This window comes from Micromys minutus, assembly GCF_963924665.1.
Source record: "Micromys minutus genome assembly, chromosome: 21".
In the NCBI taxonomy this organism is placed as follows: domain Eukaryota; kingdom Metazoa; phylum Chordata; class Mammalia; order Rodentia; family Muridae; genus Micromys; species Micromys minutus.
In genome coordinates, this window is record NC_137956.1 from 33,841,249 (window position 1) to 33,913,337 (window position 72,089).

Below are 72,089 nucleotides of genomic sequence, written 5' to 3' on the forward strand. Positions count from 1 at the left end.
AACACACTGCTGCTTCAAGGCATAGACCTGCAAGAGTCTTGCTATTTAATGAATTAATCGAGAAGCACACATAAGTCTGTATCAAATTTGCTTTCCTTGTGTTTTGATAGCTCAGTGTCAACATAAATTGCTGTTCTCTTTAATGTTGTACATTTTATTTCTTGCATCTATTCTTTTTCAGAGAAGTGCCAGGGTTCCACCTCAATGCAGAAGGAATCCTCAACAGCAAGGGTACCAGTCTTTTGTCCATTTGGGAAGCAATGAGGAAGGTGGAAGAGGAGGATCCTGGCCATTGGGAGGGGCTGCCCTGGACTGTCTTGTAATGTTTCACATCCTGATTTGGAACATCTTTTGACTGTACACATGTGTGTGTTCATGTGTGGGACTGTGTACACAAATATGTGTGTGTGCATACAGATTTGTGTGTGTGTATGTGTATGCTAGAGGTGTATATTAGGCAAGCAGTTAACACTGCATTGTCTTTCTCTACCTTGCCTAGACCTTCCATTTTCAGGAAGTGGTCTACAACCCTTTGACTAGTAGAAGAAGCAACCATCTAGCCATGAGGCTAACAAGTCCTCTGTTGCCCAGAAGCCATGTGGTGGATCCTGCAGCAGCACCCTCTGTAACCCTGGAAACTGCTCCTTCAGAGGAGTAGCACCAAGACCACACCTATTGCAGTGAGTTGGCACTGCTCAGACCATAGGTGCTCAGAACATAGGTGCTCAGAGCATAGGTGCTCAGAGCATAGGTGCTTAGCAAATCGCTCTGAGCCACATTATCTCATCAGCTGAAGCTTTCCACATGAACAACTACTCCTGCCGTTATATCATCCACACTCTGACATCAGTGTCACTCTCCAGAATATGAGACTCAAATGACAAACTTCACAACATGTACCATGTTTCCAAAAAACAAACTCATCTTTTCAGTGTTGCCTTGAATCGGGAGTATTTTGGGGGGAAGGAACTTACAGATTAAGATAAAATTCAGAATCCTAGTGGTCCATACCTATTATCCCAGTACTTGAGTGAAGCAGGATTAATCACCATGAATTGTAGGCCAGCTTGGACTACACAGTGAGTTCCAGGCCAGCCTGAGCTACAGGATGAGAACATCTACAAAAATAAAAATAGAAAATAAAATTCATATATCATAAAATTCACTCATTTGGGAATGGTCACAGGTCTTCAACACTGTGAAGATATAAAGTTATTGGCTGCTGAGGGAGGGAAAGAGTCATATTCGTCAGTGATGTAGCCACTGGTTAAGTTGCCCTTGCTCAAGTAGATAGCTCCCTGCTCCCTACACACACACACACACACACACACACACACACACACACACACACATACACACACACCAAGTGTAGTAGTTGTAGAACTTCGGAAGGGGTTCAGTGGTAGAGAAAGGGATAAAATACTGGGGATGACTATTATCAAAATAGATCATACAAATGTATAAAATTGTGAAAGACTTTTTTAAAAACCTCACCAATCTAAAGCTTGCAAATTCACTGTTAGCAGAAATTGCCCAGAGTGGGGCGATGAGTTTTAGAACATTTGTAATTCCCAAGATAAAGTCTGTATTCTTTAGTCCTTTTTCCACCAAGAACTACTGACCTACTTCCTGCTTGTATGAATTTGTCTGATCTGGGCACATCATATAAAGAACCACACTTTCTGTAATGTTCTGTAGCTGACCAGATACCTAGCTTCTTTGCATCTCCAAATAACACTGTGCTGCATGGCCAGCCACATGCTGCCCACCTACTCAACTGTAGACATCTGGATTGTTTCCACTGTGGGGCTGCTGAGAAAATGCCATTGTGAATGTATGACCAGCTTTTTGCATGACATCTTCATTCCCTTGAGCATGCCTGGGACTGATGCCACTACATGATGGGCTACTTGACACTTGCTCTATGAAGAAGCAACAACATCTGCTTCCCCGTGTGTGCACCATCCTTCATTCCCATCAGTGATGTAAGCACCTGCTTTTCTCACATCCTTGGCACTAACCAGCACCCTCCTTTCATAGTGGCTGTCCATGGTATCTCCCTGTGGGTTTTTAATCTCATTTCCTGGTATCCAGTGATACCAAGTATCTTTTCATATGCTTTAGTACACATGTGTCTTTCTAAAAGATCCTCTGCTGATGTAACTTTTTTTTATGTGTATGAGTCATGAGCCTCTTGTCCCAGCTGATTACTGAGATTATGTGTATCACTGTGCTCTGTTTCTTTGCCTGTTTTTAAAGATTTGGGTGTCTCTTTATTATTGGATAGTTTTCATTCTCTACTACACTTTAAAATTTAACCCCGGGTAAGGAGGATTTGACTTCAGTTTCATGTCTCTTGCCAGGAAACAAGACACTATCCCAGCGACACTTCAGTCCTGAAATCTGTGGCTCTTAAATCTCTTTTTGGTTCACAGATACCTTCAAGAATCTAACTCACTTCTGACTGACTGTCAAAGCAGCAGCATAAAACATCCAGATTCCAGGTTTCCACAGAGGAAAGGACGAACAATGTGTTGGGACTATCAAACTTTCTTAGATCAAACTTTAGAGGCTGCTCTAAAGCCTGCAAGGCCATCATTCCTCCCCCAGCCCCACCCAGATTTTCCCTTTGGTCCAACGTCATGCTTTCATGCCCAGAACCTTCTCAGACCCCGTTCCTCTGCTCACACTTCAGCCCTATACCTTCAACCTGTAACTGTGTGGAAGCAAAGCAAACTGTCAGGAGAACACTGAAATCTCCACACTCTCGTCACCTCAACAACTCTTCACTAAGCCTGAACAAGGGAGACTTCTCTTAAGGTAGGCATCTGCTCCAGGCTTGGAGGTACCAGAAACCTATGAAGTAAATGTGTTTTCTCCTCTTCCTTTGCCCTCAAGAAGCAAATGGGATGCTGGCCTCGAGCAACTGTGTTGGTGCATCCATCACTGTCTCCCGCCCCTACTTTCCCTTTGATCCAGATCTACTCTGTGGCTCTTCGAGTTCCACTGTTTTGCTGTTCTTATCCTCCTGCCTCAGCCTTCTGGACGCTGGACCTCCAGGCATGTGCCGCCATGCCTGGCTATGACACAGAGTTTTGTCTGTTAGGTCTATCTTTCAGGCACAAGCTGACAACCCCCTTTCTCTCCTCTCTGTCCTATGCTTCAAGACTCTTCATGACAACGGTTTATGTCACCCATGTCCTCAGTGATGTACAGCTTATTTAAAGTATTTTTCTCACCTGGAACTTGTAGGTTCTAGATGCAAGGAAAAAGCTGTCTGCAAACAGAAAACACCAGGCACAGCTCTGCCAGGGCTTCCTTGTCACTCGGGGAACTGGTCTGTCCCTGCTCCTCCCAGTGAAGACATGAGATGGAATTCAAAACCTCCTTCAGACTCATCTACACAGCCCTTTAGAAATCTATCTTCAGTAAATCCTCTTAACCCCAGTAACATTTTCCTCATTGTAGAGAGAAGTACAAGAAGGCCAGTGGTTGGGACTTTCATGCCCCCACCATGGTTACTGAGTGCCCCCATATGGGCAGCATGCTGCTTGGCCCTTAGGAACAGAGACCAAGAAAGGCAACAAGTCGAGGCCAGTGCTGTGACAGCACTTAGGACACCATGAGAGGAAGAGCAGCTCCCTGCCCTGGCCAGTGCAGCCACACAGGATGAAGCCAAGCAACCAGGTGCTGTGGGGCCAATCCGCAGCACCAGTGTGGAAAGAAGAGGCCAGGAGGGCAGCATGCATAGCAGCAGGAGGGCAGCAGGAGGGCATCTTAAGGATGACCTTGATTCCTGGCTCAGCATATCCATGCCTCCTAGATGGGTTTATGCAGGGTGTGAGAAGCCCCTGTCTCCGAGAGCCATAATTCAAGTAACAAAACCTTCTCAGAGGGTTAAGAGCCCACAGAGGTCAAGAAACCTAACTGAGCAGCTCTCTGAGGGCAGCACCATGAGTGCTGTCCACAGGTCCAGACCATGGAGGCCCTGAGGGCCACAATACATCATTTGGATTTTATTCTGAATACAGTAAGAAGCCTCTGTGGATTGCAAAGTAGAAAGCAGTAACATTTCATTCATGCTCTAAAAGCATAGCTCTGGACACTCTGTAAAAATGAATTATTGGTGTCGGGTACCAGAGTGGTACAAGGAGGGAGGCCACGTCCAAATTCTAGATGAGAGTAGCTTGTGACAGTGAAACCACAGTGGGTGAACCTGAGGGAAGCAGAAGCCGCATGGCCTCCCAGTAACTGGAAAGAGAACACTGTCAAGAGTAGCACGGAGCAACTAGCAACCGCAAGTTTCATCCTGAGGTGGCGTCTTGGCCAGAGAGAAAGTCGGGAGCTCTCTGCTGAAAATATAAAATGCTAGGCCCTTTTCGGATTACCAAATAATGGCATCTCACAAAATGGAGGCACATCTGATTGCCTGACTGTAGAGAACACTGGGCTACATCGTAAGAGCTTGGGAACAGATGAAAAGTTCTAGAGCAGAGGCATCCAGGGCACTCTAACACACAAGTCAGAAGAGGAAGAGCTAGTGATTGTGGATGAGGTGAAGACACCAGGCAGACAGAGGGTAGCCAGCAGCGCCAGGTCACAGAAGCCAAGGAAGGATGGGAAGAGGCCGCTGTGTGGAATAATGTTCAGAGATTAGGTCATTAGTAATCTCCAAGGCAGACAGCAGCTTCAAGGTGGAGAGGGCTCAGAAAAGAGGAGACAAACCAGAAACCATCACTACAGCCTCTTATTTCTAGAAATGTTTGCTGAAGAGGAGCAAATATATGGAGTAGGTGGGCAGTTTTTCTGTTGCTTATGTGCTAATGGAAAAGACCCTCTAGCCGAGAGAACAGAAGGAGCTGTCCTTGAGCTGCCAAGTCCAGCATGTGCCTTTTCCTTGCCCTGACTGTATGATCCGCTTCTGTACTGGTCTGGCTCCTATGATCCTCAGTTGCCTAGAAATTTTTTTTAAATTTCTGCTTTTAAAAATTCCTGCTCTCCCCTCTCCATGCCCTCCTTAGTTGTCAACAATGGCTTCAGGTCCTTTCTCCCATCTGACCCTCTCCTCAGTGTACAAATGCTAAGCATTCACACTAGATGTCCCATGAGTTCCACATACTAAATCCAGCTCTGACCTATGCAATCCTCTCTTCTCCTTGAGGGTGTACAAAAGCCTCCTGGCCAAAGACTTCACCATGACCCCTTGACACACTTGTAGCCAGACTTTGCACCTTACAACATGAGAAAGTGTAAGAAGCTAGCTGAGCAACTTCACAACCATGCTTCCACTACATACTTCCTTTAAGGGAAGCTTTGTATAGTAAAATCTTTATTTTAATTAGTACACAGCTATTCATATGTAAGTCAGAAAGAAAAAGTATTGCTCTGTGATAATAAATATTCATGTGAGAAGTCTGCAAAGTGGTTTATTCTCCCAAGTTACTATTGGAAGCAGTCCTTCACACAAGCCAGTGAAAAATACCTAAGTGCCCGACCTGCAGATTCTTCAGTGCTGCTCTTGCAGGCATCGCTTTCTTAGAACTTTATAACCAGTCTTCTGTCTGTGGCTGTGCGGGACTACACGAGAGCTGTGAACTGCCTCACTGTCTTCTCGCTCTCTCTTTTCAGCTCTTCAATGTGGGCATCCAGGCGCTCTAGAATATGGTGAGACCTCAGCTCCTCCTCTTCTAGAAACCTGGCAGCTATCAATCCCAGAGGAGAGACGGGCAGCGAGCACTGGGAGAGGAACAAATTGTGGTGTGTTAGGAAACAGGCATGAATGTCCTCACACTGATAGTTTTCTGCCTAGCCCTGTTAAAGGGGCAAATTTTCCTGAGAAGATATTTTCATCTTAATGCCAAGAAAGAAGAAAAGGCAAGTTCTGAAACCATCATCCCACAGATGTCTTTCTGACCCAGAGTGTCCATGTAAAGTGTACAGAATGTCGTCAGTAGTCTCAGTTCAGACTAGAGTGCCCGCCTGCCACTCACAGGAGAGTACAGCCAAGGCCTGCTATTTCAAAACTCTGCATGTTACTCACTTTAAATCACTGAAAATCTACAGAAACAAACTAAATACCAGTTAAAAATCAATATTTTTTTCTTTTTAAAAATTCCATCCCATGGTCTTTGATCTGCAACTCTTGGTTGTGGTGACATTTCTGATCTCAGATTTTTTAAGGTAACACAGGAAACCTAGCACATGCAGCTCACTCTCATTTAATGATGTACTTTGGAAGTCACCTTAAACGCTGAGTTAGCACAATCATTGCCTCCAGGGGAAATAAACACACACAGTATAAACATATATACACCCTCTTGTCTCCATTTGACAAAACAGAAATGGGTTTCAGAAGTGAGAAATTACTTTCCCAAGGCTACCACCGTAACTAGTGCTGGAATTAAGGCTCTCACACTACCTGGTGCTACCTGCCATCGACTTGTAAACACTGAGACAGGAACGAAAACATGAGGCCATCTTTGCCCCCTCCAGTGAGAACATGCGAGTCAGCTCTCTTGGCTTTCTGTGTGTCCACATGTGGGAACAGCAGGGCCACAGAACAGCTCAAAGGACCATAAAACAGGCGAGTCCTGAATAATCAGGACCAACTGTGTTGGCCCTGTAGAGTGACCATCAACTACCTGACTTCTCAGAAGGAAACAATGACGCTCACACTAATTGGAAAAGGTGACATTTGTGAAATCACATCATCACAGGGCAGGGAAAGTTGGTTGCCAAACTTAGAATAAAGGCACTTTTCAGGACATTGATTTTTTTTTTCTCCGAACTATGTGTAAGTAAAATGACATTTATTTTGAAAACTATAGGAAAATCTTTCCATGGAATGGCTGACATTTAAAAACAAACAAACAAACAAATAACAAAACAAAAGGTTACTAAACTTTCACAAAGACACACTGCAGCTGACAACAGTCAATGAATAGCTCAACACCTGGGCTTCACAATGGAGGGTAAAGAACACTGGAGCCCAGTGGTGAGGATGAGGAACCAGAATGAAACCAAAGACAGCCTCTGCCCTCCCTGTGCCCTCCGACCCCCCCCACACACACACACAGGACATCACAGGTACCCAAATCATGCTCTGTATACCTCAGGTGAACTACCCTCAGCCTCAGGCCACCAGCTCCTTCCCAACAGCCCCTCTTTTCCTTCCTCGCTATCCATGCTTGAGACAGAGTTCTTGATTCAGTCCCTGCAGCATGGGCAGCCCTCTCAGGGAAGGGCAGGCAGGAAGGTGCAGGCTAAAGTCAGTGAATACCTACAGTCATACTGTAAGTATACAGAACTTGAATTTGAAGTCATCTTGTTTGAATGTGCCTTCACAAGTAAAACTGCAAATATGAAAGTACTATGGGGTACTGTCTGGGATCCAGTAAGAGAAAGAATCACCCTCTTTATCTTAAAAATAAAAATAAAAATAAATATTAAGATGAGAAAGTTTTCATACCGAAGATACAAACTCTTCTTGGTCATTCATACAGTCAGACAGACTGTCAGAAAAGTTGGCATCATTTATATCTAGCATTGAAGGCAAAGAGCGAGCCTGAAATACAAAGTTGGAAGGCAGAGAGATGGTGGAGCTGTCGGGGCTGATGTGAGAACTCAGGGGGCTGGGGCCCCTGGCAACGGGGTTTATGCTATCCAACGTTTGTCCTCGAGGCGAGTGGTGACCTGTTTTGTACTGCTCAGTCTGTATTCCATCATGTCTGTGCTGGCCATGGGCTGGCCTGGATAGCAGATTAGAAAACAAAATAAATGAAAAACTGTAGCAACTTTTCTTTCCAATAAATGCTTAAAGAAGCGTGTTCACAAGAGGCTAAGCAGCAGGACTCTGTTGCTTAGAAACGAGCAGCCCTCTTGGAGACAAGTGCTCCTCACCCCCCCGCCCCAGGCTCTGCTCCCATGCTTCCATCGCAGCAGAGGCCAAACAAGCTGCCACTATGGGTCAGAAGGAACAGGGCCAGGGCACCCCGTGCACAGAGAAAGCACGTAATGTCATTGTGGGTGAGAGTGGGGGTGGGGGTGCCAACAAAGGCTTCTGATAGGAAAACACACAAGCTACACAGAACAAACAAAAGCCAGTTGGCTTCTCACTGAAATGACCCTTCTTATGGTAACAACATAAAATTAATTGATCAAAAATACAATGGGCTCTTTTTATAGAAAGCCACATTTTACTTCTTATGGAACAGGTGTGATGAAGGTGGTGGGAGGCAGCATGAAAAGACTCTGGGGAACAAGACGGTGTTCACACCTACACTCAGGGTGCACACAACAAAGGCTGTGATGAAACAAGGGCTGAAGCAAAGCACCTGAGTGGCTTGTGCACACTGCAGTCAGAGTTAGACCACAGCCTGTGATGGCTGCACATCTCTAAGCCAGAAAGTCTTCTCAAAACAGGATCACACTGTAGCACACACACTTCAAAGAGACTTTTAAGAAACTTTACTTAAGCTCTGCATTCTTGAACCCGGCTGCTCTGCTGTGTGCTGGGTTAAAGGTCCTGCCATCTTTCTTTTTGCACACGTGAGTAGCATGCTCCAGCTGAGACTTGGTGCTCATCAAATCTTTCTGTAGTTGTTGATTTTCAGACACTAATTTATTTAACGCCTCAATATAATTCTCCTGAAGGTCTGCTAGTGAAATCTCTTTTGCCTAATAAAAAAAGAACACTAGAATCACTAGTATGTTTAAAGGTACTTATGATCAATCTACAGCAGTGCTGGCTGAGATACTTTTGTTTTAACCATGGCTTTACTTAGAGAAAGTAAAGATTTGCCTTTGGCCCTCTTATGATGAACACAGGAAAAGTATCAGTCTGCATAGAGTGAACAAAAGGACAAAGTTAAAGACAGGATGGCTTCCCCGTGTACATGAGCATCCAAGGGATGAAAACAGGGCAGAGAAAAGCTTCAAGAATCAGAGACAGGAAAGCAAGAAGAATGAGGAGCCCCCTTCCCACCCTAGCCTCACCCTCACACACAATACCTGTGGAAGGAAATTAAGAAAATAATTTAAACACAAGGGTCTAAAGAGAATTCTGGCCAAAGGGAGCAGCTTTAAAATAAATACCCTTTCATCTTAAACACTTTTTGGCATGCAGTTTTATATGAAGTTAGCAACATAAAAGCAGGACTCAATTTTATGGCAGGAATTCTACCATGAACTGGCCTTGGTTCTATGATCATACATTGTATTTCTTGATAATACACATCTACTTTTATTTCTAATTTTTTCATTTAATTAGCATTCTATGAAATTATGGTGATCTTTACAGCTTAATGTATCTCATTTTCTGCAAAGAAAAATTGTGAAAGTAAGCTAGTCAATAGAGTTCTGATGAACATAATTTACCTGTCAACTCACAAGTGTATAAATAAATACCTGTAAACTATGAATTACAAGATCTTTCAGTAGCTGTTCATGTTTTATAACCTCTCAAGAGAAGTGTATTCACAGGACACATGCTACACTGTCAAGTCCCTGGGACCCAGCTTTGTATTTGTAAAATGCAGGGCTACACTTTAAAGTGGTCAATATTAATCAATCAAAGCTGCTGGTTTCATTAAGATAATTAGGTTAATTTGGAAAAGTAAATCCACCTTCCTGGGCGATAACACGCAAACAAGCATTTCCTGGTAATTATGCTTTGATAACCTGTACAGATATTTGTACTGTATGTAACTCTGAAACCAGAAAAAGCTAAAGCTGACAGGAGTTTTACCACTTTGATGTCTGAAATCATTCACCCAGCATTTCTTAACCTATGCGTCATGACCCCTTTAGCAAACATCTATCTCCAAAAATATTTAGATTACAATTCATATCAGTAGCAAAATTATAGTTATGAAGTAGCAACAAAAATAATTGCATGGTTGGGGTCACTACGACATGAGGAGCTGTACTGAAGGGTCACAACAGTAGGAAGGTTGGGAACCACTGTACATACCTAAAGAAGGATAAACTTGTCTTTTCTGTGCATCTTTCAGAAATCTCCAAGAGCTACTACTACCTTATTAACAATTATTCCAGGCACATGGGTAGGAAAGGTAGCATGACAACTGTGAAGCAAGGCAGTGGGGAAGAGGCTCAGTTCCCATCAGGGTCAGGAAAAACTCAGCTCCACAGAACAGGTCTCTAATGTGAACAGGGAGCTACTCTAATACTGACAAATGACACATTTTTAAAGAGCACTATAGTGTAAACCAGTTTAGTCCACACATCACTACTCACTCGTACAAAGTCATTTGTTGGCTACACTCTCACTAATTCACCTACTTGCTCATCCATTTACCCACCCACCTACTAATCCATCCATTCATTATCCATCCATCTCATCATTAAGGCAGCCAGCTTGTTAGCCATGTGCCACCCCCGCCTCCATCCATCTTCCACCTCCTTGATAAAACTTTATAAAATATTTAGCTATGGGATTGAGAGAATGGTTCAGTTGGTAAAGGACTTGCCATTCAAGAGGACCAGAGCTCAGATCTATAATACTCATGTAAATGCTGGCCGAGTGGACATGGTAGACTACTGGTAATCCTAGTACTTGGAAAAAGGAGACAGGATCTCTGGAGCAAGCTGGCTAGCCAGACCAGCCCAATTGGCAAGCTTAGGGTCCAAGTGAGAGACCCTGCCTCAATACAAAAGGTGGAGACTGATAGAGGAAGACACCCAATATCAACCCCTAGCTTTCATACACTCACACACATACATGCATGTACTCACATGTGCGCATTCACAATCACCCACCATGTATACAAAAATAAAATTATATTAAATATTTTAAATGTTTGGCTATTGTCTCCTCTATTTTTTTCCATCCATATGGGTTTGTGCTTTAAAAAAATGTTTTTTCATTATAGTATCAAAGGAATATGGAGTGGCAGAAAAATTAAATGACTATTTCTATCTTAAATGACAGCATATTTCAGAGTACAATCACAAATCAACTATGTAGGTAACGAGTTTATTTCACAATACCTGCTGTGCCCATTTCTGAACTTTTACTCCTATAAGATGGGTTCTCTGGGGATGCAAACAGCTGAGGACACTGAAGAACATGACTATTAATATCACAGGTGTAAATACCCAGGCGGACTTGGGGCTGGATGTATTTACAAGCTTCATGTCCATGACCCAACTGTACCAAAGGCAATCTCTGTACATAGGAGAGCCTGCTCTTAAAATGCTTGCTAAGAGAGGTCATATATTAACGCTGTAAATCATTATCAAGCCTATTAGCAAGAAAAACTTATTTTAAAAATGTTGGTTATTAGGTAAGTTTAATAGCTTCCCTTGGTCACTTGAATTTACATTTCTATAAAATATCCACTTAGTTCTTCGCCCTTTTCCTATCATCTCTGTAGGACATTACTTGCTGGCACTTTATGTTAGTTAGCCTGTGTCTACGTATATGCCACTGCTTCATGTCTGTTTGTTTCTCTCACAGGACTAATGCTGTCAATCCAGGGCCTCCTGCTAGGCGAGTGCTCTCCCTCTAAGCTTCAGTCCCAGCCCCTCTGTTGTTGTATTCAGAGACAGGGTCTTGTCCAGTTTGACCTAGCACTCTTGGTCCTCCTGCCTCCTTCTTGAGAGTAGCTAGGATTGTAAGTGTGAGCCGCCTCTTGGCTTCTTTACCGAGCCTTTTGCCATCCTGAAATTTTACTTTTTATGTTATAAAATCCTTTATGGCTTCATTATGCTTAGAGAATCTTGCTCATTAAAAGATTATGAAAACAGTCCCCCCCCCCTTTCCTAGTTTAAATAGTGTTCTTCTAGACTTTTGCACTTTCTTCGCTCTCAGCCTCCATGACTGAAATTGGAACTACCTGGGAGCAAATGGGGAGCCTTTTTTGACTATGTATCTTTTTGGAGGCAGAATAATCCCTGGAAGTTCAGAAAAAAGGAATTCAATCTTCAGACATTTGACCTACACCAAAAAAAGATGGGTCAGCATGGATGCACCATTTTATAAATTATAAGACTTTTAAATATGAATATCATGCTGTCTGTTAGCCAATCCTGTTCTGATTCCACAGTAGCTTAGATGTCTTTCTCATATTCTCTACTAAATTACTATAATGTCTTTAGAGTCAAGAATTTGATCATTTATCCTGTGTTCAATCTAGCACTAAGTATTCTAGAATATTTGAGTAAATGAATTATGCTTCTTAGAAATAAAATTAAAACTAAATTATTTCAAGAATGGCATGCTTTATAATAGACACTGAGCATAATAACATAGTACTAAAAGCAGCACCAATGTCCATTTCAAAACCACTGTCAGCACTATGTTGAACCCTTTCCAGATACTTCACTTGCTAAGCACAGACTTATCACACCTAACAGGAGAAATATCCTACTGCTACAGCAAGTCTGGATCTCATTTGAGATTCTATCTACTAAAGGACCGTTCAAACTAGTTTAATTCTACCTCCTTCTAACATCAACATTAACAGTTACGTTCAAAGGATTTAAAAATACAAAAGCGAAGTGACAATGTGTGTACCTCATGCAAGCCCAGTTCCAGCTTCATCACTGTTTCAGAAAGACGGCGATTTTCTAATTTGAGAGATTCCAGCTGACTCAGAATCTCCTGCAAAAGGAAAATCGGAAGAGGTAGGGGGGTGGCACATAAATCAAATATATCTTACAAAGCTTTTCCACATAATTTTCTCTAGTCTACCTAGTCTAGTCTATATTCTCTATCCATATAGATAAACTTTTTAAATGTTTGTACATATGGGGTGCTGTGTGTGTTGTATGCTCATGAGAGCACAGGTGTGCCTTGCCATGTTTGTTTGCAGAGACCAGAACCAGCGAGTCCTCAGAATTCACCTGTCTCTGCTGCCCCCAGCCCTGCAGTGCTAGGGTAATAACAGAACATGCAGCCATGCCTGACTTTTTATGTAGGCTCTGGGAATCCCAACTCAGGTCCTCATGCTTGCAGAGAAAAGGCTTTCGCTCCCTCAGCCATCTCCCAGGCCTTACATGTACTTTTTAAGAGTGTGTCAAAGGTGTTAGCAGTAAATTAGCACACATGTGATTAAATGTCACTCAGTGATGAATGGGACTAAGGGAGCGAAGTTTCAGCCATGGGAAGACCCTTAGCCACACCCTGCTTCCACCTCTAATCGACTTTCTACTGCCAACACCACGTGGGACTGCGCTTTCATAAAACGTTCATTTGTTCTCAGCTCTCACTCTGCCGAACTTTTCTGCTATATTATCTCTATGATAAGATTTCTGCCTCCTAGGGCTGGAGAGATGGCTCAGTGGCTAAGAGCGCTGACTGCTTCCAGAGGTTCTGAGTTCAATTCCCAGCAACCACATGGTGGCTCACAACCATCTGTAATGGGATCTGATATCTCCTTCTGGTGAGCCTGAAGACTGTGACAGCGCACTTATATAAAATAAATAAATCTAAAAAACAAAAACAAAAACAAAACAAAACAAAACTTTTCATGGTCTTCTTCAGACACTGAGGAACTCCTTCAATGCTCCTTCTAAAGTTCCCTCTTATTCTTTCACCCCTGAGAAATCTCCTAATGACACAAGTCACTCTTTTGCATACTCTATTGCCTTTTCACTATAACTGCCATATCTGGGGAGAGGGATTTCAAATGCTACCTTCATACAAAGACTTCCACAACTAAATGACCAACCCTTGAATTTCAGGCTTTCCGTGGAGCCAACTAACCAATGTTTCCATATAAAAGTTCAGGCTTTATCTGAAATCAAATATGCCAAGCCAATGTCCCCTCCACTAGCTACCATGGGCATCTTTTACAGAAATGTATCATCTTTCACAACAGTGCAACCATTTTCAGTCTCATCACAAGGCACTACTCAGCTACTCGAGCTTCATCCCTCAGTAACAGCTTCTTTCCCTGTCTCTCCGTTACCCTAGTCTAATCAAACACAGAGCCTAGCCAACTGTGAAGCCAACGATATCCAGAACGCATCCATTTCCCATTTCCCTTGAATGGTAGGCCTTTGCCCACTGCACAGGCCACACCTTGTGGTCATACTAGTTCCACATGGTCCCTTCCAGTTTACTCTTCCTCATCCTGCAGTAGAGATCTTGACTCTAGATATGCAACTCTAGATGTGCCCCCAGCACCTAGTCCACGTACCACTAGGTAGTCATTTTCCTTGTCTGTATCCATCTGACCTCCCCACCAACCCTCACCATCCTGCTTGCTAACCAGCCCAAGGCAGGTGTCTACTAAAAGCTTACTGAAGTAAATATGGAAGTTATTCCTTGAATAGATTCATTCTTTAAAAACAAACAGGCAAACATTAAGTGGAGAGCTCTGGATGGACTTTACCTTATGCTCTACAGCCTTTTCTTCTGCCTTCTGCATCTCTGCCTTCAGCTGCTTTTCCATGTCTGAGGAGGAGCACTTGGCAGAAGCAATAGTGATATCTCGCTGGTGTAACTCCCGAGTTAGCTGGGAGATTTCCATCTTCATTCCTTCCAGGGCCGAACTGTAAGTCTGGTCAGCCTGTAGAATCTGTTCCTTCAACTACAGAGAGGCACAAAAGAAAACACCAAAAGTTCAGAGAAAGTAACTAGGACTCAGGCATAGAATCTACACAGCCAGTGACTCTAACACTTAGGAGACAGGAAGACTCCAAGATTGCGAGCATCCTGCTCTGGCCAATGATTTCAAGGCCAGACTGAACTTCACAGGAAGACCTCATCTGAACAAACAAGGTTTAGAGATGTAGCTCAATGGTATAGCACTTGCCGAGCATGCACAAAGCCCTAAAGAACAGAGCATTTAGAGAGAAAGACACCTGGTTAGTGGCTGCCAGGAGAGGGTTGTCATTTTCTTCCATAATGTAATCATTGGTAAATTGTTCCAGTAGATAACTCCCTACCAATGTTCATGTAATCAACCCTAGTTAAACTCAGTAGACCTAAAAGAAACACAAAGAAAAAGTAGGAAGAAGACAAGATAGGAAAGGGAGATCATAGAAGGGAATAAAAAAGGATACTATAGATGAATATGGTATAATACATTATATATATATATATATATACACATATATATATATATACATACATATAAATTGACAAGTAAATGTTTAAAATATGCAGAATTTTACAAAAAAAATTACACAAAAATTAATAAAATAAGGTAATGTTTATCTTACTTTAAAACATAAAAATTTTCCTAGATTAAATATACAGAAAATCATCAATTTACTAACTTGTATAACTATTCTGAAAGTCTGGTGGTAAACTTCAAAATCATCCACTAGGTCTCAGAAGAACATGTGCTACTCAGGGAATCAATGACAAAGTCTGTGTCTAATTTATGTAGTCTCTAAGACTTTATTCTTTTCACATTAAAATTGGTTTGTTTTGGGGGTTTTGTTTGTTTCTTTATATAGTTTTCTATTTCTCAGAAGAGAAATAACAGAAGATAAGAGGTAGAAAGGGGCAAGAGCCTTTGAGAAAGACAGCTCAGTCTATAACATGCCTGCAGCAGGAGCAGAGAGACCTTCGTATAGATTCCTAGCACCCATATAAAATTCGCCTTGGAAGATTGTATACACCTATAACCCTAGCACAGGGGAGAGAGACACCAGATACAGGTTGATTCTGGAGTTCAATGGCCAACTAAGCTAGTCAGCCAATGAATAATACTGAGTTCAGTTAGAACCCCTGAGGCAGGTGAGGATGTGGGGAGAGCGCAATAGGCAAACACTTAATATCTACTTCTTGGATTACATGTGCACACACACACACACACACACACACACACAGGAACTAGCAATAATCTCAAGAAGTAATGAAAAACACAAATTAAGCCAAGTATGGTAATCACCTCTAATCTCAGTATTTAGAATTCAAAAGGCCAGAGGATCATGAGTTTGAGGCCAAGCTGGGCTACATAACAAGACTAATCCTCTAAATAAGTCCTCTAAAACATTTACTTGTTTTTGGTATTTTGAGACAGTCTTGTCTAGCCCAGGCCGACCCTGATATCCTGTGTCTGCACCTCCCAAGGCCAGGATTAGAGTGCACCAGCACTCTGGGGACAGGACCCCTTAATAAAAAGGTTTTGAATAACTCAACAATGAGGACATTAACTGCTTCATAACACAGAGGAAATATATATTTATCTTTAGCCAATAAGAAAATAGCAAATGACAGGTCATATAATATCTTTTTTTAAGAAATAATACAATTGTTTAGAAATCATCATGAACATATTTCAATTACATTTTTAATTTACTGGCTTTCACAATTTCTTCCACATGCACATATCATCCTCTCTTATCCCTCCTTGTCCCACTGAGCATCTTCTTCCACAACTTCCATCAAACGGTCTCCTGAACTGATCCCCTTTCCAAGCACTGCCGCACCAGCCCTGAGCCCAGGCACACCACAGCTTTCACCTTCTTTATCTCTGTCCGGTACTCATTATTATGCCCTTCCATCCTCTTCAGCTCTTCATACTTTTCCATTAGTTCTTGGCTCAGCTGTTTACATGTTGAACTCACAGATTCCAAACTGTATGGCAGAAATACAATCACATATAAATGAAATTCCTGAATCCCATAAGATGGATTAGCTAAGTGTACCTTCTTGATGCCCAAGATACCTCCTACTAGCACCTTAAAGTTTATAGCCCTCATTAAAAGTCACTTGCAACTCCCCTATCACTAGATGCAGCAAACCCATCTCAACACTGAGGTAGTTCTGTCTTCTGTGTTTTCCTCCACTCCTCCCCCTCACTTAAATTTTACTGGTTACAGGATTATAAAGACACCAGCAACTTTACTAACAGTTCTGCTCTAACTGTATGGGTCTTCTCTAGCTCTATGAGAGAGAGAAAGCCACCAAGAACTGTTACGACAGACTTCATCACCCTTAACAACACACAGACATACACTTCATAGTATTCAGAACCACACAACTCTTTAAAGAGTCCCCTATTCATTATTCTTACTCCAGAGCCAATCTTCCTGAGACTGACGAGCCACAGAGGCAACATGCCTCTCATTCCAGTGCTCTTTCCTGACAGGGTCAGTTTGCACCCAAACTGCTAAGTTCTGCTTCTACCATGAGCCTCTGCTCTATGCCTGCCTCTTTGTATCAATGCAATTGTTCCTTCACAACAAAGCACCTCCTTCCCCTAGCCCTTGATGGCCAATACCTTCTCAGGAACTAAACTGGCACTGACCTAATTAGAGTTACCCCAGTCCCCAGCCCCTGTTCATCTTCTTTAATCCAATTTTTATAACTTAAAGGTAAATTAAAGAATTTCTTATAGAAATTTTCTACTTTAAATATGCTAATTTAAATTCCTCAAGTCCTTTAACGTGAATATTTTATCTCTGAAAGTGAAAGCTCTATGGTTAAAGTATTTACTTCTTATGCCTGCCAAACTTAGCCACTAGCCCTCACCCCTACAGCATACGCTTCTAAATTGCTTTTACAAATGCTCAGTACTACATTATTTCACAAACAAAGCCAACTTGCCAGATAAGTTATCATTCAAAAATGTCATTGTTAGGAGCTGAAGAGATGGCTCAGCAGTTAGGAGCATTTGTTTCTCCTCCAGAGGACCCAGGTTCAATACCACGTACCTACACGGCAGCTCACAACTATCTGTAACTCCAGCTCAAGGCTTGCTGACACCCTCACACAGACATACATGCGAGCAAAACACCAATGCACATGAAACAAAAATAAAATAAAAACATCATCTTTGTAGTACAATAACACAAAAACCAAGATTAAGCTCCGGCTTTCCTGTTTTAGGTGCTATTCAAATTAAACACCACACTGTTTACAACAGTCTTTTGTCCACTAGATTTCTCAAAGAAAAAAATGTAAGCCATCCTCACTGAACACTCTTATTTACTCAGTCTAATTTTATTTCCAGAAGTTCTAGAATTCATATTTATCTACTTAGTTCCATGGTTACAGTGTTTGATAAACACTGAGGCTAACGGAGCAATAAAGTCAGAGATTACACTGTCCTAGCCACTAGGAAAGAGCAGGACCTGAGGGCTAAGGTGTTTGGTGCAGTGCTGGAGACCAAACCCTAAGGTACAACTTCTGAACCTGACAAGAAAACCATGAAGATTATCAGAAAGCCAATGGGGGAGGGGATGACAACTAGGATTAAAAACGTAAGTTTTCATTACATTATCAAAAGACCACTAGTAAGCTTTATTTAGCACACGGTAGGTGGAGCACACCTTTAATCCAGCACTTGGGAGGCAAAGGCAGGCCAGTCTCTAAGTTTGAGATTACCGTGGTCTACAGAAAAGAGTTCTAGAACAGCCAAGGACACACAGGAAAACAAAAAACTGTCTCAAAAAACAAAAACAAATGACAACAGTACTACTAATAGTAATAACAATAGTAAGTTCTATTTGCTCAGTCTAGAGAATACACCTCAATAGTGATCACTAGTGTCTCACACACTCTAAAAGGTGTAAAGCAAAGGACTGCACACAGCATACTGAATAGTAGCCATTTCCAGAAGCAGCAAAATGAAAACAAAAGAGTACAATGTATCAAGACAACTTAGAAAGTGTAAAGTGGCGTTTCTGCTTGTTATGTTTGCCTAAAAGCTAATAGCTTATATAAATATTTTATATTTTACCCACACAAAAAACTAGTATACAAGCAACTATAATGAGTTTAAAACAAAATATCGAACTCTTCCCAACAAAAAGTTTACAAATGACAAACAAAACAAAGTTTGTAACTATGGCAAAAAAAATTTAAATAAAATAAAAAGCATTACCTGTCACACTATGCCATGCCACGCTATGCTATAATATACTAAGCCACCAAACACTATAGTATACTATGCCATTAGTTAGCATTCAATTCATAGCCAAGAAAACCTAAACCACACCATAAACCGGGAAGAAGGAAGAGAGACGTGCTCATTGTGTCTTCTCCAAGAACAGGTTCAGGGAGGGAGTGCAGAGGAAAGCTCAACTGAATGGGGCCTAAAAGGTAAAAGGTGAAGTGGGAACCATCAGAATACACAAGTCTTCAGGAATTTGATTCTGAAGAACAGAGAAAAAGGAAACATTCTGATGGAGTAAAAGGTTTAAAGGAGTTTAATTGTTCTCAAAATGGAAAAAGCTTACAGAATACTACTTTCTGTCTATATAAACCATTCCGAGAAAGCCCTAGAGAGAAAGTCACATGTCAGTCTCAGACACCTCCGCAGGGCACAGCCCAGATGCAAGCCAACTGGCAGAAGGGTAGGACAGACAGTCTTTTCTGTATTTTCAATGAACTAGGGAGTGGAGCCATTTGTGAATGCTAGAGGGAAAACAACTTTATTTATCACTACTGCATTGTTTTATTGAGTCAACGTGAAGATCAAAGTTCACCCTAACAACTTCAAGTTTTAAATGTGTAGCTAATTATCTACCTGCCTTCAAGACGAGTCACCTCTGCCTGTAGGAGTTCTTCACTGCTGTGGCTGAAGTCCAACTTGGAGAGCACATTATCCAAGACTCCCTGCCCTGGAGGGCTGTACTTCCTTCCCACCTGACAGTCCTCCAAAGGCCTGAGAACAGGAGGAGGAGGAAATTCTTTCTTATCCTGGCAAACAATGCAACGCCATTTTTATTCTTTTAATTAAGCTCCTTAGAACTCTTTGGTTTGTAGTCTGCTTTGTGGGGGGAAAACACCAGAAGAACAATCCAGGGTCAGCAGCAATTTAATGTTTACTAGGACTTAGTATGTGTTTCAAGGGGAAAAGCTGCATAAAATAGCAAAGTCATTTTGTTGACACTTGATTCCTTATATCAAAGAAACTTTACAATACAGTCTGACAAGAACAGAAGCATGTCTGACTTATACAAAAGGAAGCTCACTTTCTCTGTTATTTTTTATTATAAACCTGCCCTAGCAATGATGGATATATAAAAAATAAAAATGAAACCAAAGCTGGAAATAGATAGCTTAGTTGGTAGAGAATTCCCAGGGTATACAAGAAGCCCTGAGACTGGGTGGGGCCACAACACTGGTAATCCTACCACTTAGGAGGTAAAAACAGGAAGATCAAGGTGATCCTCAACTGAATAGTAATTTTGAAAGTAGCCTGGGATAATACATGAGATCCTATTCAAAACACAGTAGTAGTAGTAACAGTAATAATAACAATAATAATAACAATAAAGTCAGTTCTCAAAGGGCTAGCCCAGTGATAGGCTGTTACTATGACAAGCAGCTACTTTTTGCCATATATTGGTCTCCTAAGTCAGGGAGGCCCTGACTCAACAAGGAGAGAATAAGGAATTTCTAACCTTAAGATCCTCAGAATCTTAGAGACTTAAATGAAGACAAAACCATCCATGCAAATTTTATGGCAATGAAAATCCAACTTATAAATTAAAATCAAATAAGACAAAATGATCAAACACAAAAATGAAAATATTCTATATTAAAATCAGCATTCAATGCCAAACCATCAAATGGACCAGCAGAATAACATTTAAGATTCAAACAAACCTTTCTACTGAGTGCTGAATGTCAACTGTCTTTAATTTTGTTTGCAGTTTCTCCTTCTGCATTTTTGCCTCAAGGATGAAGCTTTCTTGAGATTGACGACTTGCCTTCAACTCTTTCTGTTCTTCTTGCAGAGCCTGCAAAACACTCAAAGAAAAAGACAGATATTATTACAACTTCCCTTTAGCTCTTTTTTCCCCGCAGAGCCTGCAAAATACTCCAGAAAAAAAGTCAGATAATACTGCAATGTTTCTACTTCATGAGAAAAGCAACCAGGGAGGCTGACTGTAAGTTTTATGACAAGGACAGTATTAATAGAGCTATCAAGAGAAGAGCCATCAGCCTCAGCCCAAGGAGGAAGCTGAGCATTCTGGGACCTAGTTCTAGGACACACACACATCTCCCTGACCTACTCAATCTAACACACACCTGTAATAACTTTTCAGATTCCCTCAGTTTCTCCTCCTTCTGCCGCTGCTCCTGCAGGATAGTCATGTTGGTCCCCATCAGGTCGTTGACCCTTATTTTAAGGCGCTCTATTTCCAGCTCATTGGCACAGATGGTGTCCTTAGCCCGCTCAAGTTTACTGCTCAGGTGCTGAATTTCTGACTGGCTAGACAGTTCCACAGACTCTAATTTCTGTTTCCGGTTGGCAAGCTGAGCCTTAAAACATATAGATTATTAACAGGGAGAAGAGAGATAACAGAAAAATAATCAATAATTGGATTCACTGAGGAAAGAAAAGATTCACTCCTAGACAGGTTTGGCTATCAGCAGGCTTGGACATTTCCTTTTAGTGGCATATCTTACTGAAGTCTACTAAATATAACCTCTTCAGCAACTGTCTCACAACCTGTGGTATATAGTGCCTAACTTTTTGGCTCTGTATGTCAACTGAAGTGTTTTTGGCTTCTCACATTCTGTTTTTTTCAAATTTTAATTCAGTATCCAGATTGGTTTTTCATCTATACACTAAAAATGGACATAAATCAGTTGTAAAATTAAACTTCCCTTATTTTAAACACCTCCTAAAGGAAAGGCACCCACTTTTATTTTAGAAATTCAAACAGAAATATTTCTGTGGAATCCATCTGCTACAGATTTAAAGATTCTATTGTACACAATTGAGGACCAAACTCTTGTGCCTTACAATATGATAACACAAAGTAGATGCAAAACAAAACAAAAAACAGAAAGGGAGAGGCAAAGATACAGACAAAAAACTGTATAAATTTGAACTCAAGGCCTCAGGGTAGAAGCAATTTGTTTTCCACCAGATCCCTAGAAGGGTTATGTGAAAGATTCAGAACAGGTTCAAAACAAACCACTATGCATGCAATTGGCAAAAGACTTTCCAAATCAATCCAACCTTCTTTTCCCACCAGGAAATCTTATACAGAACCCTCTCTTCAGGATAAGTAAATGTAGACATTGGTTGAAGGCAGGGAGGAGAAAATGGCTGTGGTCCTTTGCTGAGCTTCAGCTTACCCCATCTGTAACCTGTCCACCAGCTCTGGAGTTCACAGAGCACAGCTGGAAAATACTGCCCAAATGAGTGCTCAGGAGGACGGACACCATATAACTTGAAACCTCAACACTGTGATCACTATATGACAGATACTGTGATCTGAAACCCAGCTCTGGAGTTTTAGCTGGGTTAAGTAACAGTGTAACCAGTTTGTCTCCATTGTTACTTTAGAACTCTTTTCAGTTTTGAAAAGCAACAGTCTTCTTTTATTGATCTACTATTTCACTCAGCAAAAAGACAGTATTTTCTTCTTTTTTTTTTTTTAAGACAACAAGCTTATCTTATATAATTTTGTATCATTGTAGCTAAAATATCTTGTTCAGTAGATTTAAAGAGACCTGCTTTGAGTGTGCTCGGACACTCAATGCAAAAAAATAAAATAAAATAAAATTTTATAGTACTATAATTTGAATAGGTGCCAAATGTCCTGTTCCTTTTCTCCAATTGGGAAGAGAAAATACTTTTCCTAATCACTTGAAGCTTGGACAAAAATAACCATTCCCCCCAACACTCTGTACCATCCATCACAGGCAGACTTCTTCAACCCTTCAGAGAGGACATCCCAGCTCTCCTGATCTCGACCAGTAGATTGTTGGTGGCCATCACAGTACAGGCGTGAAGCAGCTGACTCTTCACCCAGCAGTTATCCCACACACCCATTTCTGCAGCCACCATCAGCTCACCTGTGTTCAGATCACACCTACAAGCTGACCGGATTCTGAATGTTCAGCCTGAACTTTAACTAATGTCTCCTGAAGGTCAAAACCAGAGTTCTATGCAAGAACCTTGAGGCTGATGACCAAGGCGTCTGCAAATGCCTGGACTCCAGGCTGAGCCCTGCCCTTCATGCTGGGCTTGTTATCTAATCAGAGCTTCTGCCAGTGCCACTTCCACAGCACAGCCGTCATCAATAGCACTTTTGAAGCCCTCAAGCCTTCTCTTACTGCATCCTTGATTTGAGTCAGCATGTGCTTATTTGGTCCTTTAACCAGTAAAGTGACAGAACAGGGATTGTTACACTTCTCAATAAAGGTGAACTTCTCCTCACCCAGTGTGTACTCATAGACAAACCCTGCATGTCCCAGTCAGGATTCAGGTCATCAAAGACAGTGTTTTCATTGACTAGAAATGATACACCAGGTTCTACTATCTACTATGGCAGTGAGGGAGACTGGGCCCTGAGTGTGGCTAGTCTGACTTGAAAAATGTTCTAACTATGAATCACACAATAAGAATGCACATGTTGAACTGATAATATTTTGACATACTGGGTTAAATAAAATATATCATTAAAATTAATCTTACATTCCTTTTTTCCTTTTTAATCTAACTAACAAGATAGTAAATTGTGTAAATCACACATTCCTACAGCAGCACTAATCTCAGAAATACCTCTTTTAACCCTAAGTAAATCAAAAAATCACAGAAACAACTCCTAAAATTCCTCCTCTTAACTGGCTAGCTTTAGAAGCATTTAAAGGTAAATATATTTGAAATATATATTTTTATGCAGAAATGTATTTTCTCTTAAGAAGGCAGAAATTTCCCTTATTTCGCTAAGAATCCAGCACAGTTTTCCTGAACAAGGGGTGGAGTTATCTCATCTACACAAACAGCAGTAAGGAAGGAAACCACTAAGGCAATTTGCCTTAGGGAAACAGAAAGCACGTCTGTCACAGTGTCCCAAGCACAGCACAGGAATGGTACGCACTGAACTCAGAGCCTTGTAGGCTCTTCAGGCTGCTGCCTACAGGAACGCTAAGGCCTGCGTAGACACATGTGAAGGCAACCAGATGGGCAGATAGGTAAGGGCCTGGTGCTGCAATAGAAAACCAAAGCCCTTTGCTGCCTCCAAGCCCGCTGTTCTTAAGCAATCTGTTTCCTGTTCTTAAACAATGGTTTCCTTGAAGCTCCAAACTACATTAAAAAGGAGGGGAAAGGGACAAGACAAAGAATGTTTTCGTTTTCTCTCAAACAAGCATGGAATATAAAACGTCAATAGCTGCATAGACAACCCAAACAAATACATGACTTAAAGTGCGTGAAGCTGTTTTTGAATCTTCTCCAATGTTAAAAATATTGAAGAATCTTTTCAGTTTTGTCTCATAACATTTACCCAGACTCTCAGATTTTCTGCTGTCTCACACATCAATTAAATACAATGAGTCAAGCTCAACAGGATTCTGCCTCAAACAGCCAACTGTGAAAGAGCAGTTTTTAGACAACTGGATAAAATTACAGACTTAATATTAAGTTATATTACAATTATATATCCCATTGATGTTATCCTGTCATATTATAAGATTTTTAAGTCCTTACCTGTTCAAAAATTAGTTGATGCCATGGTTTGCTTTGTAACATTTTAATAGTGAAACATAAAGAGTAAGCGTACCAGGTTTAGCTTTCAAAAGTGGAAGAACTGGGCTGGAGAGATGGCTCCTTGAATAAGAGCACCATGGGATGCTCTTCCAGAGGACCTGGGTTCAGTTCCCAGCAGTCACACTGTAGCTCACAATGATCTATGTCTCCAGCTCAGGAATCCAATGCCCTGTTCTGGTACTGTGGCACTATCCAACAGTAGTCACATATATGCATCCAGGCAAAATACACATATATAGAAGAAATACACATATATAGAAGAAAATCAATCTTTTTTTTTAATGTCATGTCCCTCTTTAAAACAAAAAAGGAAGAAGTCTCAAAGAACAGCTGCACAAAAAAAAACTGTGCACATGCTGTTAACACTAATGCACTCAGAAAGCCAGGCAGGATGGCATGGTTTAGCTCACTGGTACTGTGCTTGCCTAGGATGAGTGAAGCCCTGGGGTCAATACCCCACTGAAACAGAACAATTTCTGTTATGAATTTAATGCTCATTTACATACAAGATTGGCAAGATGATGACAATTATTAACACAAAGTAATGGGCACACAGAGACTTAATTAAATGTTTAGTAAAGATAATCATACAGCAGTGATTGACACAAACTGAGTCATAGGAAGCTTTCATTCATGTTTAGTTTGCCAAGAAGAAAGAGAAATATATTTATAGGTAATACTTCTAACTATTCAGATAACTTGATTTCAAATAAAACTCTAAGAAGAATTATTCAGATATCCTTAGTGGGCACAACAGATATCAGTTCTTTAAAGGATCTTATTCTAGCTCTAGTTGAGTGACTAGTAAATAAAAATTCCACTTTTACTAACAGTGAACTTTGCATTATAAGACTGAATCACAATAGTAATTTGATAGCAGCGACTTAAAGATTATATAATCAATAAACATGAATAAAATGAGGATTGAAAAAACAAAAACTCAACTTGTTCTCTCCCAGTCTGACAGCTATAAATAGGTCACAGGAACACATCATAGCCTTTAAGAACACAGAGCTTTCTCAAACAGATCAAACCCTGATCCCTATCCTACCCCAATTCCCAAGAGAAGGCTCCCCTGTCCTGCCTTGGTTAGTAGCCTCTTACAGTTGACAAAACAGGCTTTCATTCTGTGGGGTGTAGGGTCCTCCTTGAAAGTCCCAGCACAGTTGTCACATAACAAAACCACTGGCAGCTGATATTTTGGGGACAAAAGAAATGCCAACACTTTAAAACAAAAATAAAATGAAGGTTTCAAAATGAAGGCTTGGTCTGGAAAGATGGCTGAGCAATTAAGAGTACTAACTGTTCTTCCAGGGAACCTAAGTTCAATTCCCAGCAACCACATGGTGGCTCACAACCATCTGTAACAGGATCCAATGCCCTCTTCTGGGGTGTCTGAAGACAGCTACAGTGTACTCATATTCATAAAATAAATAAAAAGCTAAACATCTTCCTCTAGCACTCTGAACTTACCCAATCTGTTTTGGCATACTAGAAATAAGTACCAACACAGATGGATTGTTATACCACAAATAACATACACACAACCGATAAGCATCCAACAGCAGATAGTAGAGGATGGTTATACATACACACTACCTCTCTGTTTGTTCCTTCACATCTGCTTGATTTTAATGAAAAGGTTAAGAAGCTGGCTATGTCCCAAGAACACATATTCTAAATTCATTGTCTATTTAGTTTTTGCTGAAATCATTCATTTTTATATATTCCCACCACTCTACTAAAAAAATCATTTCTGTAGCCACAAAGACACTACTTTCCATTATTGGTAGACACATACCAATGCAGTGAGAGTCGTTCCAGTCAAACTATCTGTGCTCCCTGGCTGAGGCTCCTTAGCCAAAGTGCTCAAGCTGCCATGGAGACGAGCAAAGCTCAGACAGAAGCAGGATCAGAAAAACCAATGACAGAAGCAGAAAGAAAGGGGGGAGGAGACAGAGGGTGAGGGAGAACAGGGCAGGGACCAAGACTGGGAAAGTAAAGACAGTGTAGAAGAAGAGTGACAGAAGGAAATGAGGAATCTGAGTGTTTTATATGCTGAAGAGGAAGACGGGCTTACCACACAAAGCCTAGCAGAGAGAATCTAAGTAAGACAATGGTGTCCGTGCACTAGATAGCTTAAGCCTACCTGGATTATCTCTGACTGTTCAGCCAGAGCCTTCCTCTGTGCTTCCAGAGAAGATATCTGTTGCTGATATATCAGACGCTGCTTCTCCCAGTCTAGAGACTTCTGTCGGAATTCCTGGGGAGGCAAGTAAAGTATTTAACTTCTAAGTGCTTCCAAGCTGTGAGGACTGCACCCTTTGCTTTCACCAAACCCCCACTCCCTGGGTACGGAAGCACCCTTTGCCTCAGCAGGGATGCCATTACTCACTTAGCTGACTAAGCTGCAAAGGAGTACTGAATTCTGCTCACACTGTGCTTCTGGGTGTCTGTCTTTCTAAATCTAACACCTTAATGGTAAAGAGGAAGAAACAGGCCATGACAGTGGGTTCATGAGCATTGTCACAGGTCTATTGCCACCTAAGGGCTGTTACCATTTTGTATTTTTTAGAAAAGCGATGCTAAAATAATAATATTCCTTTGCCATCTAAGTTTCTAACATTCAGACCCAGAAACTGAATAGATTCAAACAAATTCCTAAATCAGTAACTCAGTAGCCTGAATCTCACTTCATATTCTGTCAATAACAGTATTTTTGATAGTCATTTTTTTCATTAAAAAAATTGCAAAAGCTTGAATAACATGAAAATATGCATCACATTTTAATAGGTATTTATAACCCAGAGCCAAATAGTTCAAAAGTGATGGTTAATCAACAGAAATTTCAAATTCTATGTAATGAAAATGGGCCCAACATTTCTGAAAATAAAGCAAATCAAAGGGAAAGGTCCTCAATCTTCCCATCTTTGTCCTCCAGGGATCTTCAGCTTTAGATTGTTCCTTAGATTAAGTGTTATAAGTCAGCTTTCTGATATTCCATTCATTCACAATCTGTCTTATGACATTCTATCTATATGTCAGCACGGACTTAGGAATAGCATTTAATAAAAATAAACCAAAACCCAGCCCCATTCAACTGGAGGGTGACAGACATGATATGCACACTAATTGAATGAAAAAGTAAGAATGTTCATGAAATCAAACAACATAAGCAAACTTGAAGGTATTCAAAAAGGAAGCAAACAACCATCTAAATGGAAAGTCAATACAGAATATGAATGAGGAACTCAATAGAGAAAGAAATACTGAAAAAATTAAATAGAAATTTTGTAAATAAAAATCTAACTGAGTCAAATAAAAGCTCAATGGAAAGCCTCTCCAAATAGAAAATGAGTTTCAGGGCCTGAAGACATGGTATATGAATTAGAACATTAAGACAGTGACAAAGAAAATAAGAAAATACGAAGGGAAATGTACAAGATCCACAGGACATCATTAAAAGACCCGATCTAAGAGCTGTTAAGATGACTCGGTATGTGAACAATGTTTGTAATGTTAGCATACAGGCCAGTACTCACTAGAGAGCACAGGGCATGGCACACACATCTGAAATTCCAGTGCAGAGGAGGTGTACTAGTAAATTGGTAAAGGCTGTGGGACTCTTAAGGTTATCTAGATCTTGGGGATGAACTAGAAAGTAAGGGTTGAAGCTTAATATTGATTTGTTTATGGGTCAAGTTGACAAGGGGCCAATTTACTGGCTGGTTTTGTGTTAACTTGACACAAGCTGGAGTTATCACAGAGAAAGGAGCCTCAGTTGGGGAAATGCCTCCATGAGATCCAGCTATAAGGCATTTTCTCAACTAGTGATCAAGGGGGGAGGGCCCAGTCCATTGTGGGTGGTGCCATCCCTGGGCTGGTAGACCTGGGTTCTATAGAAAGCAGGCTGAGCAAGCCATGGGAAGCAAGCCAGTAAGTAAAATCCTTCCATGGCCTCTGCATCAGCTCCTGCTTCCTGACCTGCTTGAGTTCCAGTCCTGACTTCCTCTGGTGATGAACAGCAATGTGGAAGTGTAAACTAAATAAACCCTTTCCTCCCCAACTTGCTTCTTGGTCATGATGTTTATGCAGGAATAGAAACCCTGACTAAGACAGGAGGTATTAACAGAAGAATTCCTAGGCCTCCAGCCAGCCAGGCTAGCTCAATCAGTGAGTACCAGGTGCAGTGACTCTGGAGAGTAACTACACTGACCTCCAGTCTCCACGTAAATATGCACATATACACAGGCATGCTCATACACATGTGTACATACATACAGACAAAGATCAAATAAGTCTATCATTGGCATAGATGAGTGAGAAGTTCAAGATAAAGGGGCAGAAAATACATTCAACTCAGCTACAGCTGAGAATCCCCCAAATATAGAAACAGAGCCATCAAGACCAAAAAAAAAAAAAAAAAAATTAAAACATCAAGACCAGAAAAGAACTTTCCACATCATATTATAGTTAAAACACTAAACATACAAAACAAAGAATATCAAAGCTGCAAGGAAGAGATTCCAACCCATCAAGATTTACTTTTGTGTAGATTTCTCAACAAAACTAAAAGCCAAGAAGGCATGGAACAATTTAATTCAAGCTCTGAAAGACAATACTGCCAAACTAGATTATTATAACCAGAACTACCCGTGCTGGTTAGTTTTTATTAATACAAAGACATACATGAGAAGAGGAAATCTCTATTGAAGAGTGAAGAGTGGTCTCCATCAGACTGGCCTCTGGGCATGTCTGTGGGGCACTGCCTTCACTAGTGACTGTTATGGGAGTTGGGCAGGTGGGCCTGGGCTATGTAAGAGAGGCACTTGAGCGCGTCTCTCCCTCCTCCCTCCCTCATATTCTCTCTCCCTCTCCATGGACTACATAGACTAGTTGACTGAATTAAAAAACCATGATCATGGGCTGCAGAGATGGCTCTGTGGTTAAGAGCATTGACTGCTTCCAGAGGTCCTGAGTTCAATTCCCAGCAACCACATGGTGGCTCACAACCATCTGTAATGGGATCCAATGCCCTCTTCTGGTGTGTCTGAAGACAGCCACAGTGTACTCACATACATAAAATAAATAAATAAATAAATCTTAACCAAAAATTAAAAAATTTAAAAAATAGGATCAATCTATTTGTAACCTACAAGAAACATACCTTACTAGCACAGACAAATATTGCCTTAGAGGGAAAGAATAGATCATTCACTATGACCAAGACTGTATCATTACAATGATTCAAGGATGATTCAACATACATATTAATGTTAGCAAATTATGATATATACTATAAGTTAGCAAGTATTAGTGATTCTATTAATAGATTTGAGAGCAGAAATCACATGATCCCCTTAATTAATGCAAAAAGACTTCTGACAGAATCCAACAGCCTTGAAAAAACTAACAGTAAAGAACTGCAGCTCATGGCTCCACCCCTTACCAGCTCCGCACAAGAGTAAGCTGGCCCCACCCCCCACAGGACAATGCTGAAGAAGCTGGTCCTGGTGGCATGGGTGTGGATTCCAATGGCATGAATGCCAGAGAGCCAATCCCATCCCTTGCTAGCTGCCATAGGAGGAGAGCTGGCCCCGCCCCTCACCTGAGCAAAGCAGGAGAGCTTGTCCTGGTTGTATGGGCACAGGAAAGCTAGCAGGCTCACCTCATCTACCTGGCCCAGCTCCAAGGCTTTGAGTTGGACAACCCCAACATCCATCCCATCTGTGAACTGCTGGAACCCATGAAGGAACCAGGTCCTACAGATTCAAAGCTGGAGGATCTGACCCGGGGTGGATATCGAGACAAGTACAGTTGGCAATCCAGTACTGAAAGATAGCATAAGCCAGAGGTCTCCAACCAGTCCAATGACTCACTGCAATGAACATTTGCAAATGTAGCAGCTTGGACAGAAGGGGATACTCTATGTCATACTACCACTACCATAGGGAGAGATTTGGGGGGTTTTTGTTTTGCTGGTTATTTTTTGTTTCCTCTTGCAAGATGGCTGCAAAGACACAAGGTAGGGATGGGGAGATGAGTATGATTGGGGTACATGATTCACCAAGAATCACAGCTGGCAGTGGTGCCCATCTTTAATCCCAGCACTTAGCAGGCAGAAGCAGGCAAATCTGTGAGTTTAAGGCAAGCCTGGTCTACAGAGTAAGTTCCAAGACAGGGAGGACGATATAGAGAAACCCTGTCTCAAAACACCAAACAAATAAACAAAGAACTATAGCTCAACACAATGAAGGACATATCTGCAAGCCTATAACCAACACACTAAGTGGGGAGAAGCCCAAAGTGCTGCCACTAAAAGGAGGGGTGGCAGCCAGAGGCACACACTTTCTCCACTGCCATTCAAGTCTTTGGAGTCTTAGAGCAAAAAGGCAAAGGAAAGAAAAGGGATGCAACTGAAGAGCAAGCCAAATGAGCTCTACTCAAAATGACCCTGTGCATGAGACTCTAAAACCATCACCCAACAGCTTCTAGAACTGATAAACACCTTCAGAAAAGGAGAAAATATAAAACCCACAGAAAAACTCAGTAGCTTTTCCATAACTAATAACAGACACCTTGAGAAAGAACCCAGGAGAGCAATCTCATTCACAACAACTTTAAAATACTGCAGAATACACACACACACACACACACACCCCACTTGTGGAATAATATAACCAGGGAAGTAAACAAACTCCTCAATGAAAAATTTAAAACACACACACACACACACACACACACACACACACACACAAAGACACCAAGGATGGAAAGGCCTGTCATGCTTGCAGATTGGCAGAAATAGTGTGAAAATGACTATCTTACTGAAAGCAATTTCATAAAGAACTGAGGAATGCCAATAGGAGTAAGTGAATGAGACAAGAAGAACAAAATAGTTACGAAGAAAGGACTCTAGGAAACTCTAAGGCCAGAGTGTGATCACCACTGTCTGTGGATGAAACCCTCAAAGTTTATGATGACAATGATTTTAAAGATGAGGATCTGAAGCTGAATCCAGAGTCAGTGAAGTAACCAGGACAGAGGATGGCTAGCAACTCATGGTCGGTCATATAGATTGGTGATAAGAATGTGCGGGAGCTGGAAGAAATGGTGGCAGTAGAGAAGGCTGGAAGTGAAGCAGTATTTGTGTGGTCCTCTGATTCTAAGTTATAAATCTATAAAAATATTAAAATATAAAAATAATATTAAACATAAAAATAACAATTTCAGACAGTAAAGTATTGTGGTTGTTTGAATACATTTGGCCCCCAGAGATTCATATGCTTGAATGCTTGGGAATAGCACTATTAGAAGTTATGACCTTGCTGGAGTAGGTGTGGCCTTGTTGGAGGAAGTGTGTGTGTCAGTGTGGGGGTAGGCTTTGAAGTCTCCTATACTCAAGCTGCATCCTGTGTGGAAGTCCAATGTCCTGCTTCCTACAGATCAAGATGTAGAACTCTCGGCTCCTCCAGCACCAAATCTGCCTGGATGCTGCCACGCTTCCTGCCTTGATGATAATGGACTGAACCGCTGAACCTATAAGCCAGCCCCAATAAATGTTGTTCTTTATAAGAGTTGCCTAGGTCATGGTGTTTCTTCACAGCAATAAAACCCTAACTAAAACAAGTATATAAACTAGCATTTCTATATGACAGATCACTCATAGAACATTTTTTTCAGTTAATAGAACATTTTTAAGCAGTCACACAACGATGTTGAACAGTGTTTCTCAATTGGATAAAGTACAGATTCCTAGGTCCCATGCTATTCCTGGATCAGACTCTGAGGTCCCAAAACACCATGGGTGACTGTTACAATGCACTGGAGAAGAGAGGGAACTCACTGCCTCCTATCAGTAATCATGAAGTTAGGGAACAAAAACAAAATCAGAGAGGGGAGATGAATCCTTTGTAACTTATGCTCTATCTAAATGGGAACTGAAAGTAAAACACCTGATGAGCAGAGTACTCTCTACAAGAAAAAGCCAAGTATTTCCTACATTCACTAATGCCTACAGGGTCAGGTGTGGGGTAGGATGCTGCCACTATCAGGGTTTCTTAGAATGGGAGGTATAGTGCTATAGTACTAGGATCTTCTTCAGGATACTGTCCTAGACAAGCTGGCTATCCCTTCTCCCTATATTGTAAATGCCAATTTCATGCTCCATCATTTTAACAATAATAACAAAAAAACAAAGCCTCCATATATTTCCAAGTGCCCTGTATGGGAGAGCTACACTCTTGAGATTAATTAGTGGCTCAGAACCTCATGTTCTGAGGGAGCATGTGATGTGGTCCACCCGCCCACCACTGACTAATTCAGTGTCAGTTCCTGAGATAGCAGCTCCATTAGAAATGGCATTTTCCTACACAACGGACGACTGCTGTTGCAACTGGAGCTGTTGCTGTGGACATACCTCTATTTTTCCAGTTAGCCTCTCAATCTCAGACCGATCCTCTCGCAGACTTTTGGTATTTCCTCTAAATTCTCTTAGTTGCTTTTTCTGCAGCTTCTCATAGCTTCTCTTCAGTCTGCTTAACTGTCAAAACAGTTATTTATTTACTTAAAATTTAAGAGTTAGCAAATTGTGGTCAGACAAACTGGGATTATAAAGCAAGAACACTGCTAAATTACACTATTGAAAACAGACTGGCAGCATGGTAGAGCTGCAAAGCAAAATAAAAGACCTAAAAATGACAGGGCCGGGATCCAGCTCAGCTGGCAGAGTGCTGAGCTAGAAAGCACTGGCCGTGGGAGCAGATGCAGTCATCACAGAATTAAGTGAAGGCAGGAGAAACAGGAGGGCAGGTCATCTTCAACCATAGAAAGACTCTGAGGCCAGCCTGGGCTACCTTATCTCAAAGTGTATATGCCTCCTTGCATATGTATATGAGAGAATAAATGAGATTTATAAAAGCATTGAAATTTTCATTCCAAAAAAGAGAAAATAAAATTTAGTTTTATTACAACTGCCATGCATTCATAGACACCCCCTACACACACGACCTGCCCCACAGAGGAGAGGAAGCAGTGACTGTTCCCCTCTGAGCGGGCCAGTGGTTCTGAAGACATACTCCTGAGGGCACTGATGATGCACAGTAAATAGGAGACTTTGATTTAAACCAAAACAAAAGTAATTTCCCCAATATTAAAAATCAAATTGAATATAAAATAGAATTTTCTTCTTTTTAAAGATTTTGTTTTTAATTCCTAATTATGTGTGTTTATCTCTGTGTGGGTCTGTGAAGGCCAGAGCAGGTGGAAAATCCCTGCAACTGGAATTACAGGTGTTATGGGCTTCCTCTCATGGCACTGGGAACTGACCTGGGAGCCTCTGCAAGAGCAGCACACTCTCAACTGCTGACCTATCTTTTCCGTCCCAATTATCTTGCTTAAAAAAAAAAAAGTTTTTAAAACATTATTTTATTTTTTATTGAAGGTAGGGGGGAAGGGAGAGGGGGTATGTGTATATCTTAGCCCACCAAGAGGAGGTCAGAGGATGGACTGCAGGAATTGGTTCTCTCCTTCCATGTAGGTTCCTGGGATCAAATACATGTCATGAAGTTTGGTGGCAGGTGCCTCTTACCCAATGAATTATCTTACAACCCTGCTTTTCTTAATCACAGTTCTTCTTCCTTCCCTTCCTTCCTTCCTTTCCTTCCTTCCTTCCTTCTGTCCTTTTTGGATTTTAGAGACGGGGTTTCTCTTGTAGTCCTAGCTGTTCTAGAACTCACTTTGTAAACCAGACTGGCCTCTAACTCACAAAGATCTACCAGCCTCTGCCTCCTGTGTCCTGGAATTAAAGGTGTACACCAGCACCTCACAGCTCCCAAAATATTTCTAAGTGCTTTGCTCTTCCAATATAAACTTAGAAACTAAAATATTAAATGTTCTGGTATCAAGATTTCAATATTATATAAGCACAAGTCTTTTTTTCCTTCCCATAGCCAGCTGCTGGCCTAGGTAATACCAACATGCTAGGCAAGATTCTTTACCTAGATTCAAGGTCAGAAAAATATTTCTACCACACATTTCCCACAGACTATCACACAGGATGTGCATTTCTTATCACTGAAATTAGAGACAAGTTCTCAACACAACAGTCAAGAGTTACAGAGAAAGAACAACCACACATGGCAGCACAGAACAAAACGCTCACTTCTTCCTGCAGCTTCATTAACTCCTCCTTGTACTCCATGGCCATTTCTTGCTTGGTTTTTTCATGCTCTTCTATCTGCTGATGCAATATTCCAACCTAAAAGTAGGAAGGGATAGTGCTGTTCAGTATTAGCATTGAAATAATATCCCTGCAACCTAGCAACAAAAATAATCTTTTTACTTACTTGCAAACTAACGTTCTCAGGTGTAACTAAATGGTTAGCCTTCTTCCTGGGCAAGCTAGTAAATGGCTGAGCCAATGGTCTACACAACAGGAACAACTCTTTTACAAATATAAAGTTAGTTCAAGACTCACATTTCCTGTCTGATTTATTCTCCTCAACCCTCTTTGTTAAATAAATGCTCATAAAAATAGCAGATACAAAATTTTAAATTTTTGATAACCAAAAGTATTTTACTTTTAGAAGCCTGCAAAACTTAAACAGTAATTTCTGTAAGTAAAGCACAGGTCAGTGACATCAGAGACAGATTCCAAAGTGATACCCAGTCTTTAGTGATTCAGTCCCAGTGACGGCAATCTCATACTAGTCCCCAGCTCTTAAGTATCCAGCAGTATTCTCCTGAAAACTAGTTAGAATTTAACCAGTACATCGAAAGAGAAAGGAAGCACAGGAACCTAGACAGTCATCTCTAGATAGCTGGTGTGTGTGTGTGTGTGTGTGTGTGTGTGTGTGTGTGTGTGTTCGTATGTGTGTACAGGTGTGCATTCATGTGTATTAACATGCTTGTAGAGACTATACATAGATGTTGGGTGTCTTCAATAATCTTCCACCTTGTTGAGGCAAGGTTCTTATTGAACTTAGAGCTCATCTGTTCTCCTAGACTGGCTGGCCAGTAAGCTCTAGGGACCCTCCTGTCTCTATTCTGGTGCTGATTACAGACGTATGCAATAATACTTGTAGCTGACATGGTGCTGGGGATTAAACTCAGATCCTCGTGCTTGTGTGACAAGCAATTTACCTACTTACTGAGCCATCTTTCAAGCTTTTATTAATTTCTTAAAACATTATACTTAAATGACTGATTTTCAGACTTCCTGTTGAAACATATCTGTGGATACAGATAGGTAAAATTCCCTTTAGGTAGCACATGAGCTGCACCCTGTGTTGTTTTCTGTTTGGTTTGGTTCTGTGCTGGGGATTAACTTCAGGGTCTCTGTATATATAAGCATACATTCTGCCACTGGGCCACTCGTCCAACCTTAGGAATGTTGAGCCACAGGAGATTAAACCCAGGCCTTTGCATGTGTAGGCACATGCTCTGCCATTATCCAGTCATACAACCACACAAATGATCCAGAGCAAGTTCACTATTATTCATTATAAATATATTCTAATTTTCAATGATTTCTTCAGGACTTAAAAGATTTTTGGGAGGCTGAAGAATTGCCTCAGCAATTAAGAGCACTAGCTTCTCTTTCAGAGGGCCTGAATTCAATTCCAGAATCCACATGATAGATCACAATCATCTGTAATCCCAGTCCCAGGGATCCAATGTCCTCTTCTGACCTCCAATGGTACCATGCACGCATGTGGTGAGCATAAATGTGCACAGATATAACATTTATATCCATAAATAAAATAAATCTAAAACTAAAGATCATTTAGAAGTACAATAATTTTCTAAGTCCTTGGAACATTATTAAGAAGTATACTGCTTAATTTCCAAGTACTTGAAAAGTTGTCTTTTATTGTGTTGAGTCTTCGCTTAAATCTACTTTGTTATAAAAATATACAACTTAATCTGCTGATTATGGTGAGAGCTGCCTGACTTCAGTAAAATGTTTCAGTCACTTAAAAAGAACATGCTTAAGCTTAATTAGGTCAAGTTGATTTTGATCAACTCACCCCTTAACTGTCTTTCCTGGTGCTCCTTCTATCCATAGCAGGAGAGCTGCGTTGCTCCTTCTATGGATTCCATAGAACATACTTCTCCCTACCTCATGCCTGGATTGCTGTGTACACTTTAAGCCTGTTATTAACACTTACAGTTGGATCATTAGGATTCCAGAGTTGAGGTCTAGGACTATTCAAACTATTTTTCATTTCTATTATGACTTCTCTGGGCCATTCATAACTTTACTTAATTTTTCAAGGTTATCTTTTTCTAACGTTTCTGCTATGTTAAGAGATTTTATCTATGATTTCAAGACTTTGTTCATGGCCCAGGATAGAGTCAATTTTGGTAATCATTCAGTTTGTACTGCAAAAAGAATGCATGCTCTGCAGTTCCCTTGTGCTGTGCTCTCTAGTTATAAACTGGGTCAAGTCTGCTGATCAGATCTGTATATTTATGAATGCCCTCTATCGGTTACTAAGAAAAATGTGTTAAAACTCTCAAGCATGACTGTGGCTTCATTATTTCCTACAGACAGGCCTGGTAATTTTTACATATATATAGGGAAGGTTAAAACTATCTTACTATATTGTTCGGTCTTATTTAGAGTTTTCCTAGAAGTATAATCTAAGAAGTAGACTTCTGGGTGGATAACTAGAGTGACCTTGGAAAGCAGTGAGGAGATGGAAAAGAAGAGCCACAATGGCCTGTTCCGACTATGGCAGTAAGTAGCCAGAGCTGTGTCACTGGGAACCTACTAAGGAAGCAGACAGATGTGTTTCTGTCTCTGTGAGCAACAGGAAGCTGCTGACTTTACCCATCCTCACCCTGATGAGGTTTGCACTGGGAAAGTTAACTACCTGACATGTCCAGACTTGTGAGCAATTCACAAGGTCCTGAGAGAAGAAAGTGCAATGGAATGGTGAAGACACAGAGAACCATATGGGTGTTTTTCCTGTGTGTACCTATGTACTACATCGCATGCCCATGGAGGCCAGAGGAAGGTGTCAGATCTTCTGGGACTGGAACTATAGACAGCTGTTAACCACCACATGGCTGTTAGGAATCAAACATGGATGCTCTGAGGTATCAAACCTGAATCTTCCGAAAAAGCAGCCTGTACTCTTAAACCACTGACCTATGTCTCTAGCCCACCAAATTATTTTGTCTCTGCAACCCCATGTGGCTATCATTTGCTGTGCTTTCTCATTACCTCCCTGTCTCTGTGTAAGTTGTGTTCTTAAAAGATTTGCCTAGGGGCTGAAGAGATGGCTTAGCAGTTAAGATCACTGGCTGCTCTTGCCAAGGTCCTGAGTTCAATTTTCAGTAACCACATGGTGGCTCACAACCATCTATACTGAGATCTAAGGTCCTCTTCTGAAGTGTCTAAAAACAGCAACAGTGTAAAACATAAAATAAATAAATAAATCTTAAAATAAAATTTAAAAAGTTGCCTAAATTTTAAGACAAACTCTAGATTACCAAATGCCATCTGCAGAAATCTAAATTAATACAGCCGGTATTGCTAAAGTGTTATTTGACTCCAAGTACTCTAAGTCAACCACTGAGCGATAATCTTTTAATTCTTTGAAAATTTCACACATGTATACAGTCTCATCAACCAAATCATAATTTTGTGTTGTCAGTCCTGGTGGTATAATAGCCATGAGCCTGAGGCTTAGGGTCAGCATTTTTACCCATAGCTCTTATCCTTCCCAGAGTCATCTATATGGAAACTCAAAGACAAGGCTTCCACCTACACTGCTTCCTGCTTTCCTCCAGTATTCAGTATTCAGTATTTAGTGTCTTCTACTGCACCCGCTAAACCGAAGAGTAAGCCAGGAACTATTCTTAGACCTCCCTAACATTCCTAATATTAGTGGGTGGTGGGACTGGAAATGATTTTATTTTCCTTCTCAACTAGCTTACAGTGCTGATGATGCTGACCAGGACTGTGTGCATTCTAAGCACACTCCATCACTGAGCTGCTTCTCCAGCTTTCATTTGTTTAACTCTGACAAGAGGAAACTGTTAAAGCAAGAACTCATTTTACATTTGGGGGAGGGGAGGCTAGAACAATGCTGGAACTGAACCTAAGGCTTTCAGCATACTTGGCAAGCACTCTGGTGCTAAACCATATCTCTATGTCTTCAACCTTATTTTTCACCTAACTTTACAAGTGAAGCCAAAACCAACTCCTATATACCTGGTGATGTTAATATGGACATGTGATATGATGACAGTTATGCAAAGATTATGCAAGCCTTCTCCCATCTTCCTGTGTGCTAGGGTTGCAGATGTATACCACCATGCTTGGCTGTATTACATGACCTCTGGAGATGCAAACTCAGGGTATTACAGTTGCGCAGTAAAATGGTTCTTTAAACAAATACTAATATTCTTATACTTTCATAATAAATTATCTTCTAAAAGAAACTATAAGAGGACTGGAGAGATGGCTCAGGGGTTAGAAGCACTGTTGCTCCTCTAGGGGACCCATGTTGAATTTCCAGTACCCCACATGGCAGTGCACAACTGTCTGTAACTCCAGTTCTAGAGAATCTGTGGCATCAGGCACACATGTGATGCACATGCATGTGCATGCAGGCAAAACACTCACACACACAAAATAAACCTTAGAAAACAAACAAACAACAAAAGGAAACATAGAATAAAGTTGTGTGGTGGTGGCTCACACCTTTAATCCAGCACTCAGGAGGCAGAGGCAGGCAGATCTCTGAGTTTGAGGCCAGTCTGGTCTACAGAGCTGGTACCAGAGAAACCCTGTCTTGAAAAAACAAAAACAAAAAATATATATAAATAAAACACACACACACACACACACACACACACACAAGCACAAAACCACCATACAAATAAACCTAACTAGGTAAACAAATGCTTTAAAAAAAAAAAACAAATATTTAAGAAACATGTTTAGCATAAAAGACTAAACTATCACAAAGATGAATCAAGGGTCTGGGCATGAGTTGCTCCAAGTGTATTATATACATGCATGAAACATGGGTGTACAGAACCACATATAATTTAAAAGCCAGAGTCAAGATAACAAGGAAAGTGAAGTAGCTGCTCTACCTCTTTGTGCTTTATGTCCAGCTGAGTCCTCAGAGCCTTCAGCTCCTGGTCGCGGATGTCCAAACAAGTCTCCAGAGCGTGTGTCTGCCCCTCCCACTCAGATTTCTTATGAGCTACCATTATATCGATCTGTTTCATGAGCTCCTGCAGTTCTGCTTCACAGGATGTCAACAATCCCCTACAAACGCCAACAGACCAGACACAGTTCATGCCCAAGTGGTTTCTCATATTTCACAGATAAAAACTATCACAGGCTAAAGCTCTCTGAAGAGCTAAGACATTACAGAAGCAAAGCCCAGGGTGCCGAGCCTTCGCTTCTCATGCTGTCAGATGCTATGCTGCTCAACTCTGCACAGTACTCTGTCCTCCTCTAATGAGTACCCAAACCAAGCTCACTTGGTGAAACACAGATGGATGTTTTACATCTGCCTTGCAAAGTGAGATTTGCAGAAATACTAACCACATCTTCTGGGATATTTAAGGGATTCTTTTGGGAGAATCCAGGCAAGCCTATGTCTCATCTCTTTCAGCCAAAATGAACAGCCTTGGTAGCAAGCAGGCTATTATGCAAGAAAAAGATGACAAAAAAGAGCTGTTTCAAGAAACTCATCCCTGAGCAAGATCTATTGCTGTTATTTCTCCCAACTATTATTTGGAACACACTGCAGCCTACCTCATTGCTCAAGCCACTGATGCCCTTCTGAGCTGCAGGAGAAAACTCAAGCTAGGATAGAAGCCACAGTCCTCCCTAACACTGCTGACTGAAGGCAGCTGCTGTCCACAAATGTGCCATAGCTCAGCTTAGCTTTGGTATAACAGGACCCAGATAAGTTTTTAAACTGCAATGAGCTCACAGTCAAAGGCAAACTTACCCACTATGCCCCCGATTTTGTATTCCTTCCAACAAAGCCTCCATCACCAAATTCTCTTTGTTTTGGCAACTGGGGAAAAAGAAAAGGAAGAGTGAGAAAAAAAATCACTGTTCTGAATTCCAACATTCCAAATTAGGGTAAGCAAAAGCAATCACAGTGAGAGAACACAAAGCAGCCTAAGATGGCTATAGAAGCAAGAATTATCACTTAGAAATGCTAGCACCAAATACATTCCAAAAGCAAACAAAATCCTAACTGCTGCTGAAACTATTCTACAAAAATCAATGAGATATTGCATTACTCTAGGCCTTTTTTATTGTTGAACTTAATTTTTGAGACATGGTCTCACTATGTAGCCCTGGCTGGCCTAGAACCAGCTATGCATATAGACGAGGCTGGCTTTGAACTCAGAGAGGTCTAGCTGCCTTCTGAGTATAGAATTAAAGGTATTTGCCACCAAGCCTGGCTTTCTTTCTATTGCTATAGTCAAGACTTATTTTTTAACTATGCTTATGCATGGGTGTGTGTATGTGTGTCCATGGGAGCCAGAGGCATTGGAGCTACCAGATCTAGATCTGGAAACCAAATTCTGGCTCTCTTCAAGAATGGTATACACTCGTAACTGCTGAGCCCTCCCTCTAGCCCCTCTATGTTTAGTTTTTAAAGAATGATAGGATGAAAGTTATTTCCTCTCAAGGAACATTAACACAAAACCCTCTACAAAATGAGAGGAATAAACCAGGACCACTGAGGAAAGAGCACAGCGGTTTTCGCTAACATAACAGTTACCCTTAACACATGCCCCCACTCTTCATGCCAAATCATAGAGAATTTGAAAATAAAGGCCTAGCATATTCCTCCTTCTTTCTAGACTACTGGTTTCTCGGTGACAGAAAACCAATGTTACTCATTTCTGAGGTCCAGAGCTGAGATCAGTATTTTAACATAGCACTATTGCATGCCGTGGGAAACTTCCTCTCCCCTTAAGAAAACTGCTCACAGCTGCAGGACTGCCAATAAGGACCTCAAAGAAAAATGAGAGGAGACAGAAAATACTGCTGAAAAGAGAAATTCACACCATGAAGAAAGAAAACCCTTAAACTCCAAAGTATCATGAGCTGTGTGATAAGTTTCTCTTCTTCAGAAACCCTCGGTGTTCTCTGGCAGACCACCACTCAGCCTGCACAAAGTGCCCCATTAGGCTAGAAAGAAAACTTGTTATTCTTGCAGAGGACCCAGGTTCGGTTCCCAGCACCCTGTGGGTGCTCATAACTCTCCATAAACTTAGTTTCAGGGGATTATTAAGTACGTGCATAGTGCAGAGATAAACATGCAAGCAAAACTCTCATGCACATAAAATAAAATTTAGAAAGAAAAAAGAAACAGTCCTTTTTCCTCAGTTTTCAAAGTTTCAATTCAACCCTGAATTACAGACAAGCCCAGAGGTTAGGGTGTAGAGATTTGGTCCCTCTGTCCTAATGCTTCTCAGAGAAGTAGATTACTTTATTCAACAAACAGTTCGGTGCTGTACGTTGAACTCTGCATGATAATAATAACAATGAAAGGCATGCTCCTTACCAAGGAATATCCCAGTGTGGGACTAAAAAAGAAACAAAATGTTCAGCGTCCCCTGGCAATGCGTGCGCAGACAGAAGACACACGGGTGGCTCTAGAGACAGACCAGGATGAGGAGACCAGAGGTACAACTCGTGTGCCGTATCTGCACCTATCTCTATGTGTCCAAACAAGTGCTGTGGGCTCTTTACGTATGGTGTGGCTGAGGATCTGCCCTCCAACCAGCGTGCCTGACATCGTTCACCATGACCCAAAGTAAAACCCCAAAGGAGAGAACTCCACACTTCAGCCCACTTTCTTCTAAACCACAGTAAGAGTCAAATTCCAGTGCCACCCACACCCAGCCTTTGCTTGGCTGCAGAACTGGGAGGCAGTAGAGTCAACACTAGATAGAGGCCCAGAAAACAATCCTGCTCTGCAACTAACCAGTCATGTGTTGTCGGACTTCAGCTTTTCCATCTTTAAAATGAAGGGTATCAACAGTAATTGCCAAGGTCTTTATTGCATCTTTTTTTATAGTTATTTCTCAAAATTACTCCTACTAGAAATAAAACTCTTTGGGTCATGCCATTCTTAAACAGTAAGATATTTAATGATATATAATTTTGGCATTTATGCATGACACTATTTAATAACTAACAATGTGTATAATGTATGCTAATCTTTAGTGAATGTTCACCTATCTACCTGCCTCTTACACAGTCTATCTTCCTTGTGAAAGGCAGGTGCTCCACTCTGATCAAACAGGAAAACGGCTTGACTGTGAAAAGCTATAGCCTATAACCTTAGGTTCAAATCCAGTCTCAAGTAATGTGCCATCTTGAGATCACTCTGCCTTCTTAATGGTTAGCAGCATCTTCTCAGTGGGCAACAAATAAAACTGGAGCATATTGCTTAATGGCCACTAGGTGGCAGCAGCACTGTGATAAAACTACTTAATTGTAAGAAAAGCCACCAGCTCAAAACCAATCCTAGGATTGAGACAAAGGAATTCTAGTTTAAAACAGGCACAGATGACCAGCAACATGCCCTGAGAAACATCTGCTAATGTGCAGTGTGTTTCTTTAACAATATCCTACCCTTCTCTAGGATCAGATACACAGGGAGGGCTGAGACTTATTGTAGATATTTGGTTTCTCACAGCCACATCTCTGATTCTCTCCCTAACCAACATGGCCTACCTTTACTCAATAAGTCACGTGTTTCCTCTTTGGTGGTGCATTGTGACTGTAGCTGAGTATTCTGTGTTCCTAATATTCAATACAGACTTAAGTAAAAACTTCGATGATCCGCGCCACCCCTTACCACTAATGTCAAATAGTGATATATGGCTCCTTAGCCGGCCAACAGGAAGGAATAAATACTATGAAGCTGTAAAAAGAGGTAACAATCACCACGTTTGTCTATGGAAGGGCCTGTGATAAGGCGAAAACAGCAAGCTACACAGCAATAAAAAAGAAGTATGCTTGCCTTTGGGTGCTTATTTACTGAAGAACAAGCTAAGAAATACCTGCCTTTAGCCTGGGGTTGTGGTTTGATAGGGACTATGACAGTGTGTTATAACCACTACACAGAAAGGAAAAGCAGCAGCACTGACCTAGATGTGATGCTTCTCACCTGGAATCCTAGCACTTGGGAGGAGGAAGCAGGAAGATCAAGTTCAAGATCATCCTTGGCTACACAGTAAGATAAAGGCCAGCCAGGACTACAAAAACCCAGCTAAAGCAAAACTCGGAAGAAATTAGCACAACTGTTGGTTTCAAAGGGTTCCTACCTACTAGCTAGAAACAAAACAATTTCAGTTTTCAGAAATTTGTTGTATGTTCAAACAATTTAAACATACTAAAGCCTACTGGTTGGTTGGTTGCTTGCTTGCTTGCTTGGGTTACTTTTGGAGGTTGCTAAGTCACAGATTTAAACACATTCAAGTTTATCTGTTTGTTCTAAGGTAAAAGGCCTTAGGTTACCTTTGGAGGTTGCTAGGCCACCAATTCATTGCTGTAGTCTGAAAGGAAAGGAATAGAGTTCAGCATTTTCTTGCCATTCCTGGATAAACTGGATTCAGGATAGTCAGATAGCTGCAGAAGGTAAGTTTGTCTTAAGAGTGCCAGCTAAGCAGCACTGGGCATGTGACGCCACGTGAAAGTGCCACTCCGTGGCTGTGTTGCAGTAATAGACCCATTAGCCATGGAAGATCTCCCTATTGACCAAAAGGCTCTTGGGCAATTTCATGGTGTGTCAACTGAGCAGACAGCATAGGAACCACTACATACACAGCATAATTTTAACCACCCAAATGGGCTGACCCAGACATTACAAGTCTCCCTGATAATGAAACAGATCATTTTCATAATATAAAACCTACAACTATTACACTTTATCTGTATTAATCAAACAGTAGCCACTAGGCAACCTGTGAGTGCTGGGTATTTTGAATGTGGCTAATGCAACTGAGGAACCAAACTTTTATTTCATTTATAATTATCAGGACTGGCTGAGGACTAACACACTGGACAGTGTAATTCAAGATTTAGCCAGTGGAGGAGAGGACATAGAGGAGGTAGAGGCAAATATTCAAAAATACATACAACCAGCTAAATCTAAAGATAAAGGGAGGTAAGAAAATGCTATAGATTAGAGGGTTTTAAAGGCCTAGCAACAGAATGCAACAGACAGTTCTCTGTGGGATTGTGGTCCAAGCAAGGTATTTCAAGCACATACAGAGTAGCTGAAAAAAACATGAACCCACTGGATTCTGTGTATTTTTTATAAATGTGTACAAATACAAAAAGTACTGTGATTTTGTGAAACTTAAAAAATAGAATCTAAGAGGCCTTTGGTCCATCGAAGGCTTGTTTTTCCAGTGTAGGGGAATGCCAAGGCGCTGAGATGGAAGAGGGTGGTTGGGAAAAGGAGCACCTTCATGGAGGCAATGGAGAGGGAGGGGGAAGGGAATAACATCTAAAATGTAAATACAGAGAATATCCAATTAAAAAAAAAAAATCTATCCTTTGGCACGGGGAGCACCTTAGCTATGTTAACTATGACAGTGTGGACTAATGCTGTCACCACCAGCCACTACACAGTACAGGAAGGCCTAAGTAACATCCCCTACCTCTCCAAAGGAGGAAGCAGCATCAGCATAACTAACACTATTACAGTTTTTAAAACTTCAGCGTATACACATTTTTAAGGGACGTGGGTCTGTTTATAACTTTCTAACCCATTTTAGTTCCACAACCTTCTTTACTGATCGCTGAGGACGACACAGTAAGACAGGGAGCACGGGACCAAAATTAACCTAAAACTGATGCTTTAAGTTTCATTCCGTCGTATCATTAAGCCACAGCCTTAAAGAATAAGTGTAAATAGCTAAAGATGAGTACACCATTGGTCTCTGACTTACATATAAAATATAAACTAAATACAAAATAAATGCGAATATTCAAAGAATTGTACAAAAGGCGCCTACCCTGCCTTAATAAAGTAATAAATTTTAAAACTCTAAATTGGCCTCAAGAATAGAACTCACAAAGCCAGGCAAGGTGGTGCAGATCGTTAACTAGGAGGTAGAGTTCCAGGCCAGAGCTACAAAAATGAGCGGGCGCTAGTTGGGGAGCAAGGGGAGCACTTTGGGCAATTAGTATACAGTCTATAAATGAAAACTCTGTATCTGACATGAGAATGCACTAACTCCACGATTTTGTAAAGGACAAAAGCCCAATTTACTGCCTCCGTGTTAAAGCGTAGCTATGGAACTGCTCTTTCAAAACTTTCACTCTGCCAATCTTGTTTCCTGCGCTTGACTGGAAAGCTCGAAGCCATCTGCAATCCCCTCGCATCAGGGGTTCCCGCCACGTTTCCGCACCTCTCATCCTAACATCACCAGAGAACCCTGCGGCGGCTAACGCTAAGGTTTGGTCCTACACCGGCTGCAGCAGCCGGGTCCCTCCCCGGGAGCCAAGGGGCCTGCAGCCCGCCCTCCCGCAGGCCGTAGCACCTGGCCCGCTGGCCCAGAACCCCATAGGGAGGAGGCCCTGGGACCCAGGGACGCGGCGACCGGGCAGCCGCGGGCGAGCAGTGGAGGGCCCCGCGGTAGGTGGGGCTGCAACGAGCTGCGGCCGCGGGCCATGCGGCCTGAAGACTAGCGGCACCACGGTGGCCACGGCCGCGACCGCACCACAGGCCGCAGCTCGCCAGTCTTCGGAACACCCAGTCGGTTAAAGAGCGCGGCGTTCCTCGGGCCGGGGACGCGCGTACGTCACAACAAATCGACGTTCGTCCCGCCCCCTGCAGCAGCGAATGGACTCACCCACATACGGGATATGAGAGTGTCTCGAGTCACGTGACCCGGAAGAAGGGCGGGGCCGGGAGGAAGTCAACGCGCGCACTGTGGGTAAGGGTTTTTCGCGCCCGTGGCCCGGGTTTCCGAGGGTGGCCAAGCGTACGCCCTTAGCTTCGAGCGTCCAACGCTTCCAGAGGCGGAGGCCGGTACTCTCAACCGACCTTCAGAGCCACGTCTTTACTGCACGCTGTGCGGAGTGAAACGGAGCCTCCATGGCGACGCTCGACCTCCCCCTTACACTTCCGCACCTAGTAGCTCCAGCCCTCGAACCGGAAGTGGTGGCAGCAAGTGGCTCTGCGTGTAGTGGCCTAGTATGGTGGCCTGCGAGAGCCAATTTTAGTGTAGGCGACGTGCGTTTAGCTTAGAAATATTTTTACAAAGCTGTGATTGTGAAAATGCACAAAACGTGCGTTATGTCTCATAGGACGTACGTATCTAATATCTAGGAAGATGTCTGGAGAGTGTGAAAAGCTCTCCTTCTGTTGTCACGTATTGTGCCCAAAGATCTAGGGGTCTGGTGAAGGAATGGACTGGATCTGCATGCATTCAGCCTGGGGTCTAAAGGAGACAATCTTAAGAGCTGAGAGTTTCCTATTATCTGGTATCCGGAGGGGATGGGCATAAAAAGAGAAGAGTACGTGTGTTTAAAAAAAAAAAAAAAAAAAGTTTAAGATCTGGAGAGGCTTTGGGGCGTTGCCTGTGCTTGCTTTTCTGTTCACGTAAAGGGGGAGCACCCGAACGCCTGACCCAGGAAAATAGATGTAGACCCCAAAGACCTGTCAATCTTGTTGTGTTTGGAAGGACAGCCAAGCATAACTGATGAAGTACAGGGGGTGGGTGAAAAGCATGCCAGTTTTAAGCATGGAGGAGAGCGTGTTACAAAATAATGAGGCCAGCTTTGGAAAGACTGAGAATGCTTGCATTACCACTGGAGAGAGTAGTACCCTACCGGATGTTTCATAGGTCATTTAAGGCAAGCAGCAATGCATTCAAGGACAGAAAGCCTGCTAAAAAGCTGGAGGGAAGTCAGAACCCTTTAGAAAACGGTGCAGTCTGGATAGGACTGGAAAAATCAGCACAGCAAAGTGTGAAATGTAGCCCAAGGCACAGCTACAAACACCAAAGGCAGACGGAAAAGGGGAGAACCTCTTATCAGGCCCTGGAGGAGTGTAGAACTGGCCCTTCAGCCAGCTTTGCGTTATCCACGACCTAGGGTCTTGTTAAGACTGAGGAAGACTGCTAAGCCGTCACCTCATTTTCATGGGCAGAAGGAGCTGACCACCTTTGGCTTCAGTGTGTTTGTGTGTGTGAGTGAGAGAGAGAGAGCATGCAGGAAAGGTGTGGTGGAGGTTTCTGCCTACAGGTGAAGTTCCGGATGAGTGTAGAGGTCAACATCTTCGTTTTCCTTTATCTTTACTTTGAATATTTAGCAAAACCTGGAGCTTTCTGATTCAGCTAGACTTCCTGGCCTGGCAGCGTTCCAGAGAACACACATGTGTGCCATCATGCCAGGCTTTTTATGTGGTGCCAACAATCTGAATTCAGGCCTTGATGCTTACACAGCAAGCACTTTGCTCCACGGAGCCTCCTCTTGGGCCCCATCTTGTTTAATTTTTGAAAGTAAAGCCCTTTCCCTCCTGCAGACTAGGTAATGCTAGCTTGCCTTTATACTGTTGGAGACATGCACATACCTGTATGGCAAAGTTTGTTTCTTGTGTGAGTCTCCCCCTAAGAGAGCCACTGGTGCTAATCATTACAAGACCTTTCCTTGGGTTGCCACTTTGTGACTGGGAGCACAATAGGGTGTGTTTGTGATAAGGAACAAACATGGAAGCCAGATATCCCAAAGTACTGCTTCATGACCAGTCTTTTGAATTAGATTGCAACAGTTTGGAGGGGGAAATGTGGAATAATCTGTGGTCAGGGGGTTAAGCAAGCATCCTGAGCACTTGGACCAGGCACTGAAAAGACCCAGCAAGATGACTTAGTGGCTCAAAGGCACTTGCTGCTGAGCCTGGCAACCTGAGTTCAATCTCTGGGACCCACATGGTGGAAGAAGAGAACCAAAGTCCCCAAGTTGTCCTTTGACTTTCATATGAACATACACAAATAATTTTTTTTCAAGAGGGAAGAAGGCAGGATGTTGGGATCACAGCACAGAGATCCTTACACACACAGATATCCAGGGAGAATGTTAAGCAGGCAGGATTGTTCTTCCAATGGAAAGATGTAAAATCTGTTAACTCTATCAAAAAAGCCTGGTAATCTGTGTTACCTGTTGGGCCAGACCACATCAAGCTCCTACAACCAGGACCAAAGGTGGCTAATAATTTAAGTGACCCTTACAGGCAGGAGTTCCCTAAGCTCCCACAACCAGGACCAGAGGTAGCTAATAGCCCAGGTGATCTCTATGTCACTGTATGACTGAGACCTTCCCTAGACCCTTAAGCTTGCACAGGTAGTCTGTCTCTAGAACCTACTTTCTTGGAAGAAAAGATATGCACCCTGAGTCAAGTTTCAATGTAATTAACACCTCCTCGTACATCAGAAATTGTTATACCAGGAAAGTTTTTTCCTAATCATACTATATTTAAGTTTGTTAGAAATAAACCACCTGGCATCAGACTCCCCAAGCTAAGCCAGACTAATGAAAGTCTAAACCAAATTTTCATTCTCACCTCCCCACAGTTGACTTCCCTCCCTGGACTTCTTCAAGGTCCCCCTCAGCTGGGGATGTGGGTCAGTTAGCAGTGTACTTACCTAGTATACACAAAACCCTGGTTCTGTTCCCAGTACCTCAGAAAGCAGAGGTAGGCCTGTAATCCCATTGGTGGAGGTGGGAGGATTAGGAGTTTAAGGCTGCTTTTAGCTACAGAGTTTGAGACTCAAAAATCAAACAAAAAGGAGAAAACCCAGAGGGACAGAGAACCTGGAACTGCCACTGTTGGTCTTGGACTTGAGTTCAGTCTGGATGCTATGCTGTTTAAGAAAAGAAGTGGTTTCCTGGGTCAGCCTGACTGCCCTAAGGATGGAACCTAAGCAGCTGGCCTGTGGTTGGTCACTCTACACATCCTCCCCGCATGTTTGATGTCACCCATCACGTTCCCTTAGCTCCTGTGCCTTAAGAATGCCAATGTTTGAGCCAAGACTTGTGCCAAATAGTAAGGGAGGGCTTAAGGATGACACCCAGGCCAAGTCAGTCTGAGTCGTGTGAGACACTCATCAAAGACATCACAAACAGGGAAGGGTAGTTGTGTAGGATTGTAAAGATAAAAGAAAGCTACTTTTACACACGGTGCCTTCCGGGACCTTATTCAGAAGCCATGTGTTGCTCTCTGGTTACACTAGCAGCCTGGTCTGTTGACTAGACTGTGTCTACCATATACATGATCAAGCATCTGTCAGCTGAGGTAAGGAGAGAACCGTAGTCTTGAGGTTGTCATCTGACACATAACAAGATGGCCTCTCCTGGGTTGATGGTAACTACAACAGCAAAACCAGTTTCAAGCTAAAAGCATGGGGGAATCCTGGTACTGGATTATACTGTACCTTCATTGTGTTAAAAAAAAAAAAAAAAAAACTAATGACCTCTTTGACTTACAGCCCGGACAAGATCAAAGCTGCAGGAGGATGGACAGTGAGGTACAGCGAGATGGGAGGATCTTGGACCTGATTGATGATGCTTGGCGGGAAGACAAGCTTCCATACGAAGATGTTGCAATTCCACTGGTAGGTTCAGATTGGGGCTCAGGACAATGGGTCAGAGAGAAAATGTGGTAAGACTTCATGGAGATTGGTGGGAAGTGAAAAGCTAGGACCCAGAAATTTGAGTCGTGGCTTCCTCTAAGTCTAGAAGTGTCTGAAAAGCAGCTAGTTCGTCTTTTCATGGCTCAGAAAACTGGCTAGTGTAACCGCTTCATTAGGGGTCAAACTAGAGCTGAAGGCCAGAGTTTTGGAGCCACAAAAGCCCAGAAGTAAACCAAAGCCAGAGGGAGGCCAAGTGTGAGTTTAGCACATCACACCCAGGAGCAAGGAACATGCTAACGTATCAATCTTTGATTTTCGTTTTGGTTTTAGGATTTAGTTGTTTTTATTTGTGTGTTTATATGTATGTGAGAATGTCTGCCACCCATGTGCAGGTGGGGAGAGGGACAGCTAGTTTTATAGGTGGTTAGAGATCACCCGACATAGGTGATGGGGAAAGCTTGTATCTTACCACTGAGCCATTCCACCACCACCACCACCCCCCACCGCCACCCTTAAGATTTATTCTATTTGTGTGTGTGTCTGGGGTACAGTGGGGAAGTGTGTCAGTGCAGGTGCCCTCAGAGGCCAGCAGAGGGTGTTGGATCCCTTGGAGCTGAAGTTAAAGGCACTTATGGACCACCCGAAGTGAGTGCCAAAAACAGTGTCCTCTGCAAAAGCAGTAGAGCCCTAACCCCTGAGCCATCTCTCAGCTCCCCTGTTGGATTTCTGAAACACTGGCATGCACACAGGCTGCTTAGAGGCTCCCTTGCCTTTCTGCCTTGGCCCTTAGACACACAAGCTCTCCATACATCTTTTCTTTGCTGATCTCTGGGAAACGCCCTTAAAAGGCGATTGTTGAAACCTCTGTAATAAGTAACCCCCACTTTTTTGCTCATGTAGATTTTTTTTTTTAAACTCTTATTGATGTTACAAAGGCCTAACAAAGGACAAGGAAAACAGTCTGGGGACTTTCTCCGTACAGTGTGGCACGTGCTCTGGAAGAGTAGCTAACACAGCACAACTTCCAGGAGCATTGCCACTGCTGTTTACAAAGAACTTGCTCAGCTCACCTGCGCTCTCTTTCAAGAGTAAGGTGGGAATGTGTTCGGTGGCTAGTCAAGTCACAGCTTAGTTAAAGTTCAGGACAGTGGAATAATGGGAATTATAGCTGCCATTTATTACCAGTTTTAAACCGCAGACCGAAATTAAGGCTTGCATTATCTGTAATCCTTAAGACAGCCATACAGGGGAGGTGGTGGTATCTTGTTTGGTAAGAAAAGAGCAGGATCAGAGAGGCGCCCTTACCTCAAGTCTAGTGACTAGTAAGTCAGTACCTCAGTCTTCAGAAGCTCAAAGTCTGTAAGCTTTCATCCATCCATCTATCCAGCCAGCCAGCAACCTAAGGCTATAGGAGTATAAGGTGAAGTTCCTGTTTGGGGCCAGGGATTGAGAGAAGCAGGTCACTAACAATTACACTACCAAGCAGGGGGGATGAATAGCCAAGTGGAGAATGCTTCAGAGAAGAGGAAATGCTTACGCTAGAACCCGAAGTTTAATGGTGCTGCACAGGGTACTGAGCAGAGAAAAGAGTGTAGCAGGCCCGGGATTTTAAAGCACGTTGGGAGATGGTGAGGCAGTGAGCAGCAGTTAACCTTTGTTGTTAGGAGGCAGAGAGTTGGGCATAGTTTTTGAGGTGTTTGTGCCCCACTTAGGCCTTCTCTGGGATCTAGGGATGAAAGGTCTGTGCAGTGAAGCTGCCATGCTCACGTTTGTCTTTCAGAAAGCGGGGTTTGTAGCATTGACAGACACTGATAGAAGAAAGAGCCAGGGGACATCAAGTAGGGTGCTACTGCAGTGCAGCAATCTAGGCATGGGAGAGAAGCCAGAACAGCACCAAGAAAAGTATTGCTGAGCTCAATACTTGTTATTGTGGTAGGGAATGAAGAGGGAAGTCCCTCTGTTAGCTTTTGCCGCATAACAAATTGTCCTGAAACTTAATGGCTTACAAAAACAACTTTTTGATCCTGATTTTGTAACTCAATGGGGAGTTCTGGTCCACGCCAGTCCCGCCAGCTAACCTTAGTTTTTCTGGTGCTGCAACTGAAAGCCAGCAGACTAGCTGGAGCTGCGTGGTGCGGGACGGTTCACAGGTCTGGCAGTTAACAGCATGTCTCCAGAAACAGTGTGGCTGGGACTTGGCACACATCACCCAGCAGGTCTTCTGAGACCTCGGCCTTGGGTTCAGCAGCAATATCAAAGGGAAGTGAGCCTTAGAGCTCAGGCCCAGAACTGCCCCATAGCTACATTCTCCTGAAAGAGCAAGTCTATGGCCAATCCCAGTGCACAGCCAGAGAATAGACCCTGCCACTTGGCAGGGGCAGCTGCATCAACTGCAGCTGTTGATGAAGTTGCCCCATGGATGTTGTACTTACGATAGTTTGTGTTGGGTGGGCATGCTATGCCTGGTTTTACATGGTGGTATTTATCACAAGAACTAATAGTCCCCAAGCAAAGGATACATCATTTTAGGAAGCCTGGCGTGCCCTTAGAGGGCATAACATTAAAGCAGTACCTTTGGACTAAGTTGTTCTTAATCAGAGGCCTGCTTATTTGTTATGACCTAATTAAGGTTAGATTTCTCAATGGACTAGAGAATGGCAATCTCTGGATCAGTTTACAGAACGTTGAATCGCATTGTACATTTGTAAAGCAGATGCATGTGACACCAACACATTTGGGTCTTTCTTGTATGTGTGTTCCTGTGTGCCATGACACACATGTAGAACTCAGCCTTGGCAGCAAGTTCCTTTATCCACAGAACTATTTTATTCCACCTGATTCAAATACGTTTGTACATGTTGTAGCTAAAGATCATGTTCTACATGTTGAACATAATTTTAAAAGGAAAAATACCTCCATATAGTATACGTGGGAAACCCTAGCCCCAAATATGAAGCAGGAGTTTGCTAATACAAGGTGTAAGTTCAGGGAATTGCACAGAGATATGTGGTATCAGCGAACTCTGGAGCCAGGCAGGGGTCTAGTGTGGTCCGTGATTTTAAGAAAATGGTTCTTGGGCTGTCAGTCTTTACTGTGTTTTCCCACGAGGGGGAGCTCTCACCTGTTACATTGTCAGTGTCCCTTACCCAGCCCATATTGTCACTAAAGTGTTTTGGGTGCAGCATTTATTTCTTGATACAGTTCCTGTATTTGAAAAGATTCAAATCAGATCGGTCTGAAAGCCTTTTCAGTAGGCTCAGCACTGGCTCTTGTTAGTGTACTGGGCCACTCACCACTTAGTACTCCAGAGAACTAAGTACATGCCCTGGAGTACTGAGCACCCTGCACAGCATGCACTGCATCTAAATGTCCTCATTTTATCCCAAGGCAGAGACTTTTTTTTTTTCTCCAATATTTGAGGGTGGAAACAAAGACCCTCAAGGGTTTGAATTACCTCACCACCCAAATAAGCCAGCAAATGAATGGCTGTGTGAGGCTCCAGTCTCTGCCCTTAGCACCTCCTGCACCACTGCCTTTTTGTAAGAAAACCAGAGTCACAGGGCCCAGCCTTCCATGCTGAAAGGGGAAGCAAGCCACACTGAACAGAACCTCTGCTATTTTCCATAAATCTGTCTGTTCTGACTCTTTCTTCAGAACATGCATATAAGCTGCGCTGGCTGTTCTTGGTGGCCCTCAGAGGCTTTAATTCCTAATGTCCTCATGTTTTCAGAAGTGACTGCAAGACCAGGTCCACAGCTGTAATTCCAGCTCCTGAGAGACAGAGGACGGGAGAGAGACTTTGGGGTGATGGGCTGAGGGTGTGGCTCAGGGACAGCGTTAATGTAAATGGACAGGGTCCTGAACTCAGTCCCCAGCAGTGCTGAAACACAGTTCAAGATTACATAGTGAGTTTGGGGCCAGCCTAGGCTACATGAGGCCCATCTCTGAAGTACACAGGAAAAACACTTCATGATGGTTGTTACGGATATGCTTCCCTTCCAGAGTGAGCTTCCCGAGCCTGAGCAAGACAACGGTGGTACCACAGAGTCTGTGAAAGAACAGGAGATGAAGTGGACAGACCTGGCCTTACAGGGCCTCCACGAGAACGTCCCACCTGCGGGAAACTGATGCTGGGCTCCTTCCCATGGTTGGAGTTCTCAAAATATATGGATAAAACTGTTTCCTCTGTCTCCTAACTCAGATCTTTAGTAATAAATCAACACTCAAAAACAGACACCCACTTGGTCTTTTTACCAACAAAGCACCTCGTGAAAATATTCTGAATGAGAAACTGAGACTTCTCAGGAATGCAGACTGTGTGGCTCTTGAAACCTATGACTAGTCATTCACGTACTTGTGTTTGAACATAGTCGATTAAATGTTCGCCTTTAGCTATAGCTTCACTCTGTCCAAGTTAAAAACCTCCCAACTACTTACATGTGTCCTTCGGCACAGGTAATTGAAAACACATATAAGCAGGAAAGACTGAAGAAACCATACAAGAAGAGAACCACAGACTTGTATTCCCAGTTTGCCTGAGAAGTTCTCTGAGTGAAGTTAGCCTGTAGGTGCATGTGCCCCAAACAAATACCCCACTTGGTGACTGGCGTTCTTAACATTCCCAGGCTATCTTTAGACATTGTGTAGATATACGGATTATAGAGTTACCTCTGAAGCATTGGGATGGCTCAGTCAGGACCTAAGTTTGATCCCGGCTCCAGTAAAAATTGGGCTTGATGGCACAGTGGTGTATGCTTGTAATCACAGTTAGCTGCTAGTTACCGCTTCTCTCTTCTTAATGGCCACTGCCTTTGTGCCCCTGGAAAGGTTCTCTGCTTGAGTGGAGTACTTCTTTTATTCAGAATAATAATGACATCTCATATCTCAGAGCCCCTTCAAGTATAAAAAGCAGTGTGGAGCCAGTAATCAGTACTATATTTATACAAAAATGTGTCAAGGCTGGAGAGATGGCTCAAGTGGTTAAGAGCACTTCCTGCTCTTGCAGAGGACTTGGGTTCTGTTTCTGCCACTCATACCTGTCTGTGACTCCAGTTCTGGGCGGTTCTTTACTTTCTGGCCTCCGAGGGAACTACACGCAAGATGCATAGGCACACATAAAAAGCAAGACACTCATGGAAGTCTTTTTTTCTAAAAAAAGATTCCATGGCATCAAGCCTTGGGGATAGATGTACTGCTACAAAATGTCAGTTATTGGCTCTCCCTTCCAGCCGTCTCCTGGAGACAGTATAAACACAGCACTCCAGAGGGCATGAGCTGGGTATCTTTGGCAGCCAATATACAGAGACACAGTGACTAGAGAATGAGCAAGAAACAACACAAAGCCTCAAAGTGAAACTGGTGTTGCCAACAAGGGACCTGGGTGGGCTAGAGGCTTCCCCACATTTCCTGAGTCATTGGAAGGTTTAATCTGAGCTGGGGACTGCCTGCTCTTTTTGGCTTTGGTTTTGTGTTTCATTTTGTTTGGTTTGCTTTCAAGACAGGCTTTCTTTTTATAAACCCTGGCTGAGCTCGAACTCAGATCTCCTGCCTCTGCCACTCAAAAACTGTGATTCGTGGTGTGAAACACCACCACCCAGCTTTTATTTGTTGTTTATTTGTTTGTTTAACACAAGTCACCCCAGTAGATGAATTTCAGTTAGGATAGGAAGTGTGGAGACAAAAGAGCTTTACACTGAAAAAGATGACGGTGACTTGGACTGTTGAGGTAGAGGAGTTAGGGGTAGCTCTTCCGGTGGACTTGTCCAGGCTTGCCCACTGCACAGTATTTCCTGCAGTAAGAACCCTGTAGTGTGGCTGTATGGTTCTCACAAGACGCAATGCAGTGTGAGCCTTGTCTTATAGCCCAGAACTGAATTCTCTGAGCCAGACATGGGCCTGCAGATACAACCTCTGTCCCTGAGAAACAGCTGGAGCCCAGGAGCTGCAGACCGGCTTAGACCCACCCCTTCATGGCAACAGTCACAGCCAGGATGAATGGAAGGAACACTTCCATGGTTCAAGCCCTGCCTTTCCTTTTTAGCTGGAGGCCATTGTCCTTTGAACAGGAGGTGACAGCTTTAAAATGTAATGTCATTCCAAGTCAAAGTTAGCTTTCTGCAGGTTGAAAGACTTATAGAAGTCACTCAAATAGTAAGCACCTTTCAACCTGTCACATCTCGAAACCTATGTCCTTGCCAAAAGCCACATCAGTGCTTTAGAAAATCACATCAAAATTCTCAAAATTTTCATGTTTGTCTTATTTCTAGAATGGAGACAGAACTGAGAGAATTCTTATTAGGGGACCTTAGATACAGGAAACAGTAAATATTCCTGTTTAATTAAATCATGGTCACTCACTCATTTTCAGAGTTTGTTGTCAGTACCCCTTTGTGCCCAGCAGGGGCCGCACAACTCCTTTTTAAAATTTGCGTCTGGTTCCTAATGCCTTCCCATACCAGTCTTTCAGTGAAAGCAGCAAGTCCTGAGGGGCTGGCCCAGAAGGGCAGCAGGGACTCAGATGATGGACACCCCTAGCCTGCCTCTGCCCCTGAGCCAACCAGCGCTGTCTCTATGAATGTGCACTCTCAGAAGCATGCATTTGGATTAATGCTTCACCCTTCTTATCTTGAATCTTTCAATCGCTTGTTAAAAGGGCCCGTGTTTTCATCTTGCAATGGATTCCAAACATGTAGCTAGCTAATCCGAAGCAGCCATCAGTCAGGGGTCCATGTTGGCTAGAAAGTAGTAACTCAAATGTCACTACATCGGGAGAGTGATCAGCAGACTTCAAGACAAGCAGACCAGGTTCCAGAGAAGCAAAGCGAAGAGCTAGGGTGAACATCTTTGCTGCCACATGGGGCTTCAGGGTCCTCTCAAGATCTCCCAGGGCAGTTGCTGATTGAACTGGGGAAGGCTTGCCTGAGTGACCGTGGGATGAGGGGCAGGGAAGATTCTGTAAGCTGAGCAAAACAGGTGAGTGGACAGCTGAGAGCACGGAAGGCAAGGTAATCATGTGACTGACTCCAGGGCACGTCCTTACTGCAGTTTGCCCTGGCTCTTAGCCAGTGACTATGAAACCTTCTCTAGCCCTGTCTCAGAGTAGACCCTCTGACTCAAATAAAAATGAAAAGTCCAATGGCAACTGGGACAGTGCCCAACTCCTCCATCTGTCTGTCCGTCCATTCCTGGTACTCGGTAGTATAAAGACTTTTTGCCTGTTTTTCTCTGAGTTGTTTACTCAGTTGGTTGAGCATATGCAAAAACTATTTCTTTCTTTCTTTCTTTTTTTTTTTTTTTTTTTTTTTTGTGGCTCAAATTCAGTTAATACTGTTCTGAGAGTTGATTGTACATATGCAGAAAAAATATGCACACACACATACACATTAGCTGGCGGCAGGAAAAGGGGCACAAAGGGTGGAGAGCTCAAAAATACCAAATGACTGGAGAGGAAATGAGAGAGGGTGATGTAAAAACCTGTCCCTGTTATCCATGCCTTCCCTGGTGACTCAGACCCCCCTTCATGGAGATGCCACCGCCCGAGGGCAAAAAAGACTTTCCTCCGCCCATACTCTGGTCTTGCCTTCACTCTTCCGGCAGTTCTGCCCCCAGCCTCTACGACACTTGCCTTCTAAATGCTACTCACTAAGTGGCAGCCATGCTGGTACTGGCAGACTTTCTGCCAAATCACGGATGAGCTTGCCCTAATACCTGCCCTTGACCGAGACCCCTCATGGTCTGATGTCTTCCTTCAAGGCTTTTGCATTCCCAGCCTCTCTCCTTCCAGGATCTATCCTCACAGCTGTGGTGATTTTAGGAGATGCACCTACCTCTCCACCCACCCTGCTCTCACCCAGGCTGTCCTGTAGCTGGGGAGGTAAGGGGCTCCTGAGGGTCTTAGGAATGTAGGCATGGGGGCATTTGAGCCCTGGGCTGGGTTCAGGGCACTCAAGGCAGAAGTGGAAAGGGTTGGTTCCTATTTCCCCATGGACTTTTCACACTGTATCTTTGTCTCGTCAACCATCTCCCCATGATCTGGTTTGTGTTTGTTTGTTGTTGTTGTTGTTGTTTGTTGTTTGTTACTTTACTGTGACACTAGCATTTGTCTTCCCATCTAGAAACATTTACCTTCTCTCCTTCTCTGCTTTCAGTTTGCCAAGTCTCTGCAAAGCGTTTCACGTCAAACTCACAGCTGATTTGTTTCCCCTTACTAGTTGCTTAGTTAACATTCTGTATGCATAAAATGGATGTTCAGTAGTTCAGAGCACAGACCTTGAAACAAGACGACGTGAGTTCAAAACCCAAAGTCCAGCAACACTCGGTAAATCCCCCTCACAGGTTATTTACCTTGCTAGCACCAGGTCTCCTTGAAACCAAGGTTGACAGTACCAACTGTATCACTCGATTCTCGGGTTAAATGAGGCAGTGCAGGGGATGTATTTGGACAGATTGGGACCCATGACAAACACCTGAAACCTGAGCTATCTCTTGTTGTCAATATAATGCAATAGGCATTCCAAAGGCATCCTATCTTAATCTCTGGAGTCAAAATATATCTCATGACCTTTGGAGATAGCGAGGGTAAGCAGCAGTGACTCTGAAGGCAAAAGATCTGGGTTTGAGTTCTCTCTTAAGGGAACTGTGCTGGGGGTTGAACCCAGGACCTTCCATTGTGCTCAGAAAGCACTATACTGCTGAGCTCCCCCAGCCTGACTCTGGATTTAAGATCTAGTTGACCCCTTGCTGACCTTGGAGAGTCTGCCAATTTCTCTCAAGCCTTCTGGGATCAAAGAGTAAAAATGCATTCAAAATTCCACTGTAGCTTAGAAAGTGATAAACATTTAAGCTGAGCATCCAGATTTTATTTCCTGCATACATTTTCTGAAATGTTTTTTGACAGCTCTTGCTGTGTATGCTAAGTTGATAGGTGTTTGTGTGGGCGTGGCTGACTATGAATTTACAGAAATGTGTCTTATGCAGTCTGGAAGGAAAGACAACAAACCTACTGGCGACGGTCACATGCAGGGACAAGATTTGACAGGCTGAGGAAGGAAATTCCACAGCTAGCCTTCTGAAAAAGCGGTAGTTCTTTGGATAATTTTTTTTCAGATAATCATATAAACGCTGCGTGCAAAACTTAGAAAAGTATTGTCTGTTTCCATAAAAACAAAAACAAAACCTCTTCTCGCTGCTTTTGAAAGAGGATCTGGGACATGGGTCAAAACTCTTGTCTGTCCTCAGTAACTTCCAAGCAAGCAGCAGATCTACACAAAGCACTGTGGGAAATGCAAGTATAGATCTGAAGTTGGGGCTCCCGTCTGATAGTACAGTGTGTGAGGCCACAAAAGACACTCATGTAAAAAAGCACAATATGAAATGTGCCCAGTTCACAGTTAATGCTCAATAACTATCTGCAGGACCAATGGGCTACATCAGATGCATGGACTCATGGGTGAACCTGTGGATGGATCTATAGGGGGACAGGTATTGACATGGAGACGGTGCAAGAGGAGAGATGGAGAGACAAAAGCCCTTGGGAAGCACTTGGGGAAGCTGGTGGAAGAGCTGACCTTTGAGAGGCTGGCTGTGGACACCCAGACTTTGGGAAGGGTTGAGAAGATGCAATGGCACTCTGATTACTTCTGATTCAGCCTCTCTCCCTCTCCTCCTTTTCATCTAGGTGTGTTTAGAAGCATGTGAGAACTTTTTTTTTTTTTTGATTGTCCTGATCTGCAATAGGCACTAAAATAGGTGTCAGGAGTATTAATGCATCTAGTTCTATACTAGTATATATATCAACATAGATGTATATCTAGGCCAGTACTGTTAAGGACATTGCAACAAAAAACTGTTCTAGCAACTTCTTTTTCTTTCTCTTCTTCCCCTTCCTCTTCTTCATCCTCCTCCTCTTCTTTTTTCCACAGGGAGATAGGTTTTAACATTGTAGCCCTGACTGGAACAGGATAACATTGTATCCACCAGACTGACTTCAAGCTTGGAATCTTCCTCATGCTTCTGACTTGGTTTTTTATTTGTTTGGGGTCTTTTTTTTGCTTGTTTGTTTTGTTTTGTTCTTTATGTATTTTATGTGTGGGTATTTTGTCAGCAAGTACTGATGTCAGCACACCAGAAGAGAGCATCGGATCCCATGGGACTACTGTTACAAATGGTTGTGAGCAACCGTGTGAGTGTGGGAATTAAACTCAGGACCTCCGGAAGAGCAGCCAGTCCTCTTACTCATTGGACCATCTCGCGATTCCTACTAGCCAGCTGCTAATGATGACCAGATGGAAAGACAGCAGTAGGTGAGAGGAGCATCCTAATGGCTGGACAATGATGTGAAGAAGTTGCTGGTGTGGTGGTGTGAATATGCTTGCCCCATGGAAAGTGGACTACTAAGAGGTGTGGCCATGTTAGAGAACTGCATCACTGTGGGAATAGGCTTTAAGATCCTATGTTTAAGCTACATCCAGGGAGGATGAGAGTCCTCTCCTGACTGTCTTCGGATCATGCTTCCCACCATGATAATAAAGGACTGAGCCTCTGAAACAGTAAGCCAGCCCCAACTAAATGCTGTCCCTAGAGTTGCCTTAATCATGGTGTCTCTTTACAGCAATAAAACCCAGGTGGATATCTGCACCCGTTTTTGGCTTTGGTCGGCCTACTCCTGTGGTGTGTCCTCTTTCCTACACAAAGGGGCAGGGGAGTAAGATTGCAAAGGCTTCTGGTAGGAGATGGAGGTCTGATAGGTAAACACAGGACTGGCCAACAGATTAAACCTTTAATATTGAGGAAGAGGAGCCCAATCAAGCCTTCTGAGTAGGCGGGGGACCTATCACATCTATTCTTTGGGTATGCCAAATCCACGGTCTTTTTAAAAAATTACTTACTTATTTTATGTATGTGAATATACTGTAACTGTCTTCAGACACCAGAAGAGGGCATCAGATCCTGTTACAGTTGGTTATAAGCCACCAAGTAGATGCTGGGAATGAAACTCAGGACCCCTGGAAGAGCAGTCAGTGCTTTTAACCGCTGGATAACCAAAAAGTGTGATGTCATCAAAATTAATTACTATATTACTGTTAAGCTTTATCAATGGGGGGGGGGAGACTTGAGAAAAAGCTTTTTAAAAAATTTATAAACATGGTCCTAGTTAAAAACAAATTCTCCAGGTTTAAAGTATTAGGGTTTTCTTTGGGGGGGGGACAAATTATTCAAAAAATTATTCAAGTTAAGCTAGCTATGACAATTAATTTTCCATTGGTGGGGATGGGGGCAGGGTTCACCTAGAGTCCTGGATCTTCCTTACATGACACTTGATCTTAGCCAAAAAGCTGAAATGTGATTACACATCGCAATAGAGAGAGCTTTAAGAATTAAACATAGAGATGGGGTTATGGCTCAGTGGGAGAGCATTTGCCTAGCATACCTGACACCCTGGGTTTAAGCCTTAGACCACAACAAATACAATGGAATAAGAATTCAGCATAAATTGTCTATAAAGGCATTTTGAGGACTGGTGAGATGGCTCAGAGGGCACAGGTGCCTGCCACTAAGCCTGATGTGAGTTCAATTCCCAGAATCCACTATGGGAGGGAAGAATCAACTCCTGAAAGTTGTCCTTAACACTCAGGAGCGTGTGCACCTACATACATTGCCACATCGTCGTCATCACCATTTTTAATGTAAAACAATATATAAGATGTAGCCATGTCCTTTAAAACCTCTAAGGTAGAGGTGCCTTCTTAAGCTACAAAACCTAAGAACTAGGAACTGGAGAAGCAGATGAGTATAAAGTACCTGCATGACAAGGGATGTAAAACTAGATAAATAGATGATCGTTGCATATATAATAGCTGAGATTATTCTCCAAGTAACACATTAAAAACACCAGCAAATCAAATAGAGAAACATAACCCGGGTAGAAAAGTAGGCACGTGGTATACTTAATCGAGGAACTCATCGGAAAAAGATACAAAACACAAAAGTGTGATCATGTCACAGCTTGCAGACTGGCATGCCCCAGGCCGAGCATCCCTGCTGCTTACCTTCCTACTCGCTGAGATGTGGGCAGCAAAGGTTTCCAAGTCCAGTTTCCTTAGTGCTGAGCTTTTGCAAATGCCTTGATACATTCATCAACCTCCACTGTCAAAGATCTTTGTGTGTGTGTGTGTGTGTGTGTGTGTGTGTGTGTGTGTGTGTGTGTGTTACTCTGCATCTATCTGCGGTCTCCAGATCCATGGGTATCCCAGACAGGAAGTAGGCATCCATTGTATAGCTTAGAGGGCAAGGTCCTGAAGACGTGGTATACCTGAGGCTTCCTGGCTTCCTGGCCAGGTCTGTGATTAGGTCCTAGGTTCCTAAGTCCCCAGCTTCCATTTCACGGCAGAAGGAGAAGTTGCATCCATGGGTCAGTCTGTAGCTGAGATTTAGACATGGAATCTCAATCTGGAACCTTCCATTCCACCTGATTTGACGGCATTTTAATGGGTTGATTTTCAATAGTAAATCTTTTTTTCCCCCACGTACTACCTGGAGTGGCTTCTATCATCTGAAGCTGAGCTGAGACACACTACTAATAATTAAAGAAATACAGATTATCGACAATGCTTCATCAGACATCAGTCCTTCAAAGGATCAGCAGAGAGCCCACATGGACTGTCCTTCCAGGAAGCCATGTCTTGGAGCAGCCATTTTCCAACACAGTTTGGTAGTGTGCACCTAGATGTAACCAGTTCATCCCACCATTAAGGATGTTGTCAAAAGAAAACAGGACATACATCCTTCAAGAAACACTCCCCAGGATTCTCGATTGCATCATTGTGAAGAATGGAGAAACCATGGTGAAGGGAAAGCTGAAGCCTCTGTCAAGAAGGGATTGCCTAAAGAATTATTGTATTCCTGGGAATTCTTTGCAAGACTCAAGGAATAAGACAGAGCTATCTACATGAGCAAGAGGAACGACCCTTAGAGTAAGAAGTAATTTATCAGCCTGCAGAGTGTGACCTCATTCATGATTGGAAACATACATTTTTGGGGCTGGAGAGATGGCTGAGTGGTTAAGAGCACTAACTGCTCTTCCAGAGGTCCTGAGTTCAAATCCCAGCAACCACATGGTGGCTCACAACCACATGTAATGGGATCTGATGCCTTCTTCTGGTGTGTCTGAAGACAGCTACAGTGTACTTATATATGATAAACAAATAAATCTTTGAAAAAAATTTTAAAAAGGAAAACATACATTTTCATCTGAAAATGGGTTTGTCTGCATAAACATGAAGAAAGGTGAGAGATTACACAGGCGAAGCTGCCTGGGACAGATCTCCAGAAGAACCCACGCATGGCTTTCATTTATATTTCCTCTAGAGTCTAAGCTCTCCTGTTTTACTGTTTCATGAGATTATATTCATGTGACACATAAGTATACAGCTCAGCTCTCTAGGGAGCAAGATTCAAATTTTCCAGTGTCTAAGAAAAAGATGGGTGCGGATGTTTCCTAGAGAAAGCGGGGAGAGAGGGGAGGCAGGACAGAATGTAGCATTTCCTGCATCTAGGCAGAAGGACATAAATGTTCAGTGAGCTGGTCTAACAACTTGAATTCTTTTTCATAATGTAGAATAAGCGCACATTAAGGAAAAAATCCTTGGACACACACCGTTTTCCTGCATAAGCAGATTTTTCCAGATGTGGAAGCAAAGCTTGTGGCTTGCTCAGCTGTAATTATGGCCAAGAGTTATTGGTATTTCTCTTTTCCCTCCCCCCACCCCAGCTGCTTAGAGTAAGCATGTCCTCACCCCTGTGGCCGGTGCCTTGCAGGGGCCACGGTGTACAATGACTGGGTAGACAGTCCTTCCGCAGGCTAGGCCCTGCTGGGGCACAGAGGCCAAGCTGGCCTTCTCCCTATTAACTGTAATTGTCTCCCAGGTGTATCTGGACTCTAGCTGGTGACAGTAACCAGAACGCTTGTCAAAGAAAACATGACTGATCCTAGCAGCTCCAGAAAGAGCCAGGTGGCACTGTTAGGATGACTCGGAGGCCCCTTCATAACCTTCCCAGGGCTCTGAAAAGACCTTATTCATTGGACTTTGCTTCTCAACCTGGTGTTTATTTTTGAGATAGCAGTTTGAGAAGAATGGGGAAGAGTTGCAAAAGGGGGGCATGAGGGGACTGGAATTTTAATGAGAACCATCTGGAGTGGTTTCCAAGAGCATAATGTTTGGTACAAGACAGTAATTCCTCAGCTCAAATGAAAAGATGAGAGATGAAGGAGATTCTTATACTGTGTTTACCCTCAAAAATGGTGCCAAACGTCGCTGCAGAGACCAGGCAAGTCATCCTCCAGTGGGGCTGGGGTGGGGGCTTTGGGAGGAGAGCAGCAGGCCTTGGCTCTGGTGTGGCTGCTGGGAGAAGGAATGCTTTATTTCTGCCAGGGAGACTTTGAGGGATGGGTTGTGGTGGGCCCAGCGCCAGTCCCTGGAATCTGGGTAACTATGGAAACGGGCTGAGGACGACAACAAACATGGATGGAATTTCAGGCTTTACAGCCAGGGCAGGGAGAACGGGAAAGTTCGGGAAAGTTCCGCTCCTTTCTTTTTCTCCTCTCTTTTCCTTTCCATTCCTATCTGCTTTCCTTTCCTTTCCTTTTTTTTTTTTTTTCTTTTTAACTTAGGGGAAGAAAGGAGGCACAAATGGGCAGCCCCCTCCTTGCCCCAGCATCCTAATCGAGGGATCACAAACAAAATTCACTACGAGTATCAACTTTTCACTTTATTCTTTCATTTATTTATTCTTAGGCTGTTGCATCTGATCAGGTATTCTATTGCCACTAAAGCCACTTCTAGGGGTAGTCTCTGTCCCCTGTCTAACAGGTGGCAGGCCGTCATAAGGATCACCATCCTCCTTGGGGACTTCAGTACAGCTTCTCAGTTCATCCTTACCATAGCCCTGTAGACCAGTTGTAGGTCTCTACCCTACAGATGGTGGGGGCGGGGACCACCTCAGAGCCAAGATCACCCAGAAATCAGAGACCAGATGCCTAGACCCAAACCCAGCATGCCGGCACTCTGGCAATCTTTATTCTGAGAAGAGAAAATTAATAATATGGCAGCCAAATTTTATGAGAATAAAGCAGCTTACAGTGGCACATGCTTTCACCTTAAGGATATGGTCTCAAGATGGCTGAGGGAAGCTATATGTGGTGGAAATGGGGGGAGTTTAGAGTTACTGAACAGTAAAGTAAAAGGAAAGACCCGTAAATTCTAGAATCTTCTCTCGGTCTTAACTTAGGAGCAGAATAGCCAAGGTCTATTTAGACAAAATAAATGGATCCTTGTCTTCCCGACAGGGTAAACAAGGCTCAATCTGAACTTTCAGCTCAGACCCCTGGATTCTGATTGAAGGTTGTTTTCTAGGATGAGCCAGGAGTCTAGAAACAATAAAGTTCGTGCCTTGGGGTGTGACTGAGCTGGGTAAAGTCAGATGTATCCTCCAGGTCAAAATGGGACATGGTAACTACTCCTTAGAGCAGAGGGATGAGGCTGGGGTCCAAAGAGGACACAGGACAGAGTGGACAGACATTCCTCGAGATTCATCAATGTGGTTTGAAATCCATTCAAACTTCCCATCATGAGTGAGGAAGGAGCCCCTGTCCAGCTACGGAGTTAACTAAGAAGAGCCTAAGTCAGCAAAGTCACAAAACCTTAACCAGTTTCAAGAAACTTGCGGCTTCATGGTGGGGAGGAGGGGAGGGGGTTAGAAGTTCAGAAACTTCTAGAAATGAGAGTGGTTTTTGTTTGTTAAGTTTTTTTTTAATAGAAAAAAGTGGAGTTGAAGGAAAAAGGAAGTCCTTACCTACAAAAAAGATAGCATTTCAGTACAATTAACCTGGGAGCAAGAGGGCCAGTATGAGATTCTCAGCAAGGCAGTGCTGGCCAGGCCCTGGGGCTCCGTGTGGAGCCGATGCTACACATTAAAGACAAACCTTTACCAAGATGCATACAGTCTTTAGGAGATTGTCCACGGCCCTGTTGAAGTTTAACTGTGAAAAATTTTAAGGATTGCTTTAGTGCTTGGCAACTCTGGAATGCTTGAGATTTATCCTGAAATAATTGATTTTCCCTAAAGCTCTGCTTTGTAAAATTGTATCCTGAAAACCCCCTGGAGGGTGCGTCACTGGAGTCTCAACTATTTGTGTGTTTGCATATGTGGGGGAGGGTGTGTGCATGTGTGTGTGTGTGAGTGTGTATGCATGTGTGTGTGCATGTGTGTGTGTGTCTATGTGTGTGTGTTTGTTACCTATGCCATATGTAAATTCCAGGCATCTCTTCCTCAGAATCTGTCCACCTTGGTTTTTGAGACAGGGTGTCTTTCACTGGGACTTGAGACTTGCTGGCCTGTCTAGAGTGGTTGACAGACATGTTCCAGGGATCCTCCTGTCTCCATCTCCCCAGTTCTGGGATTAAAAGTTCCTGGGTTATGTGTGCACCGGGGTAGGGGGCTGCTTGTGTGTAGTGTATATATATGTACCATGTTTGTCCATGGAGACCAGAGGAATGTGTCCTATGTCCTCCACCTGGTTTTCCTTGAGACAGGGTCTCCCACTGAGTCTGGAGTTAAGCTGCTAGCCAAAGGCAGGAAACTCCCACAGCCTTCCTCCTCTCTTTACCCTTAACAGTGCCAGAGTTGCAAGCACTTGTGCAGCCATGCCTGGGCCTTTCTGTGAATGCCAGAGATCAAACCCAGGTCTTCACACTTGTGTGACATGCACTCTACCAACTGAGCTATCTCCCCACCCTCTTGGCAAGGTAAGTAGACTTTTAAGTGTATATTGCATATTTATTGCTGTGTATATGTGTGGGCATTCCATCAGAGGCCAACTTGAGGAGAGTGGTTTTCTCCTTCTGACTCATGGATCCCAGGATTGAACTCAAGTTGTCAAGCTTAGAGGCAGTGTCTTCACCTGCCAAGCTATCTCGACAGCTCAACAAATACTTTTAACACCATGCCAGCCCCTAAACAAGGTGCTATTAAGTTATCAGACTATTGTATCTTGGGCTCAAGGCTCTAACTGAGTTTCTGATATTAAAATACAGAACGTACTGTGAACCCATGAGCCTCCCACCGAGGGCCGAGTTTTCTACCTTCAGATGCCACAAGTACTTCACAAGCTTCAGGAGGCCACTGTTCTTTCCTAATGGGACTCTTCTGTCTGTGATTCACAGATTAAGACTCCTATAAATGGTTTTATGTACATGCTCAAAATATGTGGATCTGCAAGAAGTCTAGGAGTGCTCTGGTAAGTGTATATCTGCTCGTGAGAAAGTGTGCGTGGGAGGGAAGGCTGGAGTAGAAACTGCTTTCATTTTAAAAAGCCAGGAGGGTAAGCAAAACCTACTGATAGACATCATCAAAGAAGCAAGAACACAGGGCTCAAAGGGGGAAGAAAGCCTCTGTTTTCAGTGGCCATTCCTTTCATCCTTTAAGGCAGTGGTTCTCAACCTTCCTAACTCTGCAACCCTTAAATACAGTTTCATGCTGTGGTGACTCTTCAGCTGTAAAATTATTGTCACTGCCACTTTTGCAACTTTATTGTGAATCTCAATGTAAGTATCTGTGGTTTCCAGTGGTCTTAGGTGACCCCTGTGAAAGGATCATTTGAACCCTGCAGGGGTCACGACCCATCGATTGAGAACCACCGTTTGAAGGCACTGCTTCCTGACACTGCTGACAGCAACCTGTACTGAGAGCCGGGTTCCCACTGCGGGTGGGCACCACACCTGGACACCACACTCATTTCATGCCAGTCTGACTGCGAGGAAGCTGGGTGCCCAGTGTGCCCACGTGATTGTCATGAGGAATGAACTTGTTCACCAGGCCAAGGTGCCCTTTCTGCTCGATTCCAAACTGTTTCATTGGAGGATCAAAAGCTTGAGCACAGACATGCTGTCTGGGAGTCACAGTCACACACACTCCAGACTCCTTCATCTCTCCATCACTGCTGGGTACCCACGTCTCTCCCCCAGCTTTTCTTCGAGAGCCTATTAAGTATGCCTTCTGTTTCCACCCAGATTGCCTACTTGAGGACAAAGTGTCTATCATCTCTGATGAAAGTTCCAAAGCTGAGCTCCATGTGGCACTGGCTCATCTATGACAAATGCTCAACAAAGAAGCCAGTGTCCAGGAACTAGGGAGATGAAGTGCCATTGTACCTTTTGCTTTGGTTGGTGACTTAAAACACTACAGGGAATCGTTATCTCGCATGATCCACCAACTCCAAGGCTGGTTGATCCAGGACCTAAATGACATCTCAGAGGTCCTCGTCTTTAAGAGTTTTTTTGGTTTGGTTTGGTTTGGTTGTTGAATTTTTTTGTTTTTTTGTTTTGGTTTGTTTTTTGGTTTGAAGGGTTGTTTTGTTTTGGTTGGTTGGTTTGATTTTTTGATACAGGGTTTCTCTGTATCACCCTGATTGTACTAGAACTAGTTCTGTAGAACCAGGCTGGTCTCAAACTCAGAGATTCACTGCCTCTGCCTCCCAGGAGCTGGGATTAAAGGTGTGCCACAATGGCCCAGTTCTGGTGGCTCTGGTGTCCTGTATTCTCATTTGTTCCAGTCATGGTTATGGGATGCTGTTCACAGCTCTGGGCAACCACTGCTCACCTTGGAACGGCGAGGGTCCTGTCTTTTCCCCATGGTTCACCTACAAGCAGATGGCCAAAGCTGGGCCATTCAGAATTTAGCCTTGTGGACTTCAGGCCGTCATCTCTTGACTGTGTTGTGATCTCCAAGAAGGGCCGAACTGCTTGAAAGAAAGTTAAGCCAAGAAGCAGGACACATCTGTACGCAAATGCCAACCTGAGCCCATAAAAGCTTCTGGACGTCTTCTGTGATCCAAAAGCTTCCTCCTCAACTTGGTCACCTGTCACTTGTATCCCTGGGGACCTACCCCTGGGTTTCACTTGTCAAATTAAAAATCCGTTACCCTAAGCTCCAATGCCCAGGTAGAGATTGGATGAGAACTTTTTGGAGTTGCTTCTCTCCTTCCTCCATGTGGATTCCAGGGATCTAATTCAAGTCAGCAGGCTTGGCAGCAAACATCTTTACCTGCTGAGCCATCTCCCTGGCCACAGTGGCTATTCCTCCTTAGAACCATTGAGGTTATGATTTTAAAAAAAGATGAGACATGGTCACAAGATAAGTAGACTGGGTCACTACATGTGAACAGATATCCTGGATGGTTCCTGGGATAGAAAATGTATCCTGGAGAGTGGAGCAGTGAAATTCACATAAACATCCCAGTTTACAGTAAGTACTCCATCTGTGTTCGTTTCTGACTTTGACAACCACACTGAGCTTTCTATGAGATGTAAAAATCAGACCAGCTCAGCTGGGAAAGTGCTTTCCATGAAATCGTGAGAGCCTGACTTTGATCCCTTGAACCCACAAGAGTTGGATGTGGTTGTGCATGCTTGGAATCTCAGATCTGGAATCTTGATCTTGGAACTGCAGAGAAATGAAGATCCTTGGGGGCACACTGGCTAGCAATTGGAGCCAGATCAGAACACAAGGCCAGTGAGAGACCCTGTCTCCAAAAGAACAAAGCCAGAACCAAACAACCAAACCAAGATGGAGACATGAGACCCAAGGTCAAACTCTGGTCTCCATATATATGCACACACACACATAAATACACACACACACAGACACACACACACAATAATATTAAAGACATAAAGGAAGCTGAATAGAAGCTATCATTAGGGAAAGATGCCTGGTTCTGTAACTTTTCTGTGAATCTCAAATTATTCCAATTTTTTTAAAAAAATGTTAATGCTTTATTAGTTATTTATCTCCAGTAAGCAGTGGATCAATCAGTCTTCTTCAACTCTCAGTTAACACTAAGTCCCAAGGAGGTCAAGGACCTGTTCATCGCACCTGACGATTTGTGTCAGAGCTGGACCTAGGACCAAGTCTTGACACCTGGGTGGATGATTCATGTAGCCCAGGGATGCCAGGCCTTTCTCACAGAACTCTGTTCCCATGGAAACAGAGCTTTTCTAAACATACTCAATTCCCTTGTGGCGCTCACCACATTAGCTCTGGATTATTGCGTTTCAAAGTCCATTTTTCACATTGATAAATTACACAATTATAGGCGTCCAAGAATGAGCCATAGCCTCATGCAGATGGAATTTGTACTAGAAATTTACACTGCCATATGGCCAGCGGATTAACATTAGTTGTAAATAGAAGGTACCACATTCCCTGGTGCTTGCCAGTCACATCCCCCTGAGTTAAGTGTTTTCTGAAAGGCGATAGGTGAACGTTGTTGGTGCCGAATGAACCAGAGCCATGGGATTTTAAAGGGGTTGTGCTCCACAGCACGTAGGTGGGGGTGACATACTCAGGGAAAAACGCTATATTAGATGATTCAAGAAGTGGCTTTAGCGATGACAGATGCTGAAGTCAAAGGCTCATTTGTAAAGTGTGGGTAACATGTGTCCCATAAAATGTGAAGGAAAGAAATGATCCATGCCATCAAGGGCCATTGCCTGTTTTCAAGAACCCTGCGCCATCTGCCTAGTGTTTCATAACCCGTTGTCAGGATGAGACGATGCTCCCAAATGAATGAGAGAGCCCCTGATCTGCTTCCTGTCCCTAAATTCATCCACTCACATCCTTCAGTGTCCCCTCCTGCCAAGTTCTGTCATCCATGCCTCCAGATCCTGTGCCAGGAGCAAGTGTGAGATCCCTCCTTTCCTTTTCCCACCCAATAATTACCCCTCTCCCATCCTGTGAGTGCCAGGCCCTTAGGCAGAGTCCAGGCATCCTGGAATGCTGATTGCAGAATGTCAGAAGCCAGGGGATCCCTGAGAAACACAGACAGGGATGGCTAATGAGCACTCTCCCCTGTAATTGCCCTGACTATTGGAATTATCTGATCGGAGCTATGCCCCTTCTCTTCCTCAGCACAGGGATGACCTGGGACACACCTCTCAATGGAGGGGAAAGCCACCCATTCTGATGTTTGCCACACAGCCCTTCATTAGCTAATGGTTATGGGACAGATGACTTATAAAAATGATCTTGACAGACAAGAGTGATGTGCCCCAAACTGTAAAAGGTCATTTAGAAAGAATGTAGGCAGTTAAGTTACAGAAGTGCCCTGAAGGGATTCAGAGGGACAGCAGCAGGAGCTGAGATCCAAGCTTTGGGAGCTGAGCTGCTGTCCCAAGCCAGCTCTCTAACCAGCTGGCCACACTCCAGTTAATGATTGGTTTCCCTGGACCTTAGCTTCTTCATCTGAAAATGATCATCCGTGTACTCTCCAGATTCAAAAAATAAATAAAAATTCTCTGCCAAAAACAGGAGAGCCGAATAAATTATGGCTCATCCTCATGACAGAATATCATGCAGCTGCTATGAGTCCCATTTCCCAGGAACACTTGACAATGTGAGAAAGTGCTTGTTACACAGTGGGAGCTTAAATGAAAAATAGAAGGCAAAAACTGAATGTTGCCTGCAGCTCTAATGGTACAAAAGGAAACACAAGCTTGCAGGGAGGGGGTGAGGTGGGCTGGGGATAGGGAACAGGCCATGTTGGTACAGAAAGTACTAACAGTGTTCACTATGGGAAGTGGCATTCTTTTTTTTTTTAATTACTCGAAGAACCTAAAATTGTGCTTACTATTACAAAAGAAGCTAATGCTTCGTTTTAGGATTCCAACAATACCCAAGCATACACTAAAGTTATAGACCCTGGGTTTAATTCCCCCCAGCATGGAGGAAAAAGAGGAGGAAGGGATAAAAGGAAGTGAGAGAAGGAAAAAGCAGGGAGAAGAAGAGAAGGAGGAGGAGCATGAGGAGGAAAATAACACAGTGAGCCCCACTCCTCATGATTCAAGAGGTGTGGGAGAGAGGAGGGAAGAGGAGATTCAGTCCGTAGACCCACCTACTCGCTTGAAGTTACCGTGTTTCTTTATTAAATATGTGCCCATAAAG

At 42.9% G+C, this 72,089-nt stretch overlaps 2 protein-coding genes across 11 annotated transcripts; one reads left to right on the forward strand and one right to left on the reverse strand.

The window, feature by feature from the left end:
- Positions 1 to 5,354: 5,354 nt before the first annotated feature.
- Positions 5,355 to 46,585, reverse strand: CEP63 (centrosomal protein 63). 10 transcript variants are annotated; one of them, XM_080934571.1, is made up of 15 exons: positions 46,314 to 46,585; positions 40,427 to 40,495; positions 39,555 to 39,732; positions 34,603 to 34,698; positions 32,860 to 32,982; positions 26,590 to 26,703; positions 20,963 to 21,196; positions 20,537 to 20,670; positions 19,452 to 19,589; positions 16,441 to 16,555; positions 14,358 to 14,555; positions 12,536 to 12,622; positions 8,471 to 8,676; positions 7,469 to 7,748; positions 5,355 to 5,736 (listed from the first exon to the last, which is right to left on the reverse strand). In XM_080934571.1, the coding sequence occupies exons 2-15, from the start codon at positions 40,468 to 40,470 to the stop codon at positions 5,578 to 5,580; spliced, it is 2,106 nt and encodes a 701-aa protein (XP_080790697.1). In that variant the 5' UTR covers positions 40,471 to 40,495; positions 46,314 to 46,585; the 3' UTR covers positions 5,355 to 5,577. The 10 variants fall into 10 exon arrangements, with proteins under 10 accessions (XP_080790697.1, XP_080790695.1, XP_080790698.1 ...); XM_080934569.1 differs by lacking the exon at positions 46,314 to 46,585 and adding an exon at positions 43,969 to 44,041; XM_080934572.1 differs by lacking the exon at positions 46,314 to 46,585 and adding an exon at positions 42,005 to 42,042.
- Positions 46,291 to 54,329, forward strand: ANAPC13 (anaphase promoting complex subunit 13). The gene is made up of 3 exons (XM_080934580.1): positions 46,291 to 46,397; positions 49,950 to 50,075; positions 54,096 to 54,329. The coding sequence occupies exons 2-3, from the start codon at positions 49,977 to 49,979 to the stop codon at positions 54,219 to 54,221; spliced, it is 225 nt and encodes a 74-aa protein (XP_080790706.1). The 5' UTR covers positions 46,291 to 46,397; positions 49,950 to 49,976; the 3' UTR covers positions 54,222 to 54,329.
- The last annotated feature ends 17,760 nt before the right edge of the window (positions 54,330 to 72,089 follow it).

Bases quoted from the DNA above. Each gene is read 5' to 3' on its own strand.
- CEP63 (XM_080934569.1), bottom strand. From the start codon at position 43,997: ATGAATTGGTGGCCTAGCAACCTCCAAAG. The intron at 40,496-43,968 runs GTAACCTAAGGC...CTTTTTCCCCAG, and splicing joins TGGCCTAGCAACCTCCAAAG to TTGCCAAAACAAAGAGAATT. The intron at 14,556-16,440 runs GTGAAAGCTGTG...GCCTCTCTGTAG, and splicing joins ACCGGACAGAGATAAAGAAG to TTGAAGGAACAGATTCTACA.
- ANAPC13 (XM_080934580.1), top strand. From the start codon at position 49,977: ATGGACAGTGAGGTACAGCGAGATGGGAGGATCTTGGACCTGATTGAT. The intron at 50,076-54,095 runs GTAGGTTCAGAT...CTTCCCTTCCAG, and splicing joins AAGATGTTGCAATTCCACTG to AGTGAGCTTCCCGAGCCTGA.